The sequence below is a fragment of the Phocoena phocoena genome, chromosome 13, assembly GCF_963924675.1.
Source record: "Phocoena phocoena chromosome 13, mPhoPho1.1, whole genome shotgun sequence".
In the NCBI taxonomy this organism is placed as follows: domain Eukaryota; kingdom Metazoa; phylum Chordata; class Mammalia; order Artiodactyla; family Phocoenidae; genus Phocoena; species Phocoena phocoena.
In genome coordinates this window covers 10562148-10634236 of record NC_089231.1, presented here as the reverse complement: position 1 = coordinate 10634236, position 72089 = coordinate 10562148, and the positions used below count along the sequence as shown (strand labels likewise).

General features: G+C 33.7%; 1 protein-coding gene across 1 annotated transcript; it reads right to left on the bottom strand.

Annotated features, from left to right (window-relative positions):
• Positions 1-20300: 20300 nt before the first annotated feature.
• On the bottom strand, positions 20301-69829 carry CDH19 (cadherin 19). The gene is made up of 11 exons (XM_065889714.1): positions 69635-69829; positions 66106-66400; positions 59391-59510; positions 56218-56382; positions 54317-54498; positions 53320-53573; positions 48253-48374; positions 45373-45494; positions 26005-26119; positions 23714-23965; positions 20301-20791 (listed from the first exon to the last, which is right to left on the bottom strand). Exons 1-11 carry the CDS (start codon positions 69827-69829, stop codon positions 20301-20303), a joined length of 2313 nt encoding a protein of 770 aa, XP_065745786.1.
• Positions 69830-72089: the final 2260 nt, after the last annotated feature.

Sequence of the window (72089 nt, the reverse complement as noted above, 5' to 3'; positions counted from 1 at the left end):
GCAAACTTGAGTCCAAATCCCTTCTCTGGGTAACCTCAATCTTTGTCCTTAAGACCTTCAACTGATTGGATGAGTTTGACCCATGTCACTGAAGGTAATCTGCTTTACTCAGACTCTACTGATTTAAATGTTAATCACATCTGGAAAATATCTTCACAGCAACATCTTAGTCTAGTCTTTGACAAAACTATTGATCAACATAGCATAGTCAAGGTCATACACAAAATTAATCATCAGGGACAGCAAGGAAAAACAAAAGATATAAGATGTAATGTTGAATAAAAAATTGCACATCCATACTGTGCATATTTTAATGAGTATGTATTGACTGTGATGAATGTGTGTAGTGGAAAAAATAATGACAAGTTACTCAGTGGTACAGTGTCACACCACATAGGTAGAACGCAGAATATAGCAATGCATAAAATCTGGAAATAATCTCAACATATATCCTTCATATACGTTCATATCTTTTTATACTGTACATTTACCTCTTTCAGATAAAGCCCCAGAAATGTGCTTCTAGTGCGAATGGGTAAATACATTTTTATTTTTAAAATTTAGAAAAAAATATTTATCTAAAAATTACCAAGAAATAGAAAGCTAGTAGTTACAAAATCTGGTTTAAAAGAATAATAATAATTAAAATATATGTTCTGAGTGGAGAACATATATTTATATCCCTTATTGACATGGAATGAATATAATACACTTTGACATCAAGTTATTTTTGACCGTGAGACTTTAGTTGATTGGAGGTAGTTAACCTTTGATGTGAAAACATACCAACACACTCTCTAGAAAAATTAAATTAGATAAAAGAAAAGAAAAAGTAGTTTTTGAGTCCCTATACAGACTCTTTAGAATCACAGGTTAGACTGGGCTGTGGACCACTGGGGAAACCGCCTCCAGCAAATGTCTGAACTTAGGAGAATTGAATGCAAAGAAAGAACCTAACTGAACTAATGTTTCTGGGGACACGTTGGTCCAGCACTTGCCAATAGAAGTACATTGCAAGTAAGAAATGAAGGGTAAACATGCAAACTTAATTTTCTAGTAGCTACATTCTAAAAAGTAAAAATAAGGTTGTTATGTTGATTTTAATACCATATTTCACTTAAACCAACACATTCACTATAGTATTTCAACATGAAATCCATATATTATTAATGATATTATATATTCTTTGTTTTCACATTGTCTTTGAAAAGCTATGTGTATTTTACACTTATATGACATCTCAGTCCAAACTAGCCTCATTTCTCATGCTCAAAAATACATCTGGGGCTTCCCTGGTGGCGCAGTGGTTAAGAATCCACCTGCCAATTCAGGGGACACGGGTTCGAGCCCTGGTCCAGGAAGATCCCACACGCCGCGGAGCAACTAAGCCCGTGCACCACAACTACTGAGGCTGCGCTCTAGAGCCTGCGCACCACAACTACTGAGCCCACGCACCACAACTACAGAAGCCCGCGCGCCTAGAGCCCAGCTCCTCAGCAAGAGAAGCCACTGCAATGAGAAGCCCGTGCACCCCAATGAAGAATAACCCCTGCTCTCCCCAACTAGAGAAAGCCTGCGTGCAGCAAGGAAGACCTAATGCAGCCAGAAATAAAATAAATAAATTTATTTTTAAAAATTATTAAAAAAACCCAATACATCTGTCTTGTCACTATCACATAGCAAATATGGCACGTGGTAAATATATAATAAATGTTAGTTATTATTACTGGCACTATTTTAAGGAGTTTGATTTTATTTTACATGCAAAGTAAGACATGAACTAGTTTAAGTAGTGGTGTGACATAATGCAATAAACATTTTAGAACAATGACTCTGCCAGCTGAGCACATTTGAGGTAGATGAATTTGAGGTAGATGAGTTCTTGTTAGAACTCATTTGAATTAGAATTCTTATTAGAAGTATTTACAGACCAGTTAAGAACTGTTGCAATAGTCCAGGTGAGAAAGAATAATGGCATGTAACAGGAGGATAAGAATAAACATGGAGATAAGTGAATACATTTGAGATCTGTATAACAAGTATTCAATAGAATCAACAGAACGTGATGAGGGTTTGGATATGGGTGAGTAAGAAATGGGGAAATCAACATATTTCAACTAACAACCATCCCCATCATCTTCTGGTCCTTGCTGAATTATGGACAGGAAACATTGCGAGCAAATTTCTGGTTGAGGTTACCAATGAGAAACTTTGAAAAGAAAAAAATCAAAGCCAGTTTGGAAGGCAGAAAAGAAGCAGAAACCACTGTTTCTCCTGCAGTGGTTTCAGGCATAAGCCTGTGCTTTGGCAGACATGAACTTATGTGGCTCTGTGGGTGCTCGCCTGAAAATTTCCCTGTCTGCTGTTATAGGCAGTTCCTATTATTGTCTAAAGTTTCATTGTATTTCTGCAAAACTGGTTTTCTAAAATCTAAGACTGAAATTAAGAGTTAGTAATAACTCTCCAGGCCTTGACTTCTCCAGTATTCTAACAGAATTTTAAGGATATCATTTATTGTATTAAATACCTATCTGCGGGAAAGAGAGGTTTCTATTTTTCTGTCTGATTCTGGCCAAACTGTGCCTGATGTGAGAAATGGGCTGAACCTCCCTCCCAGTCTGCTTTATTTTGGTTTTAACTCTACTGATAAGATGTAGTTTGTGAGATCTGGAAAGTGAAAGAGAAAACTAAAGGCAATTATTCCAGTCGTGGTGGGCAGGACACATGGGCTTCTGAGGGAGTAATATATTGCAACTTCTCAGGCTTTAATATTTTTTTCCTGCAAATTTCCTGTCCTGTGCTATAGGCATCTGTGATCATTGGCATTTTCCTGCTAGTTTGATTACTCTTTGATTTCCTAAAACCTTTCCTAGGAAAGGTTCTCCTAGACTTTTGTGAATCAAATCTTCCAATAATTCTTATGCATTTAATCCCTTCAATTACTTTTTGACTTACCTAGAGTGATAATAATCAAGCTTCAATAGGTACATACTCAGTCCTATAAATTATGCTTTGCAATTACAAGATTAGGATATAGAGTCAGAAAATAATGCATCTGTATTTTAACAACAAACTTGAAAGTGTTTCTTATGATATTTTACTGATACCTCTGAATAATGCAAAATCTGTAACAGTGTTTTTAGAAGACACACACATGTTAATGAGAGTATCTCACCAGAATTGATACCTTAAGGTACAATACTAATAATCTTTTGTAGATCGACGCTGAAATTTAAGCTTTCAAAATGTTTGTCCAAGACTTCAATTAAAAAATAGAAGACATTTTATCATATTATCAGATTCAGTAAAGCCGAGAGATTAAAAGAATAAATTGTATACTGTTGGAAATTCTCCTTCCTTTGTGATTTTAGCCAGTCTACTACCTAAGTTTATTTTGACATTTATCAAATCCAAATATTTAACTTTTAAGAAGTCACAGGAGATCTTTCACCTGCTTGGTACTTTTTCCCATGTTTGACGTAAGAATATATAAAAATAAAGTTGGTGTAAATTCATGCAATATAGATGCACAGTAGCATGCAGGCTGCGGCATTTCATTTAATTCTTATTAACTTGAAATAGGAAGCACCTATGGCCCCAAAACAGCAATCATCTCTCCCAGCCCAGCTTTAACTATTTGCCTTTTTGGATAAGTCAATTTTGTAAGGAAGGATAATTTATACCTATCTTAAGAGCCTAATTTATTATTTCATTGATGACCTATTAAGCTGTCAGTTCTGTACTATGCCCTGTGATTATTAAAGAGATAACTTTTTGGCATGATAAATTAGGATCAATTCAGAAAGAAGTATCAGATAAGAATTTTTGAATCTAAGCTAACTAGAGATAAAAAGATAAGTGACCACTCCATCTTCCTATGTCCTGTAAAGTGTCACTCTGGGACTTTGCAAATAAAGTGACTTGCATTTAATTCCTTTTCTAAATGTACTTCTCTATGCATTTACAAGTTTCTCAAAAAGAGAATGTGGATGGAGAGAGTGCTTTAAAACTATTTCAGAATATGCTCCACTTATATTAATTTTGAAATCAAGAAGGCTGATCCACATTGGACTATATTTCAGAATAAAATGCCCATAAAGATACTGTAGTTCCATTCTGATACATTCATGTTTTAGAGGAGTTTCCATAATTCTTAAGTAAAACATTAAACCCACTTCTCTGTTAAATTATATAAGAAAAAAATAATCTACAGGCTTTTGCTTTAAAGAAATGATAGGGATGGCCACTACTTAAACAAGATCTGTATCTTATAAGAAGTACTGTATATGATAATCACCTTGGGAAAAGTGTCCATTCAAAGAAATGGCTGCACTGGGAGAAGTTATGGATGAATTGTAGAGTCATATGCTGAAAATCTAGGTTATTTCAAAGTCATACAATCTTCTTTGAACCACGCAGGTTAAAGCAGAGCCAAACAAAAAAACCTGTGCTACAGAAGCATATCCTTTAAGGGGTCAAAGAACCAGATAAAAAAGTAATTCCTGTTCAATTGGTTAATTGATTGGATAGTGTATCAATCACTGGAATATGTCCAATTAGAAGCTTAGATAATATTTACCTGGCTATAAAGAACAGAATATGTTTACTATGAGTAATTACAGTAACCTTTAAGTATCAAGTATCATATCATTTACTACATATTTTCAAATACATTTTCTGATTTGACCTTCAAAAACAGGCCAGGTAAATAAAGCAGGCGTGTTTAGTGAATTCCTACAAAGAACTGTAATAGGCATAGGGAAGTTATGACCATTTAATTTGTTTTCCTCAATTCTAGCCTCCTCTCTCATAGAGATATTACTATATTTGACTTTTCACATGAATAAACTGAAGTAGGAAATTTTAATTACTTGCTGATATCTGACAGAATCTACATAAAGCCTGTTCTTCATAATCCAGGCAAATTCCACACCAGGTTGTTTAACTCTTAGGACATTGAAAAAACAATCATCATTTAAAGCACTGAAGTACTAACATATAGCTGTAAGTGTATTGGATTTCCAAAGAATACCTTAAAACAAGGGTTAGAAAACTGTGGCCTGTGAGCCTGCTGCCTGATTTTACAAATAATGTTTTATTGGAACTTAGCCGTGCCATTAACTTATGTATCGTCTGTGGCTGCTTTATACTGTAAAGTCGAACACTGAAAAGTTGCAATAAAGACTATATGCAGGGCAAAGCTAAATTATTTACTACCTGAGCCTTTAAAGAAAGACTTGCTGACCACTGCCTGGGATTCACAAGGGCCACAAACAATTTCAAATTACAACAAAACAGTAGGAAGAGCGCAACCCACAACAAAGAGGAAATTCAAAACCGTAGCTTCTCCCAGAGAAGCGAATGGTTCTAACTCCACACTGAGCACCCGACCTGCTCATCCGGCTGGGCACCCACTGAGACACCTGAAAGATGAACCCCCAAAACGTCCAACTTTGAAAAGCAACATGGCTCGAGGCTCGCGACCACAATCCCCGGCAGCGAACTGAGAAACCGCTCCTAAAAGGCTTACCCCAGGGCCCAGCACAGAAGCAGCACTTTGAAAAGCACCAAAACTTTATATGAAAGAAGCCAGTTTGCTAACCTTAAGGCGTTGGTCTGAGGGTCAGCGGCTGCTGAGATGAACGCCAGGGACAGACTGGCGGGCGTAGTCTTTTTTTATGTTTGTTTGTTTGTTTTCCGGTACGCGGGCCTCTCACTGTTGTGGCCTCTCCCGTTGCGGAGCACAGGTTCCGGACACGCATGCTCAGCGGCCATGGCTCACGGGCCCAGCCGCTCCGCGGCATGTGGGATCCTTCCGGACCGAGGTACGACCCCGCGTCCCCTGCATCGGCAGGCGGACTGTCAACCAGGGAAGCCCGGGCGTAGTCTTTTTTTTTTTTTTTTCTTCTTTCCAGATAGTGCCACCTTTGTGCTCCCCTCTGCCTTACCCCAGCTGCTGGGCTCCATCTTCATGCTTTCCTTCTGCCTTGCTTAAATTTTGAGGAGAGATTTCTGGCACAAGCAACGGCAGATAAAGAGCTTGGAAGACGTCACCCCCATTCTTACAATAATAACAGCAAAAGCTGAACAAACTGAAATTCACTGACTTTTCTTAAACGCGTCAGATAACTGATATTGCAGGTTATTATTGGAAGGCAGACTGCCACGCTGAACTTTGGAAAGACAGGTGAATCCAGTCAGTCTCAGCTCCTGGACCCATTAACTGGTAGTTTGAACAAATTGCTGGGGACTGAGTGTGGTCCAGCGTGAGAGTGAGAAACTCCTAAAAGCTGCAGTCTTTGGTGGATTTCCCCTCTGGAATTCCAGAAGCTTTTATGAAAAAGAGCCCCCGGGTCCTCCAAAACAAACAGGAAAGAAAATGGAGAAGGGAGAAAGGAGGGAAGAAGAAAAGAAAGAAGGAAGGAAAGAGAAGGTAACAAAGAAAGGTTCCTTGTGTTTCTGGCAGTGGGGAAAGAAAAATAATCTTTGTGAAAATACGCCCCGAATATTCTTGGTAGACCTGTAGAACAGGATTATCGCCGTGGCCTACCCTCCAGGGAAACAGACCTTTCCAGAGACAAACCCACCTAGAGACAAGGGCATTTATCTAAGTCTAGCTCCCACTACCGTTCTGCCTCACGTAAGCGGTGGGGGGAAGAAAGAAATACTTGTGAAGGTCACAGCACTGGGACAGTGGGCCACTAAAGAGAGATTAATCATAAGCTGAGATTTAATCATAATGTTATAGAATGCTTCCCCTCCCCCCCCCACATTATTAACGCCTCATCAGAGCTCCAGTAAATAAGAATGGATTATAAATGAAATAACCGCAACCCAAGGACTCCATGTAAGGAGACAAACAGAAGGACACTAGGCGAATTTGAAGATATATACATGTAATCACTTTAAATATGAATGGTATAATCATTAAAAAAAGAGATTGTAAGAGTGGATATAAAAATAACCCACTATGAGCTGGGTATATGAAATGCACTTTAAATGTAAAAAGTCAAATAAGTTAAAGGGATGAGAAAAATGTACCATGTAAATATTAATTTTAAAAAAACCTCGAATCTGTATATAAATTTCAGAAAAAGTAGACTTCAGGACAGAGAAATGTATCAGGTATAAAGAGGGATATTATATAGATTATAGACATAGGAATAGATATAGTCAATTGTCCATGAAAATATAACAGATAACGGTCCTTAATGTGTATGCATCTAACAAAAGAGCACCAACATATGAGGCAAAAACTTAAAGAACTAAAGGATATATAAACAAATCCATTCTTAGTTTGACACTTCAACACCCTCTTTCAGTAACTGACAGTTCAAGCACGCAGAAAATCAGTAATAATATAATTATCTGACCAACATTGTCATTCAATCGAATTGACATTTATAGAATACTCCATCTAAACACAGCTGAATAGACACATACAACGTTTCATCCCAAAGGGGTACTTGTTAACAATTCTGATACTGCTATAGATGTATATTAGAATTGAATAATTAAGTAAATGGATGGCAGATATTAGCAACCACGTTTCTCACTGTTGGAGCATAGTCTAGAAAACAGCAAGTGTAGAAGGCGAGAATGACCCATTAGCTAATGGATTAGTGTTGGAAACATAAGTATAAGCTCAGATTTTGCTTAATACAGATGAAGATGGTTGCATATGGAAATATTTATGATATGATTAAGATATGTGTATCTACACGTGACAGTAAACACATGTATATTTCCCTGCTCTTACGGCTGAGAGCCTAAAAGGAGGAGAAATTAAAAAAAAGAAAAACCAATACCTAAGTGGCAATAAACACTCTTATTGCCCAAATCTTGGTTTCTAACATCATTCACCAGTAGAAGGTCCCAGAGCTCATTGGAGAAATGGCTGCTTCTGGGAGTGAAGCAGGAAATATACAAAATAAACCTAGAACATCTTATCGTGCCAGAAAGTAAGAAAGTGCTATGCACAGACACATACACATACACAGAGTCATGGGGGGGGGGGTGTCAAAATGACACAAAATCCAAATATAAGAACTCCTAATGGCCAAAGCTGGAACAATCTGAGCAACAAAATGAAGTAATATTGGATAATAACCCAAAATATAAAGTAAATATCCATGAGTATACACTGATATAAATAACTGAGTGAATACAGAATCAGGAGACCTGTCTCCCATGCATAAGAATCTCTAAAAGTATGCACTTACTTTGCCCTCAGTGAGGGGAAGCATAATTCCCCATGTCCTAGATGTGGGCTGTACGTAGGCACTTGCTTCCAAAAAATATAGTATGAAAAGGGAGAAAAAAAGAGTAACTTAACTGTGGAGAAAAGTGACAGACACTACCCCAACCAGGCAAAGCCAACAACAGCAACAACAAATCATATGGAAAGTATGTACCCTTGATTTGGTATGATTAAAATGGCACCTCAGTGATCTTCCCCCCAAAACACACAACCCCAGTCGAAACACTAGGAAGACATTAGTCAAATTAACTTGGACGTTCAACAAAATTCCTGACCAGAGATATTCAAAACAGTCAGGTTCATCAGAAACAGTGAAAGCCTGAGAAACTGTCACAGCCAAGAGGGGCCTAAGGAGCAGTGAAAACAAAATGTGTCGTATCCTGAATAGGACCCTGGAACAAAGGAGATATTAGTTAATATCTAAGGAAATTTTAATAACTTGTGGACTTTATTTAATAATAATACATCATTCTTGGTTCATTAATTGTAATAAGTGTACTATACTAATGTAGAATGTTGATACTGGGGAGACTGGGTATGTGGTATATGGGAAGTCTGTACTATCAACACAAATGTAAATCTAAAATGCAACATAACAAACATAAATCTAGAATTGTTTGAAAAATAAAGTATATTCACAATTTTCTTGGGAGAGAGACATTTGTGGCCAGGGTTGCCTCATGAGTCAAATCCTATTGCAACACTGATTGCAAATGAATGGCACCCCTAAGAGTTTGTTTATGCATGGTTATGCCCTCTACCTAGCTGTCTGCATTTGCACAAAAACTGGCATCCACTACTTGTATATTTGGGGCAAGCCTAGCTTTGAGGTGATTCTTATGTACCTGCAAGCTAAACGGTGTCACCAGAAGGTTCTGTCTAACATCTAAAGAAATTCCACTGTGTGGTAGGTAAATGTGTATGAGGTACAGTATTGTATCCACAAAAATCATGTGAACAACCATCTCCTTAGCAATATTCTGCAAACCCAGCTCAAATATCACCAGTTTATGGTGTGTTTTCTCACCACACCTCTCTGCCCTTTCCCCTACTGGGCACTGCTAGCTTTGGGATTATGAGAAATGTATCGTTGCACACCTGTCTCTCATTTAGAGTATATTTTGGGTATTAAGAGACCTTGTAGTATTCTCTTTGATTTTCTCAGCATCTACTAAAGTGCTTGCCATGTAATCGGTGCTCAATAAGTATTTATTGATTGGGGTTTTAAAGGGAAAATTGAATAAATAATAAATATGCTACATGTCCTTAGAAAGAACCAGGGATGAGAACATAGCAGAATAGATTCTCACTATCTTATGATGTGACTTCTGCCTCTTATGATATATGTTACTATGAGTTGTTATATATACATAATGGTAGTTTTCATTGCACAACTCTATAGGTACTTAGTAAACTAGAACCAAATCATCTTTAAAAATGCAAGAATATAGGATCACGTAGCTATCACATTTTAAAGATATTTAATAGTATTATTCAAATGGATCTTTTGAAGAAAATAATTGCTTAACTAACAAAATATCATCTAAAATTTGCATTTTCAACTTTTCTTGCTACTTTTAGTAGGTGAAGGACACTTTAAGGACATTGTGTCTTACAAGTAGTTTAACAGTGGTTTAACTGTATGAAATTTCACTTTTGAAAAGATTGACAATGTTTACTCACATTATATTTGCTCAAAGAATATCTACTAAATACTTGAGTATTCCAAACCAAATTGCTTGACTCTTTTATTACTAATGCGAAGCAGTATGGGTATGATATTTAAAAATTCATTGTTTTTCTGATCCTCTCTCATCGGGGGCAATGTGTTAAGTCAAAAGCTAATTGTAAAAGCCACATCTCAGATAATTTCTGCTTGAATAAAGGAACTGTCTGGAAGAAGAGAGGCATCTTGAATTGCTTTATAAAGGTGTGATGTTGTTGAGATTCCCAGTCTCTCAGTGGGAAAGTTGCCATGTTTAACATATTTAATACATTTAACTATCCTACCTTTCAGAAAAGCAATTAGAGGTCATAATGGAATACTCTGATTAACTTAATGTTATATACAGTATGAAAATCAATGGAAGTGATTAGGGAAGGGAAAATATGGGCTGAAACCTTCCTCAGAGATTAGCATACGTGCCACAAAAAAGTAGCATTTGGCTTTTGGAAGTGTAAGGCGTGTGGCAAAGCAAGAGTCAGCTTGGAAATGAATAGCTCTGCCCCCACAAGGCATTTGAGTTCAAATCCCAAGGTTCCATAAGCTTTGTGCAACCAATTTAATTAGAAAAAAGAATACATTATATATAATTTACAAGGGCAGAAACCCTTCTGCAATCTGGAATGTTAAATACAATACGATGACTCATTCCTAAAAGCTTCAGCTATGACTTTCAGTTGTAGTGATCTATACATTTTAATAAATCTAGTAGTTTTTATTAATGTTGCAAACCAAAATTTTTTTAAAGGCTGAAAACCATAAGAAATTCAGGATTTTAATGTAATATAAAATTCTGTGTGGGTTGGTGCTACTTCCTCATACATATTCAGTTATATTCTCTTACTCTGAGCTGATAATGGTAATGTTTGCTTTGACACAAAATACAGAAGGGCCCATAGTCTTCTAAGTAAAAATGGGTAGAATGCACCCCCTGCAGGGGCAGATTATATGGGTGTCTTGTCTACCTTGCCTTTCCCAGATCAGAGTCAAGCTTCATTTCGTCAATAGTAACAAGCAAGGCATTTTAATTACTTGGTTAGGAACACAGTAATGATTCAATGCTAATAACTGCCCACCATGTTTTAATATTCACTCTACAAATATTAAGAGGAAGGATTTTAGGTTACATTCTTTCCACATGGAGAGTAGAAAGAGAGCATGGAGAATAGTCACTTGAATACATTTCCTTTGCAAATGGCTCTAGGTATGTGGCTCCTGAGTTATTCTCTTGCTTGTTTTCATCCTTTCCAGGTTTATTATATTAAAGATTTGCATGGTGTTTGGCCTGAAAGTTTATCAGAAGACAATTTTAAACAAAGAATTTCAAGTTAAAAACTTGAAATTTTTAAAGTCAAATTAAATTGACTTGTATCATTCTATGTTGACCACCTTAAAAATTAAGACCAGAGGGCTTCCCTGGTGGCGCAGTGGTTAAGAATCCGCCTGCTAATGCAGGGGACACGGGTTTGAGCCCTGGTCTGGGAAGATCCCACATGCCGCGGAGCAACTAAACCCGCGAGCCACAACTATTGAGCCCACGTGCCACAATTACTGAGCCCACGTGCCACAACTACTGAAGCCCGCACACCTAGAGCCCGTGCTCCACAACAGAAGACACTGCAATGAGAAGCCCGTGCACCACAACGAAGAGTAGACCCCGCTCGCCACCACTAGAGAAAGCCCGCGCACAGCAACAAAGACTCAGTGCAGCCAAAAATAAATAGATAGATAGATAAATAGATAAATAAATAAAGACCATATTTGAGTATGTATGTAGAAAGATCAAAAATAAAAACAATTACAATTCAGATGTGCAAAAAATCAGTTGATGGATATGCTTCTCAGTGTGTTAATTTTATATGATGACCATATATCCCAATATACAATCACACATTGCTGTGGACGAAATAGAAACTTCTATTTTGCTTTCATCCTGAGTGAAGAGGATGTGTGCTGGTGAAACCAATAGATGACCTGGTGCTCAGTAGTGATGGTGGCTATTATCTTGGTATTTCGGGTGGTTTCTTGGTCAGTTGCTGTCTCCTTTATTCAAAGAGTGCTACAGTCTTTAATATGATTCAGACCATGAACTCTGATATCAGTAGAGGAAAGCTAAAGGAACATGTCAGGCTTATTATCATGCTTTTATTCCTAAGGCACAGATCATTGCTGAAAAATACATCAGGGAATCATGTGTGTTTATTTACGAAAGCTTACTTTGTGTTACCCAACCGCATCAGAATAATTCAACAATCCTGTGAGTCTTGGTGTTCAGTTCTCTGTTTCTATGAATCTCAAAAGTCATTGCTTAAAAATAGCTAATCCTTGTCTCTGATTGAGGATTAAATTATGAAAAATAAATCAAGCGCATTCTAAGATACAGAAAATGCTCAAATAGAAAAAAAAACAGCAAAGAAAGAAGCAGGGGGACGTGACAAAAGCAATGTAAATGAATGGTAGTTGCTCTGAATTCCCAATGTGAATTTAGTGGTTTTTTCATATTCTTGCCTAATCTTCTTTCTTTCTTTTGCTCATTATTTATTTGCTATTCATGACAACATATACACAAGTATTTATTTTATTCCCTTTATGGGGGGATTATTACTAAGGAGAGGGAAAAATATAAGTCACATTAAGTAAATTAATATACTGGATTTTTATGCCATTATCTAATATAACAATAATTTGAGTATCCTTAAATAATCAATCTTCTTTCTGTTCTCAAATATGTTTTGAGGGTGTCATTTCTATGGTTGATTAGTAGCAATAAGGAATGGTATGTAATAATAATGGGAAAAGTAAAATGTTCAACACTTCATTTTGATAGAAACAGTTTCAGTAATAATAATATAAAAATAGCTCAGTATGTTTTGCAAAAAGAATACTAATCAACTCTTTATCCTATCTATATGTATATATAATTTATATGCTACCATAACATCTAAAGTAACAAAAAAAATCACTGGTAACCAAATGAATAAAGCCCCTACATTAATAACATAAGGAGGTGATGCAAATTAGAAGCCGGTATGGTATGATGGGTGAAAGCCTGGAATCTAGAACTAACTTGCCTGGGTTTACATTATCACCACTTATTACATGTATGACTTCAGGCAAATTACTCAGTCTTTCTTTGTCCCAGTTTCCTTATTAGTATGCTAGGAGTAACATCAGTACTTTTCTCTTATAATAGAGATTTAAATAACACTTAAAACAACACTTAGAATAACACCTGGAAATGCAACTGCATTTAAAAAAAAAGAAAAAAAAGGTGAGATTTAAAGGAACAACTTTATTTTCTGTTTTCACATCTTTATTGGAGTATAATTGCTTTACAATGGTGTGTTAGTTTCTGCTTTATAACAAAGTGAATCAGCTATACATATACATATATCCCCATATCTCCTCCCTCTTGCATCTCCCTCCCTCCCACCCTCCCTATCCCACCCCTCTAGGTGGTCACAAAGCACCGAACTGATCTCCCTGTGCTATGAGGCTGCTTCCCACTAGCTATCTGTTTTACGTTTGGTAGTGTATATATGTCCATGCCACTCTCTCACTTCGTCCCAGCTTACCCTTCCCCTCCCCGTGTCCTCAAGTCCATTCTCTATGTCTGCGTAAAGGAACAGTTTTGTTTGACATATTCAGAAACATCTGAAAGAATACAAATCTCATCATTAATACTTTCCTGTTTGGGGACAGTAGCATAACTGAATGAAGAGCAGTAAGAGGCAGTGACTCCTTTGCAAAGCACAGAGGGGAGCTGAACTCAACACCAAATCTCACCTTAGCGCCAGCTGTCACCCTGGTCACAGTCCCTCACTCCACCTCCACTTGTTCCTCACCATAATTTTTCCAGCGAGGATGCAGATATAGCATTTGTTAGGATTCCAATCAGGGTTCATTATGCAGTACTCAACTTGGAGATGCTCAGTAGGTGATTCTAGTGGATAAAATCTTTGATGTTTGTTATTTACTTATGGTGGATAGGTGAACACAAGTGTGAGAAATACGTAGGATTTTCACAGTTCACACTTTTTGCTAGTATGTCCTTTGGTACAGATTTCATTTTCAAGCATTTATGTAAAAAAATAAAGTAACATGACTGTAGACTATTTTATAAAGTGGGAGAAATTTTTGCTCTTAAAAACTATGTTATTGGGACAAATTATTTTAACAATGTGTGATAATGGTAAGGTAGTATGAATAAATATACCATATGAATTATCAGCTTCTAATTTTATTTATATAATCACTAAAACTTAAAACATTTTCAATTGATCAGTTGAAATTCTATGTAAATTGAATTTGTCATGTGCAGGTATGTTTTAAGTTTTAAAGAGAGTTAAAATTAGTTAATTAGCTCCGCAGAGGAGTAATACGGAGGTCATCTGGGATAAGAAAGGAGTTTCTGAAAACTGAGGTGGCATTATGAGCTGGATAATTGCCTAGAAGTTGCCTGAGTCCTAAGATTGGATAGATGAAAAGGAGATGATAAAAATGTACTCATCAGAGAACATACGGCAACAGGTCCTTAATTTTTTGTTTTTAGAACGAGAAAGGACAGGGGAATGTAGATAGAAGCCAAAGTGCAGCTTTTCATTTTGTATCTTCAGAGCTGCTGAGAACAATCTGCTTTGTAATTTAATTTTAAATTCTTAACATAAAATTAGAACTGTGGGTATCAGACCTTAGATATTACAACTGGTATGAAAACTTTCTCTTGGAGCCATTAGCATGTGAACTTCACGTTTTCCATGTAGTTCTAATAAAGCATAGAAATAACTTCATTTCTCCATTAGTTACAAAAGTGAGCAAAACCAACCCTTTCTTTTTTGATAGTTTTTGTTTGTTTCTAAAATATTTATACCTAGAAAAAGTTGCCAGCAAATGTTGTTACTACTTAACTTAGCAGGTCTTTTTCCAAATAAATGTCACAGAGGAGCGACTTTCAATCAGAACATCTCATACATAATGTATAACTTGAGCAATTAATTTTTTCCTTTGGTAATAATGGCACATTACCCTGGAAGGGTGAAGGTGTGTAGGCAGGAAGTAACAGCAAGTTAATTATTGTCCTGAATTAATTCATTTTCTTCTCTCCTTCTTTTTTGTATTATTAACTACGGTCAGCACACTGTACATTACATCCCCAGGATTTATTTATTTTATAACTGGAAGTTTGTACCTTTTAGCCATCTTTGCCCATTTCCACTTCATTTTCTTTTTGGCCATAATATTTCAAGAGTAAGGAGATAAGTCTATGAGCATTCCTAAAGTTAAACTTAATATAATTATAATAATTATTATTTTAAGAATCACAACAGGTAAAAATGCCATGTTTGCTATACATTAAGCCCAGTTAATTATTTATATGTATTATTTCAGTTAATTCCTCCAATGATATGATGAGTTATATATCCTTAATATCCCTATTGTACAGATGAATCCCACATATAATCTCTATTCCCTTTCCTAGGACAAAATATTCTATAGATTTGTACCTCTATGTAATCATGAATATATGGTCATTTCCATGTCCAGCCTTATTTCTACCTGAGATAAACCACTTAGCACTGCAGAAGCCAAAAGAACATGTCACATTTTAACTATTAAAATGAATAAGCACAAAGAAATAGCATGAAATAAAGTTGTATAAACTATTGTAACAGGCTTTCAAATGTCCTAAGAACACTATAAATTATATTTACTTTTTTTGTATTTTGCTAATGTTTTCTACTAGTAAGGTGAAATTTAAATTATTCAAACTATATGAAATGCCAAATTTATTTGATATGTTAATGTATCCACTTTATCGATTAGTTTGTAACTTGAAAGAAACATCATGAAAATGTTTCATTTTATTCCGTTTTTAAGAAACACTTGCCTTGATCTTTCTTATGCCCACTTTGGCCAAGGTGGTTGTCTCTCTCCCTGTTCCACTTAATCTGCTGCATCTGGACCTCTGGTTTCTGGGTGGGGATGGAGAGATGAGAGATAAAGGGCATATAAACAAGGCTGGCTCTATCATAATTTCACAGCCAAAGTTCTGTGTGATGACAGGCATCCGACTGCTGGCACTCAATTCTGGAGCTCATGCATTGGGTATTTGGAGACATTTTAAGGACCAGAGGTCCCTGTTTTTCCTTAGCCTGTGTGACACAGTCTTTGGATGACTGATTTAAGCTCCCTTCCAGCTTCTACATTCTGTGCAAAATTTCTACACCTGGAACCACTTAACCTACGGGAAATTCATGCAGTTTTGCCTTGCCAAAGGCTAGGAACTGCATTTTTCCCAGTTTTAGCCCTCTCTGTTTCCCTGTCATTTTATATCAGGCAGCTTCCCATCCTTAGAGCTCTCTAGGAAAAAAAGACAGCAAGAAATACTAACGTGTCTCAAGGATCTAATCTGTGATTGAGATGCTAGTCTCTAATGTAATTGTGAAATTATAGTTTCCTGGAAGAGGGGATAGATAGTAGAAAGGAGATAGTTGATAGATGGATATGTGGATGGGAGGATGGTTGGAGGGGTACATAGATATATAAGACAGACGTAATTGGATATGTAAAAGCCACATAATCCTTTTCTACATTTATTTCCAGCTTTTAATGTACTTGATATCTAATGCCTATTTATATCATATAAAAGAACATGAAGCTACCTTGTAGGTTTTGTGTAGCCCTGTGAGCTTAACAATGCATTTGTTACCAAATTGTATTCTAAAACATGAAGCATAGAATTCTCATGCATCGCAAATGTTTTCCTATTCATCACACTTCATGGGAACTTATTCATATGAGAACTTCTACAGCAATCATCAAAGGATGTGTTTTGACTAAACAGTATAACATTATTACCTTTCCCCACAGCAGGAAATGATATCAATAAGTACAAACAAGTTAAAATACCAAATTCATATAATTTCTAGAAAGATTTTGAAAAATCTTATTGTAACCCAGAACTACCCAGTGCTAACCTGGTTAGAAAAATACATTAATTTCACATTAATATTCAACAATGTCAATATAGCCCTTCTATACAGGACCAAGTAAAATAGATTGGGATTCATTATTACATTCATTTAAGAAATATTAATTGGTCACATACCATGTGCTAGAAACAATTTTAGACAAGAACAAATGAAAAAGTCCGACAGAGTTTACATTCTAATAAAGGATAAAGGCAATAACAAGTAACATATATATAATGTACTTGCTACAAAGTAGCTGAGTGATTTGATGCAAAGAAAGGCAGAGCAAGGGACACAGTGGGAGAGAGTGGTCCGGTACGCCTTTCTGAGGAAGTTGCAATTGATCACGGACTTGAATGAAGTGAGGGAATGAAAAATAGAAATGTTTGGAGGAAGATTGCTTCAGGCCTAGAGCATGGCATTAGAAGAGGTCAGAGCACACAGAGATAAGTAGACACAGGATAATATGACCTTGTATGTCAGGTCAGAAAACTGATTTATATTTCAAATGTGCTGTGAAGCCCTTGGGATCACTCAGTGCTAGAAAAGAAAGGGATCTGTGCATTCCAGCAGAATAAGGTCAGCTGTTACGATGCTGGGCTGGTATTTATTGAACTCTTGCGTTTTGTCTGGTACTACATGTGCTTCCTGTTTTACTTATTCTTCACAACAATCGTGTGAAATACATACATTAGACCTCGTTTTACTGATCACAACCTCAGATACGGAAAGATTAGTTCGATAAAGTTCACACAATTATTTAAATAAAAGTGAACTAATTCAAACTCAGATCTGATAGGCTCAAGCTATGTGCTTAGTGAACAACTATTATTGCTAACATTTTCTGATCCCTATAAAGGATTTCAATATTTTCCTGTTTCAACCACTAGTAATTTAAGACTTACACATAAACCTGTAAGTTAATGAAGGGTGGCTGTTTAAGTAGTGCAGGTATTAATGCGAAGCTGTGCTATTTCATAAATATCCTCGCATTGATTTACCTTTATTAAAATTTACAAAAATGAGACCTTAATGTCATGTCTTTAGCTTAGGATACAGCTGTGTTCTTGCAACAGCTGTGTGACTAGATAAAAAGGTTAAAATAGTTATTGAAATATTACCAAGTATAACTTCCAGAAAATTGCAACTTCTCTACTAGAATCAGATAGTATTTTCTTGATATAGTTTAAAAGGACACTTTCTAGACTAGCAAATAGGTATCCAGACCTGAATCTCTTTTCCTATGTACCCTATGATTGAAAATCCTATCATTAACTAAACCAGAATTTATTTTAACACATCTTCTTAGTGCCACTGGACTCAAACACTAAACTTAGTGATGCAGATACCGCATTTTTATAAGGTGTTCATCCAAGTTGATAAGTTGTTTATAAGGCTTTCATTCATGACTGAACTAACTGCAAGCCTCAGAAGACCCTATTTCTTTTTTTCTAATCTATTTTCCATGGATTGTTTCATCTGCTGTTTATCATACATTCCAGTTCAACCAAGATTATATAGCACTATTTTCTAAATACAGGGTACAGCCATTCATGGAATAATTCATGAAAATTTCCCTAACTATACTCTTTCAATTTTTATGTCCATATGATAGGAATATGAATGTTCTCTCAACCCATACATTTTTTTTACCTGCAAGTTTTTACTTTATTTTTGAATTTTCTTTTGTTTACTGTTCTTACTTTTCCCTAAGTAAATAACGATATGAATATACCAGGAGTTACTACAGCTTATGTCCTCTCTACTACATTTAATATCTTCCTAAATTGTTGTATTTCAAGTCTGATTTTCTCAGGCTTTTGTAAAATGGTGATATCTGTGTTGCTGACATAATGGCACCTGATTGATACTGATGAAAAAATTCTCTTCTATTACATGGTATGGATGGTATTGTCTTAAAGTACAGAGAAAAAAATATCTTGTAGCTATTGAACTACTCCAACTTTATCTCAAAATTATTTGAAGTACTTGATTAGAACATATATGGTCAATTTGGTTCAGCTCAGTTTCACATGCTATTAATAAAAAATGAACACCTAAAGCTATTTTGAGGACACAGTATTCACTACTTTCTTTCTGTTCAACCTGTGAATTTTGAATTCCAGGTTGATTTGGATAGAATAATTGAGAATCATTCTTACAAGGTTGATTAAAGTGTTTTATTATCTTACTACCTAATGTTACCGTAAAGCTTTATATCCAGCAGCTTAGCATACTTCCTTCATAATGTTCTTCATAAAAGTAACTATTGTTCTTAATTTTATACTCCATAATAAAAAAAATGACACAGAAGAATCAGTTATAGTCTAATCTCTTAATAAAAAAGGAAATGCTGAGAATTTTATCATGTTTTATTTTGTGCATGGTAAGAGCAGGGCAGCTGATCGTAACATTTAGGATGAATAATAGCTCCAGTTTGAATCCAGTATTCCTTTCATTTATATTATTTTTAGTAGCAATAAAATTAGAAATCAAAAACTAAAATTAAAAAAATTTCACACTTTCTACCATTTTCTTAAAGTTCAAATTTAATGTTCAGTAAATGTTGATATGTGTTTTATCATAGTATTGTGACATGCTAAAGATGTATTTTGGATACATAAGAAAATAACATATGAAAATCTCCTAAACGAAGTCTATGTCCCTTTTTTTATATAAAGCTGTAATATCAAAGAGAATACAAATGTACACTATATCTTTGAGTAATTAACAGATACAAAGCATCTGTCTAAATTTGAAATCAGTTTTAAAATGTGGTCTTGATGACATTTTTAAAATATCAAACTAGAATGAATCATAGACTCTCAGTCAGAAGCTTGCTTATTCATAGAAAAGAAACAGTTTTTAAAAGATGTATATGACCACCGAGATTCTCCTAGGTGTTTATCTCTGTAGAGTATCGGGAGCTTAACACACATAAACTCTTCACTCTTACTTTGTAAGATTTTAAAAATGGATAAATGAAATAACATTAAGACAATCTAGATCAGGGCCCTTTTCACATTAAACTTTCAAAAATTTTGAGAATTTGTATTGGATGGTATTGGAAAAATGTCAGAGGAGTATTTCAGGGGCACACTAGAGCTGGCCTGCCTTGGCACCCGAGAGCTGACTGTTAGCTTCACTTCCCCATACATGCAGTCAGTGACAATGGATGGGTAGCTTGAAATAACCATGGGATACTTACCCCAAGAATATCAGAAAACATTACAAATTGGGTCTTTTCCTTTTTCCCAAGAACTGGAGTATACAACTCTTTACCGAGAGACTACCAGTTTGCGCAAATACACATTAGCATTTAAAAACATTTATTAATAAAAAAGCCCTAATTATTTGACTGCATAGCCGAACCAAACATGCATGCTAATCTTTTAAAGCGAGGTCCCAATTCATTAAGGTAATCATAGTTTTCATCCTGATCAAAGACTGCTGACCCTAAAGAGCTCAGGGATCCAGCTAAGGACCCTGTCCCCTCAAAAGCATAGGTCTGGAGGGAGTCAAAAGGAGGGGCACAGGGATCAGTGTTAGCCTCTTCGAGCTTTTCTAGAATGAATTTCCTGAATACGGCACTATCTGGGCCAACCTGCAAAGACTGCCTGTACAGGCTCCGAATTTCTACCCTGGTGGCTCTCCGAGTCTTGCGTTCCCGCATGACTGTGCCACCCTGCAGCTCCACTATGTCAAATGCCTCTGTATCCTCCTCTCCGCCACCTTCATCATCATATCTGAATATATTCTCTCTGAAATCTTCACCTTTCTCAGGAAATAGAGTCTGTTTCCTTCGTTGTTTCAGACCTAGGTTCAAAAAAATAAACCCTGTCAAAGAGAGCATACAAGAACATTAATTAACACAAATATAATACAATATTATATATTATAAATACATATGCTTCATATTACCCATAATATTACTATTATTTTATAAATATATAATATATAATAAATATCATATATTAGTATGTTATATATTTATACTAAACACATTATTAAATATTGTATGCTACAATATTCTATATTATACATAAATATATAATGTACTATTTAATAAATATTATGTCATAATATATTATATAAGATATTGTTAAATATTGTTATTTATAATAAACTATATAATTCTTGCTTCTGTTACAAGCTCAAGACATAAGCTTCGGTTTTCTGATTATAAGACAAAAAGATATATTTGCTATTGAAAATTTACTGAAGGGACTTGCAGAATGACAAGGAAGTATAACAATCTTTCTGGCTGATGGTTTAAAGTAGAAAAACATCATAAAAATATAGCGAATTGGGCTTCCCTGAGAGTCCGCCTGCTGATGCAGGGGACACAGGTTTGTGCCCCGGTACCGGAGGATCCCGCGTGCCGCAGAGCGGCTGGGCCCGTGAGCCGTGGCCGCTGGGCCTGCGAGTCCGGAGCCTGTGCTCTGCGACGGGAGAGGCCGCGGCAGTGAGAGGCCCGTGTACCGCAAAAAAAAAAAAAAAAAAAAAAAAAAAAAAAAATATATATATATATATATATATATAGTGAATTGTTTATGATGATCAATTTAAGATTAAAAATTTTATATTTTTCTTATATATTGAAAATGGAACAAAGCAGAATCTATATGCATCTGCCAATCTCGGTAACCAATGATCCATGTTAGTGGAAGTTAAGTACACAGAACTGATTTGTTTTTCGCCATTGAGACAAATTCTGTGGCATAATTATTTTCTAAGTTAATGTTTATTGACTACAAAGTATGTACCAGTCATTTTTCTGAAAGCTTTACATTTATTCATTGATTAGTTATGATACCCGTATTTTATTATAATTCTCTATTAAAGATAAGGAAACTGAAGTGCAGAGAGATTAAGTCACATACCCAGAGTCACACAGCTAGGAAACAAAAAGCTGGCATTCAAAACCAGAAAGTTGGTTCAGAATCCATGCTTTGTTATACTATATTAATTTCAGAAATTCCAAACCTATCAGGTTTCTGAAACATAACACTGGTATGTCCACATCGATCAATTATATAAGATAATTTTAGCATTGTGTAGAAATAGAACAATTTCAGAATGCTTTTTAAAATTTTTAAATTTTAAAGAAAAGTGCGTGTGTATATGTGTGTGTTTCTGTGTGTTTCATGGATAGCCAATCCTTACACAATCTTGGATCTTATGTAGCTGTACAGCATTTCATCTATAAGAATTGAAACAGGAAGTAATGTTATTAATATTATCACAAAGAGAAATACATTAGGCCATATTTTATATAAATTTTACATTTAAAGAAATTGAAATAGTGTTCTTGAAATAAGGCCATCATGTTTGAATCCCTGCACTGTACTTTAATACAGCAGAGGTATATGGTTGAAATAGAAAGGGATCTAATAAATACTTTTTCAATCTATGAAAATTGAAGAGCGTATTCTTGAAACTTTCACAGGAAACTGCTGACTACTGGTTTACCCTGATTTCCCACCTTCTCAGTATTACTCGTGCCCTTGACTGTGAGGCTGCCGTTGGTATTTACTTGCAGGGTTTCGGGACTAGGTTTAGTTCTGTACCAGTGAGTAACTTAGTACTTGCATCCTGCAAACATTATACTGTTTTTACTACTTCTTGCTTCTGATATCTAGCTATGTAGCTCTAAATTCAGTTTCATGATCAAAGATCATTAAAAATAATTTTGAAAAACTGAAGCTAGGTAGAAATGAAGGGTAACTTTGAATGGTAAAAGAGGAATGGTAAAAGAGGAAAGCTTTGAGACAGACGAGAAGAGTGAAGGCAAAGCAAATCCTGAAACATTTTGTATGTCCCTTTGAGCAGTGAGTTTGGGATTCCAGAACCCATGGCTGATACCATTGCTGTCAACACTCTGTAAAGTTGTGTTGGCTTTGATATGAAGTTATGAGGGAAAGCAAGAGAAGGGTTTAGATTATATATACTGGTATGTTAAAGAAAGGGAAAATGTTTTGCTAGATGCATGTAGTTTTGAAAGCCTGGCTAAAACATTTGGGGCCTCATTTGCCTCATCCGTAAAATGAGAATAACTTATCTCCTTGTGAAAACAACAGCAGCAACAAAAACAAACAAAAACAGGTGGAGCTATTTTACTATTTCTTTTGTGTTTAGCACTTTAAGTAAGACCCTCTCTTTTACATTTTTTCATCTTAACATTTACTTCCTCAATGCTCCTAGGCTTCAGTGAGCTCCAGTATCATGTTGGATAGAGGTGTGTTATGGAATATTAGCACTTCATTTACTAGCTGCATGACTCTTTGTAAACCATATAACTCTTGGAATTTCACTTTCTTCATCTATGCAATGAAGGTGATAATAGTCGCCACTTCTTAAGGTTATCTTGAGGATCAAACTGCATAATTTCTGTAAAGCACTTAGGACACTCTCCTGGAGTATAATAAGCACTCAATGGAATCTCATCATTATTATTACTAATTTTTATATTGCTACATATGTTGCAATGTGTGTGTCCAAAACACTCTTAAAAGGATGGGCACAGGTATACTCATATACTCATAGAATTCAAGGATCATCTATTTTCAACCTGAAGTGCATATTCACTCTATTTTTCATTCACTCCACTTGATTTTAGAATTGTAACACATTAAGAAGGGCAATTAAATGCAGACACACACACAAGACCACACATACCATTATAATGGAATTAACTCTTTTCTATATTTATCATGTTACTGTCAATAAATGAAGATATGCTCAGTTCACACAACTTACCACATATTATCATAATGCATATCAGAATAGCAATTATGACTTCTGTCCTGAATCCCATGGAAAGCATAAGATCTTTATTACTGCAGGTCTGTGTGCTACCAGTGTCATCACAGGCACAGACGTGTATGGTAAGGGTGTTTGTGCTTGTAAGTGATGGGATTCCATTGTCAGCAATTAGGATGGATATGTAGAAGACAGGCTCTTCTTGAAGGCTGAAACCAGTTCTATTAGTCAAAATTACAGCTGTGTTATCTAAAACAAAAATCCATGTGCATGATTTTTTCAATAATACAAAAGAAATTCATACCAGTTAAATGTACTAGAGGCAGCAGTGTAGAGATCAAATAAGTTCAAATAGGGAAGAGCAAATTTCTGATAAAAAAGACAAGAGATCAACTCAAAAAGTCATTATTGATTTTGACATTGCCTAGATCCCAATTTAAAAATTAGATAAAGTATATGAATCAGTTCCAAAATGTTTTTTGATAAATATATGAAATGTACATGTGGAACACAGAAAAGAAAACAGCATTTTAATTAGATATAATAGTAAATAGGGGGTATTAGCATTAACTTTATAATGACAGTATCAGTTTCATTCGGGTTAAATACTCACGACAGTGTTTTTTCTAGTAGAAACTCATTATTTTCACAAATACCATAAATACACAAGGTTTTCAAGTCATCTCCCTATCACAGCAAGTGATCTCAAATAATGTATTTACTAATAAGACAAAAGAATTCATTTTACTTGGTGTAAAAGATTCTATTAGAATGTTTCATTTCACTTTGACACTATTAACCCATTTTCTACTTAAATTTCAGAGAATCGTTAAACCTTGGTAGTACTGATTAATTCACCTAGACAGAACATTCAAAAAATTAACAAAAATAAACAATATATACTTCAACACATTTGAAATTGCTTCTCCCTCAATCCCAAAATATTCTAAATACTCTTTTCCAGTGCAGTTTATTGTGTCTCAGTACTAGTGTTTCCCCCCGACTTGACTTTGACTTTTGGTAGTGGCATTCCCTGAAATATTTTCTGGGGCAATCAAACAAATTTTAGAAGACACAAACAAATAAATGGAAACATATAAATGGAAGACTTTGAAATAGGCAAATGCAAATAAATGGAAGTCTTTTGAAATGTACGCCTACTTATGACTTTTCCCAAATCACCTTTTAAAAACTAATTCTCCATCATGCTCTTGAAGTCTATAAAACTCTTGTAATTTTATTCACTAGGCAGATTGAAGAGGTGAGAGAGTTTATATATTTTTGGTATGTATTTCATTAAATTCCTTGTAACTGCAAACATTAAACCAAATCAATTATTCTCTTTACGTTCAATATATTTATTTTGTCCCACTAACTTATTTTATATATACATAAACAAATCTAACCCACAGCTTATTTCTTATATTAATATTTGCATTTTTTTAAATCCTAAATCTATTTGAGTTTCCTTCACTGGGGAATTTGACAAAGGCAAAAGGAAAAGAACGTGTCTGCATTTATTCTCCCATAACAGATCTCCCCTTATATGGAGCTTAAACTCAGTTGTAAGGAAGGACAGCTGCAGGTGTTTGGTTATAGATGCTTGAGTAATGAATCCTACGGTGTTTCATATCTTTGAGATATGAAGCAAAATTAGAATAGAAATCCATGTAATGACAAAAAAATATTTTACTGAAGTGAAGGAAAAAAGAACAGAGTGGCTTTGTAAAAAGTTATTCCCCTTCTATATGGAAGGAAAAGGAATTCTGTCCCTCTGTACAAAATCCTTCAGAACATTTTGTTCTCAGGCTGATATAATCACTTCGTTTTGAAGGAAAAAGCATAGTCTTAAGCCAATTCCAAATACTTATAGCTCCTAATTAATGACTCCAAATATCTTTCAATCAATCAAGCTAACATGATTATATATCATTTTCTTCCCCAGACATGGGTTGAAGTTTGAGTTATGTGAAGACGTGAAAGGAACCATGGTGTCAGAACTGCAATTATATTTGCAAGGTCATTCAGACTTTACAGGGGCCTATAGCCAATGACGACTTGAAAAAGTGCTTCTAATTTAAAGAAATCCAGTGGGAAATGGGGAAATGATATTCCTAGGACACTACTTTGAGTTTTGTTTCCAATTTCCATTGCCACTCCTTGCTTTATTTCTCAACATTATCATATTTCAGGTATAGTATAAAAAGTAATGTTACAAATTTCCTTAAAATTAAACAAGATTCTCAAAGAAGAATGGATAGAAAGTTATTATGAGTGAATGGCATTACCTTGATTATCTATGATTGTAAAACTTGAGTTATTTTCTACCACAGATACATTAAAGTAAAAGTGGTGATCTTCTATGGATTCATCTCTATCCACTGCACTGATGGTCTGAATCACCTAGAAAAAAATAGGGGATACGTTTTTTATATTATTATTCAGAAAAATGATCATTATCATTATTATATTCTTATTATTATTAGCTTTTATTAAAATTGCTTTACCAAAATCTTTATGGATATTGCAGAGGATATCTCAAACTGGTGGAGAATATGAAAATATTTTTTCAGGTTAAAAATATGTTTACTTGGGGCTTCCCTGGTGGCGCAGTGATTGAGAGTCCGCCTGCCGATGCAGGGGACATGGGTTCGTGCCCCAGTCCGGGAAGACCCCACATTCCGCAGAGCGGCTAGGCCCGTGAGCCATGGCCGCTGAGCCTGTGCGTCAACGTGAGAGGCCACAGCAGTGAGAGGCCCGCGTACAGAAAAAAAAAAAAAATATATATATATATATATATATATATATGTTTACTTGCTCCTTTCAAAAGAACATTTTAATATTACATAATAAATAAACTCTTGTTAACAGAGGAGAAGATTTCCATAAGCTAAGTTCGTTAGAAAACATCCTCCTATCCTTCCTGCCCGGATTTCTCCCCTCCTTCCTTTTTTCCTTCTCCCTTTCTTATCTGAATACCAACCATTATGATTTGCTGAAGTTATATATTTCCTGCTTATATTGACAGCATAGCTGTGGTAAGCTTATTGTCTTACTAGAGTATTTGCTAAAGTAATGAGCTTTTAAATTGATTGGAGGAAGTAATGCATTTAAAGCTTAGGGGCAATGTACATGATTTCCTTGACCCACAAAGATTATAGGAAAAGTGTTCCACATCAAATAAATCCCTCTCTCTATCTCAGATCATAAAAAAGTGAAATAATGCAACTATGAACAAACGACAATTAGTTCTTTGCTTTCAAGACATGAAAGTGTCAGTCAAGTAGTTAATTATTGTCAAAAAAGGGATGTGCTGTCAAGATCAAATAATGAGATTGTGATTAATTCTGGAAATTAAAGTAAATTGACTATAGAAGTTATTGTTTTGAATTTTCTAGAATGAAAGTGCTTTTAACAACGTGTCAAACAAAAATATCCTTAGTTACAAGATGACAGACCCATAATTTATAATGTTACACTTCAAAGGGTATCTCCCCACATGCATAAAGAACCTTGTGAAACTAATGCAATTTGTACATTATTTCTCTACATTGATTTATCTTTTCCCTCATAACACATTCTTAATTAAATCATAATCATGTAGTGTTAATTAAATAATCTAATAAAAGAAAACATTTTTATTCAATTCATGCCTACAATAATAAATGTTCATCGTATGAGGATAATTATTTTATTCTGGGTTATTATAAGATTTTGTATAGCCAGGGCAAAGGGCAAGGACTTGGAAGTCTGATACTCTGAATTCTGCCTTTACCACTTAATTCTCTAAGCCTAAAAACTGGAGATACTTTTTTTTTTTTTAACTTTTTAATTTTTTTGCCCGCATCGCACGTCTTGCTTGTGGGATCTTAGATCCCTAACTAGGGATCAAGCCTGTGTCCCCTCCACTGGAAGCACGAATTCTTAACCACTGGACCGCCAGACGATTCACTTTGTTGTACACCTGAAACTAACACAACATTGTAAATCAACTATGCTCCAATAACATTTTTTTTTAAATGGAGATACTAATACTTAACTTTTAGGATTCATTTTTAGGATTCAATGTCTTAGCTTGTCAAAGTGCTTGTCATATAAGCAGTACACATTTTTACGTGTTTTCTTCGGGAAAACATTGTCTTGTTGGGATTTGCATAGGATGGTGTCCTGAATACTGTGAGTAATCCTGTTATATATATATTTGCTCAATTAAGATGGATAGCAAATTGTAAAAAAAAATCACGTTAATCTTGTTGGCATATGCAGCCTTGATGTTTAGACAAGGACTGTTTTAGACACATGCCTCTGATTAAATGTTGAAAATGTTTTCCCTTCCTGTATGAAGGCTCAAGAACACTAGAGAGATTTTGACTTTGTATATATTTTTAAATACTTTAAAAACCAAACTACCAGGGTGAGCTGTGACAAAGCGAGAGAGAGGCATGGACATATATACACTACCAAACGTAAGGTAGATAGCTAGTGGGAAGCAGCCGCATAGCACAGGGAGATCAGCTAGGTGCTTTGTGACCGCCTGGAGGGGTGGGATAGGGAGGGTGGGAGGGAGGGAGACGCAAGAGGGAAGAGATATGGGAACATATGTATATGTATAACTGATTCACTTTCTTATAAAGCAGAAACTAACACACCATTGTAAAGCAATTATATCCCAATAAAGATGTTAAAAACCAAACTACCCTATACATATGTATAGGTAAATGGAATATGTACAGGTTTCTCCTGCCTTTTTCAGTGAACATACCTCCACTTATACATCGCTTTGTAAACTGGGTTTCCATATGTTTTATTGGGTTCCACCACTTTACAAAAATAGGAACCCACTGATATAATAGAATCAGTCACATAGTGGGTATCATTAATTCTATTGAACCAACCTCGAACATATATTTTTCTTGAAAACGCAAATCTCTAAAAAGGGGTCAACATTAATATACCTTCAAGTCTTTTTTTTTTTTTTTTTTTTTTTTTTTTGCGGTACACGAGCCTCTCACTGCTGTGGCCTCTCCTCCCGTTGTGGAGCACAGGCTCCGGAAGCACAGACTTAGCAGCCATGGCTCACGGGCCTAGCCACTCCGTGGCATGTGGGATCTTCCCGGACCGGGGCATGAACCCATGTCCCCTGCATCGGCAGGCGGACTCTCAACCACTGCGCCATCAGGGAAGCCTTACCTTCAAGTCTTGAGTGAGGATATTGATTTTTTATTTTAATATAACAATGGAAAGTTTTTCATTTTAATTTTCAAATAAAATTCTAAGGAAAATCCCTATTTGTTGCATTGGTTAGATTTCTAAACTATATACTTATATCTACTTACCTGGAGCCTATCTCTGGCCTTATACATTTATGAGAGAAGCAAAGAAATCAAAATGCAAAGCTCATACAAAGAACAGCTGTGTTTGACAAATTCTGAAACTGTAGCCTTTTCATTTCTTTTTGCTCTCTGGGCAGAATTTTGTCCAATTTCCCTCTGACACAGTACATGTGATTTCCTGTCTATACTACTTTGAAGTCTACAATGGAAATATACTTTGTAAGCATAGAGAACCTAACAATAACCACCTTTCACTGAGAACTTACCTATTGGCTGGGGTTTGTTCTATATATTACCATAGCTGATCTTTGCAACAATCTTGTGGGATAAAACTTATCATTGTCCCAACTTCATATTTTCTTATATTAAGCTTCAAGTCAGTTATATATCTTAGGTAGGTAAAATTGCAGGGTCAGAATTTGAATGTAAGCTGATGCAACAGCTGGTGTGAAATATGAGTAGTATATGTGCCCCCCAGAGCCTTTTTTCAACTTTATTTAGATATAATTGACAAATAAAATTGTAAGATAAAGATAATCAAGGAAGACATATAATCATTTTCCTTCTATTAATTACCTTTCATTATGGCTTTTTTTTTTTAAGAGGCACCCATGGACCAGCTTACTAAAATGTCATTCCCAGATTAAATAGCCTGATTTTAAATCAGTCCAATACTCATTTCTCCACAAACTATAGGTATGGCCTTTGTTAGACATGCAATTTTTTGAAAGCTAGTCAATAAGCAAGTGTTATATACTGTGATTTGGAGCAAACAACTCAATTGAGTCTGTTTCCTTACCTCTAATGGCAGATATCAGTGAAACCTACTTCCAAGGTTAGTTGAGGAACACATTTTTGAATTATTATGAACTATAAATTGAATTAAAAACTATAAATCAATACACAGCTACTGAGTATCAATTGATGTAAATTATTAATTCCTTGAAATGTGCTTAATAAATAATTTCTCTCAATGCAAGCTATATTAATTAACCAAAAAGTGGGAGTTGCAGTAAATGAATATGTGGAAGGATTTTTAAAATCTTATCAAAATTGCTTATCTAGTTAAGACCGTCACTTCTTATAGTACTTCCAAATCAGATTCCAAATCAGATCTGTTTGACAAAATAAATCTATAGAATTCAAAAAGGTTGTTGAACACCTGTTCAAAAGGTCAAAGTGCTAATTAATAACATAATAGAGCGACAAGATAATTGAGTCTGTAGTCTGTTTTCTTTCTTTGTTTAGAATGTTTTTAGGGGAAAAATGTTGAGATGCTCATGATATTCTAATATTTTGGTCCTAGACAGGGGCAGAGCTACTCTGTTTTAAAAAAATAAGTTTTCACAAAATTTTACTAGATGTATATAAAAGCCGTAGACATTGCAATGTTTTGCCATTAACTTGTAGAAATCTACCCATATTCTGTTACAAATTATACGTTATTAGATTTTTATCTCAACATATTTATTTTTTTTTCCTTTGACAAATTAAATTTTAATCAGTCTTTATAAGTACACATAACATCATCATATATAAATTTAAAATTAAATTATGAAAATATCTAATTAATATCCCAAATGTATCCATTTAACAAATATTTCATTGACACTTGGAACATGCCACGTCATCTCAGGTCTGGGTGTCCCATGGTGGCTGGGGTCAAGAGTGTCTCTCTCACCACTGTTTACATTCTAGTGGAATAGAGGTAGAAGCAGGACTGCAAACTTAGAGTGTTGAGTAAGGACCTAATACCTAAAGTACAGAATAAAAGCGTATAATAAAACACCTAAAGTACATAATACTTAAACTTTTGGGGTCAGAGGACCTGGCATCTAAACTGAAATTAGATTTTACTTCAGAGTTGACTGGTGGCCACACAAACATTTATTTAAGGAGGGCATTTTCCAGAGTTTGGACTTCACACAAATGGCCACTCACAAGTTTTAAACTGGGAAAGACAAAAGTATTTTTATTTAGAATCCCAAATTATTGGGGGAAGTTTTGCATTTTAAAAGGCTCATTCTATGGGCATCCTTAGTGTGGGTATGAAGATAGAAGACCTAGTTAGCAAGCTTGGGAGCAACCGGTTGGTAAACAAAACTCCTGGATGTGCTATACAAAAAGACAGCAACAATCAGTGACAGGATGTGTTATTTTAAATGAGAAAGTACATATAAATTACTGAAGTGTTTGCATAAACTGAAGATGGTACAACATGCTTCCAGATGGAGATACAGTTTCCCAGGTCCCCAATTTTCTCTAAGGGTAGGTCGATGTCACCAAAGTAAGGTCTTTTTATCATTTCTAAGAAGGTACACAATATATTCTTCTGACCATTGCCGCAAAACTTAAAACTGACTGTCATAGAAGCGGTTTACGTGCCTACAGGCTTACCTAACGATAACTAATGAACAACCGTAGTATATCTCTGCATGTCGGCTGTGAGATCGGGTAATTCAACATTTGATTTTACAGGAACGTCCCTCAGCAGAACTAAGGTTCACTGCGCAAGTGTTGCTGGCCCTTGAGAGCTTAGTAAGAGTGGGGATAGGGTACGATGACAGATTACAGAAAAATTTAGGAGATGGAATCAACTGAACTTAATGATTGATTGGATATAAAGAATAAAAGCCTAGAAGGAATTAACGATAATATCCATTTGTCTTTCTTGCACGACTTGGTGAACTGTAGTCATTTTGCTGGGGACACTGTAAAAAAAAGGCGGGCTTGGGAACAAATCTGGTGTGACCATAGGACACCCGAGTAAGTATTTTATCTAATTAGTTGGACCTATAGCTTAAAATACAAGAGAAAGAACTGGCATAAAGATCTAGAAGTCACTTGAATACGAACTGTATTTAAGACATATTTGTGGAGGATAGCAGGAAGAGTGAGTCTGAAAAAAATGAAAAGTATAGGACACAAGAGAGAAAGGAAAATGAAGAGAAACCAGGGATCACACTGTGGGATCACAGAAATTTAGTCAAAAGAATACTTTTACATGGAGACAATGTCGATGTCTTTATATTAGACAGTGTATTGGTATGAAAGAATCTAAAAATCACTGCTATTACACTTTACTTCTGGAAAAGAGATTTGGTATAAGTCAAGATAATGGGAATCATTAATTTGAAAAATAACTATTTACACCAAACAGAAAAGACAAATTGCCCTAATGTCAGCTCATTTATTATACTCACATTTTGCAAACCAATGAAAAATTTTCTCCTTCCTCTCCTCCCCATTCTGGCCATTTACACACTAAGAAGAGAAATAAAACTTCTGTTTACCCACATAGGCCATTAAGGAAATGTCTGATTTCCTCCAGAATACACTGCAGCTATTCTGCTATTTTGATTTTCTATAATGAATGTTATTATCTACCCAAAGCAGATAGATATAGGAGACCTTTTAACTTGTCATCTTGTCCAGCTGTTTGAGCCTGTGGGAAGTGGTATGGGAGTGATTTTCATAGTATGAGAAAACATATAAAATATATCCCTTTTGATTTTTAATTCATTACATGTGAAAATCACAATATTCTGTATATATTGTGTCAAATAAACATTAAAATTAATTTCATCAGTTTCTCTTTGACATGCTAAAAACTTTGTGATAAGAACACTTGACATGAGATCGACCCTCTTAACACATTTTTAAGTATCGTTAACTATAGAGACAATGTCGCATGCAGATTTCTAGAGCTTATTCACCCAGCTTAATGGAAACCTTATGCCTGTTGGATAGCAACCTCTCCTCTTTTAAAAATATTTTTAAATGTGCCTTTAAGAAAATTTAAAATTCTGTCATATTTATTTGTCAGTATTTTACTAGATAATCTTATCTTCTCAAATAAATTTTCTTCTTTCCAGTAACTCTGTTTTGTACGTATTTTATATATTATTGTGTGGACCTAAGCTTCAGAACACTATGCATTGATAGTGTGGAAAGCAGGAATTCCATTACTGTTTTAAATTATACTACCATGTGTGTTTCAGTATCAAGTGAGATTTTGACTGTTGATTTGAGTACATTATTTCATTCTTACTATTTATATTATGTGTGCATTTTGACTCATTTTATTTGTAATCCAAAATTTAAGTTTTGTCAAAGGACTTCTTAGCATCAAATGAAAAGTTTACACATATTTTTACATTATGTGTATATTATATCACTATAGCTAAGGAAAATATTAATAGGTTTTAAAATATTGTTTTGTTATTCTCCTAAAAATACTGAATATGTTTTCTCTTATGGATTGGGTTTTTGGTGACATACTTAAGAACTCTTTGCCTAGCCATAGAAGAGAATTTCTTCTCCTCTGCTTCTAAAAGTTTTGTTGCTTTAGGTTGACATTTAAATATATGATACATTTTGAAATAATCTTTGTATAAGGTGTGAGGTTAAGGTAGAGTTTTCCATTTCCTCCCTGTGAATACCCATTTGCAACAGCAAAATTTGTTGAAAAGACTTGAGAATTTAAATGTATTTGTGTATCTTCTCCCCAATACTGCTCATATCATCCAGATTTTCAAATTATTAGAACACACAAATATCATATTATAAAACAGGGATTTAATTTTTACTCCTGTTTATCTAATTATTCTTTCTTTTTCTTGATTTGCATTCTCAAAGGTATCATTTCATTGTCTTTCAAACAATAGTTTTGAAATAAAATAATTTGGTAAACAAATATTAAAGGAGAAAAATGATAAATGCAATTTATTGAATTATTGCTCCAGAGATTTAAAAAAAGCTTAATGTTTCAAACCAATCAAAATAAATCAAGAATCTGACCAAAAAAACTCCAATAAAAAAAAAAAAACCCAACATCAATAATACGTTTATATTGGTTTTTGTAACTTTCAATTTTTATTTTATAAGTAATGGTTTCCTTTAAGCATTGAATGAGAGACATTAACCTGCTTCCACCCTCATCTGCATACACAGTGACAGTGTTGTTTCTATGCACTATCCAGCGTACACAGACGACTCATAGCTCATCAGAATCTCTTTAGAAGGGTATGGGCCCCATGTTAAGAACTTGTAATGTATGACACTACTCTTAAATGTTTGCTGCTGTTAGTATTTACAAAATTACTTTGAATAAATTTCAAATTTACCAATTTTCTCATTTAATAGTATTTTTAAAGTATTTTATCTTTACTAACCCTTTTGTAGAGCAAAAGTTGTATCATTCTTTTTCTTATGAGGAGAATGGTATTCAGCATGGTTAGATTATCACTGAATTCAGTTAGTGTGGATGAGTTTAGTCAAGTTCTCTTGCTATTACGCCAGGCAATCTTTCTATTATTGCTGCTTAACTGTCGTTATTGATGTTTCATTCCCACAGGAGGGGAAACATATTTGAATTACATAACTGATTTTTAGACAATAAAAAATACCAATCAGTCCATACCATGCCCCAAATTAACACTAGAAAACAAACGTTCATTGCAATCCTCTCTAAAGGACCACTCTGTCTCTCAAAAACATGAAACAAAAGAAGACACAACAAATAAAAAACAAAGGACAACAGGTAGAGAATAAAGGGAAGAAAAATTATTTTGCTATCCTTTTCATTTTTTCTCAAATGCTAAGAGAAGCAAATCCATCAAACTTACACAAATACACACAGTTATCATTGGAAAGCTGTGTACATGTATTGCTTAAGACTAAATTAAAAGTGTAGTAGAGGGCTTCCCTGGTGGCGCAGTGGTTGGGAGTCCGCCGGCCGGTGCGGGCAATGTGGGTTCGTGCCCCGGTCCGGGAGGATCTCACATGCCGCGGAGCGGCTGGGCCCGTGGGCCTCTGGGCCTGCGCGTCCGGAGCCCGGAGAGGCCGCAGCGGTGAGAGGCCCGCGTACCGAAAAAAAAAAAAAAAGTGTAGTAGACAATGCCACTCAAAAAAAAGAAAAAAAAACTAGAGAAGCCTGAGTTAATAAATACTTTTTTTTTTTGACTCTGTGGTCACTTTGATGCCAAGAATGATAATTAGCTAGAAAGAAAATGGCTTGTTGTTTAGTTTTCTGACGTTCTAGCACAGTTAAGCAATCTTCAGTATCTCATAATAAATTCATCATTAACAAATTACCAATGTTTGTAAAACAATCAAATTCTGATTTGAAATAATCAAGAAAATATTGTATACATAATAGAACATAGTTTTAAGATATAGATATATTTGCTTAGAAAATTTTTAATAATTTTAAAATGCGAGACTTTTGCCCTTCCTACTTATTCATAGATCTGCACTATAAAAAGCGAACCAGCAAAGCTCATGGAAAATCTCATGAATTCTTATACACATAGTCACATTATAAGCTTTAGAAAACAAGTTTCACAATTCAAAGCATTTTTCCCTAATTGTTTTTGAACCCAAGTTTTAAAAATTTGATAATCTTGATGTCAAAATAAAGGTAAGGGAAAATGTTGCTTTTATAGGATGACATTGATTGTTCTGGAATCTAATTGTTTCAAATTGTGCTACTTCAAGACTCATTAGTCTGGTTGTTCTAATAATCTAGGAGCTAATTAGAAAGACTGCTTTTCTTTTATTGGTTTTAAGGTGATTTATTAGGTAATTGGTATTCCAAAACATCTTTTATTTTGTTTGTTTTTCCTAAATTAAGTAAAATTATCTATATGCTTAAATTATATTTTATACTCATTTTTATATACTCACTTGGTATTTCTATAGTCATAAGTAATTTACAAACATGTTTTCTATAAATCAATTCATTAAAAATGTTTACTTCCTATGAATATTAGCAGTAGATTCTATTATAAAAGACTATACAATAAAATGTGGTTTTGATAAAAATGAAAAATAGATTAATTTATAGTAATACGTACTATAGAAAATGATTTGGATAAACTTCAATAGGACCACTATATTCTAGGGAAAACATTCACATTGACAAATCATCTACATGTCATCTATAATGGATACAAAGTACCTGTATATTTATTTATTGACAAATTTATTCATAGTATTTCCAAAAGACAGTTATTACATCAGTATCAAGGAACCAGCTTTTAATAAGATGATTTCTTATCAATCAGCATGCCCTCTTATATGTTAATAACAGAAGCACTTTTTTTTTCAGTTTTTGCAAATAATTATTTTCCCTCTATCTTTTGCCTTTATTTTTAATTAAAATTTATTGATATACCAAAAATGTATAGGATTTGTGAATATATTTACTTATAATGGAAAACATTTACTAAATTTGACACTGTTTTCAATCATTTTATTTTTTAAATAGAATTTGCTTCTTCATCCTTTGTCTTTTAAGTTTCTAAGAGTGTGTGATATGTAAAATTGATTTTTTATCTTTTGGGTATCATCACCTTATAATATTTTTCATATTAATTCTATTACATTTAAGAATAGAGAGTCTTGTACTAGTCCTAGGATTCAAGTCTCTATTAGACATTTAGATGAAGTATTTTGGTCAAAAAGCCCATGTTATTTGCCATAGCTGTGTACGTATATATTGTACACACATTTATGGCAGAACTATCCTAACTAGTGTTGAAATATAAGTGGGATTATCTTTTGCAATTTGAGAAAAAATTATTTACCTCTAAATATTTATAAATGTTCTAATTAAAGAGGACCTCTGAAAATTATCATACCTTTCTCTAAAATATTTTAATTGTACATAACTGAAGAAAATAAAGAAACTTGCAGAGAAATAACAAAATGAGATGGAGTTTTCCTTACAGTGGTCTTCAATATTATTAAAAATATGAGAGAGAGAAGAAGAGAGCTAAGATAGTAGGGTAAGAGAAAGAGAGAGCAGGGTTTTCCTTGGTTTACATGGACAGAGATCCCAATTTTATTTACTGATATTGCATCTACATTTTCTATAATTCTCCACTAAAAATATCACAGAATCTTGGAAAAATAACTGATTTGAGATCTTGAACAGTAAATATAAAATGATCCTATGTATCAGTCTGGTTCCAATTGAGAGAGACAGTAATTAAAATGAAGGAAGTTTAATATAAAGAATTATTAAGCTATAATAGGGGAGTAACTATAAAGATGTAATGAGAACTCCAAAGGGCACTCTGGGGTTCAGTGAAATCATCTAAGGACAGACAAATGTGGAAGGGAGACAAACTTCAGATGTCCTTGGAGGAGGTGTGGTTGCGGCATCTTGCACGCAGGGCAAAGGAATTTACTGGGCTAGAACCAGTCCACATTCTCCAGGCAAACACGGATAGTCCTCCAGGGTACAAGTGGGCTGGTGGCTGGAAATGCAGAGGGAATTGGGAGACCACTGCAGGTGCAAGGCCTGGAGCACCACAATGACGACACTGGCAGGGCTGTAAGACCTCCCCTGGCCTGGGCTAGAGTCCTACGGTCGCCAAGCGAATGTACATTTGGGACTTTGGGAACTGTGCTTGTGGTTAGGCAAAGCAATACATATATTTCCACACAACCAGCTAGCTGGTCAACCGTTCAGCATGAGAAAGGGAAAAGCAAAAATGCTACACACATAGAACCAGGAAGAGGAGCCCTTTTCCTCCTGCAACGTGCATTCAGTGCCTTTTATTGACAAGACTCAACCTTGCACTCACAATAAAAGATGCTCTAATGGGCCAATCCATTATCATAGTTTCACAGTGCCAGTTCTTTTTAAGCAGGTAGTGATGGATGAATGTGCAGCTAGGAAGCAATAAATTGGCAGGTGGCAGAGCCTAGAACATATTGCTGTACCAAAAACGATGAGAGCAATCAAAGACTAATAGGTCGTGTCTAAAGTACACAGAAACGGATACAAATTCTGAAGACATATTTTCCTTAACATTGCCCATTTATAAATCTGTGATGTAGATTGCTTACATTCTTTTCTTTTGTTTTTACTTGAGTGTATGTATGTGTACCCATGCAAACGCACATGTATTTATTATTATTATTATTATTTATTTATTTTTTTTCGGTACGCGGGCCTCTCACTGCTGTGGCCTCTCCCGTTGCGGAGCACAGGCTCCGTACGCGCAGGCTCAGCGGCCATGGCTCACGGGCCCAGCCGCTCCGCGGCATGTGGGATCTTCCGGGACCGGGGCACGAACCCGTGTCCCCTGCATCGGCAGGCAGACTCTCAACCACTGCGCCACCAGGGAAGCCCACAGGTATTTATTTTTTAAACTAGCATGGCTCTGGGTTTTTTGAACATCAAAGAGGACTTCTCTTTGTGTGTGTGGTGTGGGGAAGGAGAGTGTGTGGGAGAAAAAAGAGTGAACTTCACTTTGGGATTCTTAGTATAAACAAATTCACACCAAGTCTATTGTCCTTGGCACAAAGTCTCCCCTCAGATTTTACTATTAAGAAGTTTTATGTTTCTTACTCCAATATTTTCTAAATTACATATTCTCTATATTTTATTCTTAGCAATTAACTTTGGGGAACCTCAGGCTGAGAGGTGTATTGCAAAAGGTTCCTCTTTCTCATTATATTCCCTTTCTCATCTGCAATCAAAAGGTGAGATTCTTTCCTCTCTGCTTTCACCACCCAAATTTCCTGTTGGCCATCTGGGGAAGTATATGCTGTTTTTCATCTTCTCTTGGCTTAAGCCAGAATTTACACTATGTGACATGTATAGTTCTCATTTTATGTTTTGATGGTGTAGCCACTTCCTTATTTTATTGATTATTTATTCTTTATTTTTAATAAAAAAAATTCCCTCTGAAAAATTTTAAACAGAATGCTCTTAACAATATTTCACTTATCAGCACCATTTGGTTTCGTTGTCAAGATTATGATAAACAAGTAACTTTTACTACCCTTTGTAATATTTTTATGAAACTTATTTATATAGATATAAAACTTAAAATAATTATGGTTTCTACATAAAAACCATTCAGTTACACAAGATATGCTTTATTATCTTTTAAAGCAAATATTTTCTGAGAGCTTAATCCATTAAGTTTTAACATTCACACATTACTATCAAACTTTTAGGAATGAGTAAGAAATTAACAGCACTTTTGAAAGTTTGTATTGGCACCCTGGGAGGTATGTATTAATATTTGGTGCTTTGTTTTAGTTGTACTTGAAGGAAGCTTACCCAGTAAATTTCAGACCAGAAATATGAGTGTAAGTTAGTCTGATTCCACATGTAACATCTAAGAAAACATGGGGGAAACCGTGACAATCCAGGAGCCATGATAGCCCTAACGCCCATATTATTTTTTCTTTTTCCATGTTATTAAAATAAGGTCATTGCCATGTGCTAGGAAGAAAGTATGTATGGTAACGTTGCACATATTGGCAGAACTCAAATCGTCCGTCCATTGAATTGATTTCAATTCATAAATCATAGTGTATGTAGCAGTGCCAGTGGGAATTTTGAATTCACATTGAATTTGAATTTGAATTTGAGTGGAAAACCATTACAGGTAGCCATGCTATGTACCATTCTTTCAGGTACATATAGACCTGGGAAAAACTCCTTGGTTTGATAGTGACATCTATGAGCCCTCTAAGAACTATTTGATGATTTCTGGCCTTCCTCCTTAAAGGAAACTGATTGTAATATAGGGCTGATCAATGTGACTTATTCTGAATTTGAGCAGTACACATTCCGGGAAGGAGGTGAGGATCAGCTGTACTGACCTTATTTTAATTTTTGCCCTTAAAATTGTAAATGTAATTACTTATGAGTACAGAAAGAGAAAAACCTTTTTCCTATTTCTCTTTGGATTGAGCAAGTAATCTAAGGATAGCTAGTCTTTATGATTAGAAGGGCATAGATAAAATGAGCATCATTCTTGGAGACAGATATAAATGATAATTCCTGCTTAACCACTTATAATCTATATGATGCTGAAAAAGTTACCTAAATTTTTGAAGCATAATATACACATCTGTAAAACTATAGAATTTCATAGATTTTCAATGTTGGTTTACATTTAAACTCTTAGCAAGTCACAAGAGAATTCTATGCCACTGCATCCAATGGACGTTTTTCTTCCACAGCAGAGTTTAACTCTCAGTATAGTTTTAGAGTTCATTGCACCAAAAATTAGTATTTGTGTTACTTTTTGAGCAGTTATACTTATTTCTAAACATTGGTATTTCATTGTTTTTACTTCTTAGAAGTGTCCAAATAATAAAGAAATATCAATTTATCTTTAAATAAATAAATTAACCCTATCTTCAATTACTGAATGGTCACACTGGATACTTTTATAGATCTAGGATACATTATAAGAACTTTGTGATATGATTCTTTTTATGCCTATTTCATCATCCTACAAATTTCATCATCCTACAAATTTCATCATTACTTATAAAGTTTTCCCAATGTGCTTTTTAAAACTTATATAAAACTTGTATGATGAATGGTCTAGAAGGTTGATGCAACAATAAAATAAATTTTCCCATTGCATCATTCTCTTCTTGGTAAATGTATTGCTCAAAGTATTGCATCATCTTTCAAAAAAGATATAAAAGCAATGATACACTAACTTTTTAGTCTGATATTGTTCTTCATTAAAAACAGTAGAAAATTCAAATTTAAAATTTTACATCCATAATGACAAAGAAACTAAAATTGCCAGAGGAAGATATTTCACAGTTCTTAGGTGAATTAGAAGATGAACACCAAAAGCAGAAGCCAGCACTACAGACTCAAGAAGGTGGTGAAACTGATCATGTAAGCAAAGCTTTAGACTGTGAGTCCTCAGATGAAGATAGAATACATGAATATTTTCAAAATCAAGAATCAATGAGTGAACGATATGATTCTAAGGATAAAGAGAAAATATAGTAATCATCCTTTTAGTCACTCAATAGGAAGGACTTCCTTACAGAATATTTTTAAATGAGAATCTGGGCTGTTCTGTTTTGCTAGAATTAAATGTGACAGTGTTTTTTCATCTATTATAAAATTTTTGCAGCAAAATCTATTTGATTTATCCTGAAAATTGGTGAAGACAGAATGTATCCAAATATAACTGGAAGGAAAAGGATGCAATAGAATATTTCTTTTTAAGTAGATTGATTATGCTATTTGCTTTTTATAAATCTAAAGATTAAATGCTCTGCAATCATGGAACAAAGAAGATAGCCATTCTCCAGCAAAAATATGAGCTGTAAAAGATTTTTTAAAACTTCTCAAAGTATTATATATTGACAAATATGTATTTGCCATGTTTGCATTTTATTAACATTTGATCAAGAGGGCCATAACATTCCCCTCAGCTTGACTCAGTTTCAGACAAATTTCTTCCTGACTAGAGACTCCTGATGTACATTTTCTTAGAACAATTACACTAGAAAACTTCTAATCACAAAATCTTTCTCTGCCCCTTTGGAATAGAGATAAATCTTCTCCCAGCCTTTTCCCATTTTATAATGCCGGATGATCTTTCTCAAGGACCTGGAAACCATTCCTCTGAAATGTAATCATCAAGAAAGACAGGGCTCCTATCTCCCAGTCTCTATGGGAGATTGGGAGCCTAACTTCTGCTAGAGTCAATCAGCAAACGTAGATGGTCTAATCACATTGACCAACCTCTCCGCTGATGTGCCCTCCAGGACGTTTTCACTAGCTCACACCAGTGTTTAAAAACTCTCCTGCTTTTGGTTTCAATAGATTTAAGTTCTCTCTCCCCTATTGCAATAGTCTCGACCTTTTGTAATAATCTTGGATAACATCTTCCTTGGCATCCTTAACAAGCGTCCGGTGCAATTTTGGTTTGCCACATTTTAATAAAGTTGTTTGGCACTGTCTCTTTATATAGCTGTGAATTGTTTATAAAATATATTTTTTTAAGTAAATGACCGAATGGTGAACTGTGAGAGCTGTTTTCTCCCCTGAAATAGTGGGAATGGAGGCTATTGATACTTCTTCCTTCAAAAACTATCACCTCTATGCATGTCCACATCAAAAATCTTTTTGTTCCCTTTTTACCTCACTGGTCACACCTACTTTGTATCTTTTGCAGGCTTCTCTTCCTTTAGCAAATCCTTAAATATTGCTGTTCCCAAAGGCTCTGCCCTATGTTCTTTCATATTCTCACTTTATATTTTCTTCCTGGGTGACATCATATACTTTCTTACCTACAAATATTCTAGTAAGTCCCAAATTGTTGAATTCGAATGGACCTCTTCTTTTCTGCTTTTACCTGACCTGTAAGCAGTAAATAAAAAAGGTAATAACTCCCTCCCCCTTGGAACACTTTCTTTATTTGGTTTCTAGGCTCCCACACTCTCCTGGTTTGCTCCTTACAACTCCCAGTACTTACTACCGAGTATCTGGGTCTCAGTCTTTAGACTTAGTCTTTTCTCTGTCGACTCTCTCTCCTTAAGGGGTCTTATCACACTAAAGGTTTTAAATATCACATATAGGCTAATAAATTCAAATGTATATCTACAGAGAATTGTAGAGAAAAATACCCTATCATTGTTTCGAGAAACATAGTCTTCATGCTCTGTTCATTTATTCAGCTAATTATTATTATCAAGAATATCAAAATAAACTCGTTCATTTATCACAGATATCTTATAATCTAGAAAACATGCAAAACTAGAGACAACTCGTTTGACAAATGTATAAGATCTATTCAAACTAGGTATAGATAGGGAGCAAAAACATGACAATGAAATGCATGGATTCTGATGCCAGCACTTGGGATAAAATATGTCTCTGTTTTTTCTTAGGAAGTAACTTCTCTGGGCCTCAGTTTCTTCACCTGGAAAATGAGGCATGTAATATATTTTCCTCACATATTTCTAGAGAATTAAATGGGTTAATGCTATAGTGTTTGCTAGAATCATGTGTGGGACATTGTCAACATTATTTGTTTAAAATTGGTTAGATTACTTATGGTAAATTTGAGTTCAGTTTGCAATATAGCTAAAATTTAAACAGAATTAGATAAAGACATTTCAGAAAGGAAAGTTGATATGAACAAAACTACAAATTTGAAAGTGTTATCTATGTTTTAAAAAACAAGCAGTTCAGAGTACGAACAAGATTTTTTTTTTTAAATCAAGGTAGATAAAATTGTGACCAAATCAAAGACAGTGATAAATATGAGGCCAGGGAGTTTTGCACTTTTATGTCCTAGTTTTGGAAAAACCACAGAATTTTTTTTAACACTGAAGTCAGAAAACTGTGCTGTAGGAAATTTCATCTGCTCTGCCTTCTGCTATTATTTCCTCTGTACCTAATGTCCAAAAACTCTTATGATCATGCTTTCACTGTCAGTGAGCAGTGAGTAGAAAAAACAAACACTCATTTCTCAAAAAAGGTGATTATTCTGCTATATTATAAATGTACTGACTTCTGAGTTCTTGCCTAAGAGTCAGGGTCTGTGAAAAGAATGAAAGGTCCACTGAGTCAGTAAAGATATGAATGGATTCTAACGCAATTGTGAAGGGAGCTAGCTCCTACTAGGAATGTATATCTCCATCTTGCCACATGATGCAAAAGTTGCAAAAGGTTATTATAAACATTTTAAATTATGGTTGTTATTATAAATGACAATTGAGGAGTTAGGATAAAAGGTCCAGTGTAGTCATTGGACATAGGTAGCATTATTCTAGAAGCATTTATCACCATGAGCTAGAGCTCTGGTCTAAGTCTTTTACTGTGTAAATCATGTTGCATTCCCAAATCTTCTGCCCAACTCAGCCTGGTCAAGACCACTGAACATGCAATTTTGTTGGGTAAGTGGACTTACCACCAAGGACATTTACAGAAAGAAATGTATAGCGTATGAAGTAAATTAAGCCTATTTTTTTTTAAGTTTGAGTCTACATTGTCCCATCAATGGGGTACTCTGAATACATTCATATGTACGTAAAGTATGTAAAACAACAAACCACACTAGTTTTATACTTTAAATTTGACATATATAACTATAAAATATAGTACTACTTATAATAATTGTAAAAATATAATTTACCTGACATATGTAAATATGTATAGGTTAGAAAATTGTAAGATAAATTGATTATTCCCCAAATTATGTGACTTTTAAGGAAACTGACTTACTACATTTAAAGTATCATTTATTAGATTTACGTGAATTATTTACGTGATTTTTTAAAACGTTGCCTATTTGTTGATGTGTCCAGGTAACCAGGTATGTTTGAAATGCTTGAGAAACTTAGATATATCAAATTTTTAAGCATAGATCTATTTGTAACACCAAGTTTAAAGAGATGTCTAAGCCCAGTGTCTATAGAAGCCATGGGTCCCAGTTCACTTGCATTCTGTTTTTGAATCTTTCTATCCTATGTTGTATGTCCACAGGTTTCTAAATCAGTTTGCTTTTGGATCTAGAGGACAGTGTGCTGCATTGTGGAGAGTCTCTGAAAGTTTTATGTTAACCTTTCACTTTATCTAAAACCCTGGGTACAAATCCATTTAAAATAGATATTTTAAGTTTAAATTCATTTGTATATTTATAATCATTTTTTATTATTTTTAAAAATATTTAGGAAATACTTATAGGCAAGATTTGAAAATTCTTTCCAGAATAAAATGTATTCTAGCATAAACTTAGCTGAATAAATTTCACAAGACATTTTAAGACTCATGTAAAATCCAAATTGTCTCTGGCTAGCTTTATTGATAAATTCAAGCCTACTTAGAATAATTGATTTTTATAGTATATATACTTATTTGGTATTTTGAAAACTAGTTTATAAGTTTTTTAAATGTTTTATGACATTTAATAGGATACCTAAAAAAATGTAAAGTTATTGTGTACTGGAACTGAGACACTCAAAGAAGAATCTAATTTAAACTCTACATTTTACAAATGAAAAAGGTAAGCTTCACATGAGAAAATGTGTGGAAAAAAATTGTGAAGTAATGATAATTTATTTCAAAATGAGTATGCTTTCATAAGTCTTTACATACTTAGTAATTCATTTGAAATTGAGTTTCACTTGTGTTGATGTCTGATATATTTTATATATCATTTTATCTTTATCTTCATGATGAATGGAAAAATAAAAGTTAATTAAAATTATTTATTCTATGGAATCACAAAAAATAATTTTTCTTTATTGAACTGACAAAGTACAAAGGATTTACTCTTGAATCCTGACTGTTAGCAGATTTTTCAAACATTTGAGGAATTTGGAAGTAGAAAAGGTGACGTTTATATATTTTTTTAAAAGAAAGAAATTTAAATTATACAGAATTTACAGCATTAAAGCATGAAATTAATATAGCTAAATAACGCTTATTTTTATCATTTCAAAGTGGGAGGAATACATAGCAAAAGTTATTCTATATAATACAAGGCAATGTTTCGACGTCGGCAATTTATTATGGATTCTTACCTGGCCAGAGACTGTATTTTCACAAACGTAAGTCTCATAGTATTCGGGAAACTCAGGAGCATGATCATTGATATCGAGAACTTGCACATACACAGGGACTGCAGAACTCTGTTCTATACTGTCTGCAAATTGAATAAACAGAATGAAAATAAAGAATGCTAATGCTGTCTTTAGGGGGAAAATGGTCATGAAAACTGCATTAGAGGCTATGTGGTACATTTTTACTTTACTTGAAAAAAAGCTGAGGACAGGATAGGTGTATAATTCATCTATTTATCAACAATACAGCTTAGAAAAAATGTTCTCAACACATTCAGCTCAACCAGTGTTAATCCAGTGCCTTGTATCTGCCATGGACTGTAGGAGCTGTCGAGGAAAAGTAGTAAAAGTAAAGGAGATAGTCAGGTTCATGAGCACCCTCCACTCTAGTTGTGATGATCTAAATTGTCTTCAGACATGGTCAAATGTACTAGGAGGCAAAAATGCCTGCAGTTGAGATGTGTTGCTCTATCATAACTTTCACAAAGGCGCTTGCTCACCAGAAATGAGGAGAATGATGATTTAGTCCTTGTGTTAAATATGAAACACAGAGCCAGTGATGGTGGAAAGATGAAAAATAGTGGGATGTTAGCCCCTTCTAGAACCTAATCTGGCAATGGATAGTAAAAGTTAAACTACACATATCTTTGACCCAGTCATTAGTTTGGGAAACATATGCTACAGTCCAAGGCACCAATATATAAGAGTATGTAATCCAATTTATTTTTTCCAGAATTGTTTGCATCCCAACCAAACAACTGGAAGTAACCCAAAAGGGATTGGGGAAATAAATTGCCACCAAATTATGAAATTGTGTATGCTTATTAAAAATGAATGCATCAATGTAACACATGTAGTAATATCATGAACTTTAAAAATGTATTTTAATCTTGGTTCTCAATTTGAGAAAAATGCTTACCACTCTTTGTCTCAGTTGGTTTTCTGTAAAATGGAAATGATACAAGTAACAAGCTTATAGAGCTCTTATAAAGATTAAATGAATTAATACATATGAAACATTTAGAAGATCACTTATATAAATAAGCAATAAACACTAAATACTATTATTTTATTTATCTACTAACCAGAAGTGATATACATGATGTTTTGTGAAGTGCTAAAAAACAATTTGAAGCATAAGTTATTGTATATTTGTATATCATTATTTTAAATCTTTCTTTTTTATTTTAAAAAGCCATGGGAAGGTACATACATTGAAGAGTGGGGAGAGGGAGTTTCTTTTGTTTGTCTCAGTGCTTTTATTTATAATCTTACATGCTCTTTCTTTTATAATCACAAAGCATTATATTTGCAATTGTAATTCATAAGGGCAAATACAAATTTAAAAAAAAAAAGAGGCTTAACTCTACCTGTTGAAAATTAGGGAAAAGTCTTTCCTTCCTTCCTCTTCTTAGAGAAGAGGACACAATATTTGTGTCTAACAATACAAATAACACATTTTAAAGACTCTGCTTTTTAATAACTTAAATTGTAGTACTTCTAATTTAACAGAAGTTAATGATATAGTCTTACAAAAAATTCCCCTTATATATAAAATAAGATTACAGTGGCTAATTATTTACATAAATTCATTAAAACATGCTCTTTCAATAGTTGAAGGCTACTTTACATAGAAACACCTTTTTCAAAGATGTCCAGTCCTCCTTTGAACTGATTTGAATTCTTTTCTCAGCAGTCTTGTAAGTAATGATATAAATAATTTGTTCTCAGAAATATGCAATGAATAAAATTTTCGTGCTTTTAGACAAACATCTTTGTGTTTTCTGACACCAAAAGCCTTGGCGTTTCTTCCGTGCAGCAGGCATTTACTCCACTGCAACATTTGCTCCCCATCATTTATCGTTTAGTTAAACAGAAAATTCAAAACCCAGACCCAGTCCTTCTGCAGTTTCCAAAGAGCTATTCAATGTATGACAAAAAGTATGCAAGAGATGCTTTGTACTCCACCATCTCATCAGCCTACTGCTCAATAAGGTGAGTAGTAAGATATATGTTCAAAGACTTTCAAACAACAAGCCAAGAAAGTAAACATGATTAATAAAATTCTATGCAAAATCAGTTTTGAAAGGATGCAATCTAAAACATTGAAAACTCACAAATTGAATCCTTTACTGTACTATATTAAAACCATTGACTAAGTAATAGGGAAGATTTTGATAATCCTTTCCATTGTGTTCTATCCATTCTTTTGAGCCTGAATGAATATGGTTGATCTAATTCTGATTGAGAATTCTGAAGACACAATCTAAGTGGTAAACTGGGATGATTTTATCTATGTTTTGCAACCTGAAAATGGAATCATCTGCTTCTCTGATTATTAAAGATGTGACTATCAGCACTGCTGACACAATGAGTTCAATTTGAACACATTTTACTGGGCAATATTTTATATGCCCAGTTTGAAAAAACTTACAAAATTTATATTCAATTTAAAAAAATTGATTTAAAAATGCATTCATGAAAAATATGGTAAGAACATATAATTATATAATTAAAAGTTCTTAGAATTTCAAGGGATTTTTTGTTTATTTCTTGTGTTTTTCTGAATTTTCCATGATTTATTTCTTGCATTAAACATTATTTATTGCCATAATAAAAATGAAGATATTTAGTGGTAAGTATATAAATAAGCTGTAGTAAGACTGTGCAGACATTTTGAATTTAAAATAATAAATTAAATGAACATGTATGAATTGACATATAAAATACCATTTAATTCTAATTTCAGCAACACTTTAGCTTTTGTCTCTATGTTTAGAGATTACTGAATGGTTTAAAAAATATGGGGAACCAATATATGGTTCCCAAATGAGTACTTACATTTTTCTGTGGCTGTAACACTTAGGTTATACCAAGCACTAATCTCTCGATCAAGAAAGTTAGTTGTGAAGACTGTACCATTGTCATCAATACTGAACACTTTGCTTCTGGTAATAGAATACCTGCACACACACAAATAATTCCTTAATTTTATTATTTTCTCCATATAATACTCTTTAAAGAGTGTATAATACTCTTTTTAAGCAATAAAATATTATCAGGTCCACACTCTACACAGCTAATGCAATGCTGAACAATTTTCAGAAAGGTAAATTCTACATTTAAGATTCAACTCAATGGAGACAGGAAAAAAAAAACAAAACACCAAAAACCTAAAACAGTTCTAGATTTCAATTGACACGTGTGAAATCTAGACACATGTCACTCATTCTTATTCCCAGAAGAGAATTTTCATAAGTGAATGACTTGGTTAAAATGAAATGGCAAATGTCTTTTGCAAAATGAAGAGAAGTACAAATAAACAGGGGTAAAAATTAAAGCTTGTGAACCTTTGTTTTCCTTTGAAGCAATGTAAAACAAATTGTCAGTTTAGGCTGCTGAGTCTCCTTGTTACGCCACATAGTTACTTTCTAAATCTGTGCATCATATTACAGTTACTTGATTGCTGACATATGAGAAATGTTTGTCTTTATTTAAGGAAATAATTAGATAATATCTAATAAAAATAAAGTATGTATTTATTACATGTATTTATATACATATATATGTGTGTGTATAAACATATAAACATATCTCTATATATACATATCTCCTAAAAGTGAGGAAGTAAGGATAGTAGGTGTAATGTGCTATTATTAGATCATGCATGGAAAGAAGCCAGATAATAAAATTCTCTCATGCAAAAGCCCGGAAAATAATCTCAAATTCCACAATGAAAGAAGACTTTGAAGTACTCAGCATGTCTTATCTTCTTGCAAATGATCAATAATTAAAGTTAAAGAAGAGTAATAACTAGGGTTCAGTGATGCGTTCTCATTGCATATATATCCCTAAAGATATTGATAAGACATCAATGAGATTTACCATAATTATGTGGCAAAAGATGAGAATATTTTAATCTTTAATCTTTAATATTTTAATCTAAAAATATCACACTAATTTGTAGGTTGGTGTTGAGGGGAAAATTAAAACAGAAACTACAAAGAATTAAGCTTTAAAAGAATTCAGTTTTAGCTCTACTCATTTTTAAACCTTTATAAGCAATTTGCTTACATATCCACAAGTGGTCACATTTCGTACTTAGATTTGTTGACAAAACGAAACAGTAGTTTAATATTTTGTAGTAAGGGTACAGAATATCCTGTTTCTATAATACACCATTCCAGATAAAACCAACCAAAAGTTTGAGATTATTTCCTTATAAAAGTTTTTAAAAATTATGACCCTGAGTCATCAGTAACATTTTAAATAAAGGTGAATACACACAATTTAAGAAAGGAAAGAAGTGTTTAACACATATTAGAAAGAGCTTGAACTAAAAAGCTTAATATATAAAGTTTTAATCTTTGGTTTGCTTCACAGTTCCTTTTTTAAAGACTCTTCATTCCTCTAAAAATGCTGAGCGAATAGAATGTGGCTATGTAATGTTTTCTCACTGCTAAGAGCTCTTGACAGAATGATAGAAACAAATGATTCTTGCATACATATAAGGATGTCTTTATAGTGGGTTCTTAATCTTTGTACGTCTCTACTATTCCCACTTCCCAGAAGAAAAATTGAGGCACATAATAGCCAGGCCCATATACAAAGCCTACAGATTCCCAAGTAGGTGCAACTCCACCAGGTCTTTCAAGAATTTTAAAGTAATTTTTTAATGCACAGGTGAAAGATGTTTAAAGACAGCCTCTTCCACTGGTGAAAGACACCATGATACTATACATAGAGAATCCTAAAGATGCCACCAGAAAACTACTAGAGCTAATCAATGAATTTGGTAAAGTTGCAGGATACAAAATTAATGCACAGAAATCTCTTGCATTCCTACACACTAATGATGAAAAATCTGAAAGAGAAATTAAGGAAACACTCTCATTTACCATTGCAACAAAAAGAATCAAATACCTAGGAATAAACCTACCTAGGGAGACAAAAGACCTGTATGCAGAAAACTATAAGACACTGATGAAAGAAATTAAAGATGATACCAACAGATGGAGAGATATATCATGTTCCTGGATTGGAAGAATCAATATTGTGAAAATGACTATACTACCCAAAGCAATCTACAGATTCAATGTTATCCCTATCAAATTACCAATGGCATATTCTACAGAACTAGAACAAAAAATCTTAAAATCTGTATGTAGACACAAAAGACCCTGAAAAGCAAAAGCTGTATTGAGGGAAGAAAACGGAGCTGGAGGAATCAGACTCCTTGACTTCAGACTATACTACAAATCTACATTAATCAAGACAATATGGTACTGGCACAAAAACAGAAACATAGATCAATAGAACACGATAGAAAGCCAAGAGGTAAACCCATGTACCTATGGTCAACTAATCTATGATAAAGGAGGCAAGGATATACAGTGGAGAAAAGACAGTCTGTTCAGTAAGTGGTGCTGGGAAAACTGGACAGCTACATGTAAAAGAATGAAATTAGAACACTCCCTAACACCATACACAAAAATAAACTCAAAATGGATTAGAGACATAAATGTGAGATCAGACACTATAAAACTCTTAGAGGAAAACATAGGAAGAACACTCTTTGACATAAATCACAGCAAGATCTTTTTTGATCCACCTCCTAGAGTAATGGAAATAAAAACAAAAATAAACAAATGGGACCTAAAGAAACTTCAAAGCTTTTGCACAGCAAAGGAAACCGTAAATAAGACAAAAAGACAACCCTCAGAATTGGAGAAAATATTTGCAAATGAATCAACAGACAAAGGATTAATCTCCCAAATATATAAACAGCTCATGCAGCTCAATATTAAAAAAACAAACAACCCATTCCATAAATGGGCAGAAGACCTAAATAGAAATTTCTCCAAAGAAGACATACAGATGGCCAAGGAGCACATGAAAAGCTCCTCAACATCACTAATTATTAGAGAAATGCAAATCAAAACTCCAATGAGGTATCACCTCACACCAGTCAGAATGGGCATCATCAGAAAATCTACAAACAACAAATGCTGGAGAGGGTGTGGAGAAAAGGGAACCCTCTTGCACTGTTGGTTGGAATGTAAATTGATACAGCCAGTATGGAGAACAGTAAGGAGGTTCCTTAAAAAACTGAAAATAGAATTACCGTATGACCCAGCAATACCACTACTGGGCATATACCCAGAGAAAACCATAATTCAATAAGACACATGCACCCCAATGTTCATTGCAGCACTATTTACAATAGCCAGGTCATGGAAGCAACCTAAATGTCCATTGACAGACGAATGGATAAAGGAGTTGTGGTACATATATACAATGGAATATTATTCAGCCATAAAAAGGAACGAAACTGGGTCATTTGTAGAGACACGGATGGACCTAGAGACTGTCATACAGAGTAAAGTAAGTCAGAAAGAGAAAAACAAATATCGTATATTAACGCATGTATGTGGAACCTAGAAAAATGGTACAGATGAACCAGTTTGCAGGGCAGAAATAGAGACACAGATGTAGACAACAAACATATGGACACCAAGGAGGGAAAGCCATGGGCAGGTGGGTGTGGTGGTGTGATGAATTGGGAGATTGGGATTGACATGCATACACTGATGTGTATAAAATTGATGATTAATAAGAATCTGCTGTATAAAAAATAAATTAAATTAAATTAAAAAAAAACAAAAAAACACAACCTCTGTTAATATTTGGGTGTGCTCACTTATTTTTCTCATTTATTTTACATAATATTTTACTTGTAGTAAACATACGACTCTAATGATTTTGTATTATTATTATTTTTTTTGATTTTGTATTATTTTTAAAGAATCATGCCATGTCTTTATGTTCATAAGCATCATTAGAAAGCATTCATCATTCATTGCCTTATTTACACCACTGAGATTAGATATTTAAATTGTTTCTACAATTTTATTATTATAAGGAATAATATAATGAAAGCTTTAATCATGAAAGCATTTTTTAAAATTATGTATTCTTTAGTATTGTCAGAAAAACAAATAGGTTAATATACTCTTTAAAATCTAAACAATTAATTTACTGACTTGTATATACACACACATATATACTTATATTCATTATTAAAGTTCCTGCTAATAAATAGGAACTGTATCTACATATTAGAAGGCAGCATTTTATGATTAGGAATTACAGTGGAAAAGTGGGAGCATCATCTCTCTCAGAAATTTAAAGAAGCTCTTCTTTGTGTCAGTAGCCCTTCCAAAAAGCAAAGCAGTACCCAGCACCTTAATAAATATATGGAAGTTTGTGTAAGTCCCTGGACTGTAAAGTATGGAAAATGGATGAGCAAGGGAAGGTGGTGGAAGGAAACATGTAAAAGGTTTTGCTTTTATTTTTAACCAGAACTATGATGCAAATACAAAAAAAAAAAACAGAAAGAAAATATACTACCTGAATATAACAGACTAATTTAATAGATGGTAAATATTGTTTGATTGCAACACAGAAATTTATTTCTAATTGATTGGACTTACTTCATTTTTACTCCTTTAGCAGTACCCTATAAAAGCTTAGTTTATTTTTGAATATCATTTTAATTAAACAGTGTCTAGATGAACTACATTGTGATCAGCTTTGTTTCTGCTCTGATTTGGCATAATCAAGGGTTTCTTTTCCCTCACCTTCTTACCCCAATTAATAGAGAGTTGACTGCATCTAATTTTAGTTGGTGATTGCCTCTTTCTTGCATGTTTTCAAGTTCTTATTTCACTGCATCTTAACCAATAGTGAGGCTTCCTGTTTCAACTTGTTTAAACTTGCAAATTTTATAAGTACCTTAGAGAGAAATACAGATCTAGATATATCCTTGTTACATTAATATAAAATTTTATTATCAAGCTAATCTGTGTTCCCTCATTTACTAATGCAAAGCTGGCCTTCCAGACATACCTGATAGGAGATTTCCTCTGATCTGGATCTGTGGCAGAGACGGTGCCTACAAATGATCCATACGGGCTTCCTTCAAAGATTTCAAATATGTAATACGGGAGGAGGAAAACAGGAGGTTCCTCAACATCTTCCACCTGGATCTTGATGACAGTGGTGGAAGCTTCAGTATGGTATTTCCTGAGCTGCTCATCAACTCGGCGGTTTTTAACTTTTGCTCTAATACGATAGTGGTTCTGGTGTTCAAAGTCTACTTTCTGCAAAGAAATGCAGTGTACACAGAAAACTGGTATCAGTGATTTGAGGAATTACTTAAGAAAAAAAAGGTTTTGTTGTTAAATTAAGTCTCAGTTGCTTTCCAGTTAGGTTTTACTATTTATGTTCTTGGATCCCTCTGATATTTTCATTAAGTAGTTGTGTAGCAAATCCCTATGTGTATTTTGTTATTTATGTCTATTATAAAATGTTTTGGGTTAATAATTATATTTTTTATCTAGGATTAAAAGTATACTTTTCTGAGTATAAATATGGAGTTGAGAATTAATTTCCTGTTATTTAAGATAATTTCAAAAAGTTTCTCCTGTGTATTAAAATCTTTTAAAAAAACTACAATATAATTCAAAAGATCTCGGTAACAATTAACTCTCTCATCAATTATATTTGAAATATATAGATATAAAATATAAATGAGCTTTTTTCTTTATTTTTTCAGAAGTATCTTGCATAAAACTGATAATTAGCTATTTGTATATTATTATTTGTAATTAATACTAAAATGTAGGTAATAATCAGATCTGTTAATATTCTAAAAAATGAAATATCTTAGAATTTTTTATAAAAGCACATATAATATATCTTTTCTTTTGCTCCCTAAACTAAATCACAGGGTCTTATTTTAATTAAGTAACAAAGCAAAAACTAACTGGTTACACAAAATATATATGTATTTCTGATTTGATTTTGCATTATTATGCAAAACAAATAATTTTAATGCATCTACCTTTTTTAATATAATTATTCCTTCTTGGGTCTCGTTATTAGTAATGACATCGAACGTTTTTGAATCATCTTCTATGCTGTAATCCATTTCTGCATTCTCTCCTATGTCATTATCATATGCCATGATTTTTCCAATCGACATCCCAACAGATGCAGATTCAGAGACAGTCAAGCGATATAAACCTTTAAAAACAAAATTCAGGATATTCTGCACAGATAATTAACGTAAAAAACTCCTAAATATAGCACCCTCCCTTTATTATGGGCTGTCGGAAAAACCATACCCACCCTTTTCACCAATTACTTGTTCTAAATACCTCTCTCTGTTGCTCTCTCTCTCCCTTTATTTTTTTGCAATCTGAACATTTCCCTCATATCTTTTTGAGTATCTATTATTTTCTCTTAAATACATCTTAGGAAGTCCTTTCACCAGTACATATAATTTCCAAATTTCTATTCATATGTATACCTTCTCAATATTCTTTGGTTTATTTTTATTGTATCCTTCCACCATGCCAAATTAAATTTAATAAAAATAGTTTTTCAATTTCACTCAAGAATTCTCTGATACCTAAAATAACCAATAAATATTGAGTTGGCCAAAAGGTTCATTTGGGTTTTTCCATAAGATGTTACAAAAAAGCCTGAACGAACTTTTTGGCCAACCCAATATAAGTTTGAATTAAAGACGGTAGAGTCCAAAAACAAATAGTTGAGTTCTAAGGGTAACAGTTTGACTTTGAGAATCTGAGCCTGGATTGCATTAATTCCATTTCATTAGTGGAAGTGGAAAAGAAAGATATGGAATATTATGCAACCATAAAAAGAATGAAATAATGCCATTTGCAGCAACATGGATGAACCTAGAGATTATCATACTAACTGAAGTAACTCAGAAAGAGAAAGACAAATACCATAAGATATCACTTACATGTGGAATTTAAAATGTGACACAAATGAACTTACCTATGAAACAGAAACAGACTCAGAGACATAGAGAACAGACTTGTGGTTGTCAGGAGGATGGGGGTAGGGGAGGGATGGATTGGGAGTTTGAGGCTAGCTGATGCAAACTATTGTATATAGAATGGATAAACAACAATGTCCTACTGAATAGTACAGGGAACTATATTCAATATCCTCTGATAAACCATAAAGGAAAAGAATATCAAAAAGAATTATATATATGTATAACTCAATCACTTTTCTGTACAGTAGAAATTAACACAACATTGTAAATCGACTGTATCTCAATAAAATAAATTTTAAAAAGAAGAAAAAGAGAGAGAAAGATGAAGTCAGATGACCCCACTGTTTTGGTCACAAGAAAATAATGGCAGTTATATTTGAAATACATAGATATAAATATAAATAAGGTTTTTTCTCTTTACTTTTCAGAAGTAACTTGCATAAAACTTACCAAGAACTAGTCATTCATATATCATTTGTAATTTATGCTAAAATGTACAAAATAATCACAGGTGTTAATATCCTAAAGAATAAATCTTTTTAGAATTAAAAAAAGGAGCATGTTCAGTATAATTTTTCTTTAAAGGGATTCTTGACTTCCTTAGTAGCATATAGCAAGTCATTCCACAGACTGCTTTGTGAGATTTTCCTTTTTTAAGTGGAAGAAATGTTACTTTAAAGTTCGTAATATTTTGCTGTTTTCAGGTAGTAACAGTTTAACTGTGCTACCATGTCTCTTTCATTGTGGGAAAATTAAAAGAACCGTTTATTTGATTGTACAAATTAAAAATTGCCAACAAGTTAATCTGGAGGAAATAGTGACACTACCCTAAATCTGAAAGCAGATGCTTTAAGCACTTTGCTAAATCAAGCCTTAGTTTGTGCTATTTCCCATACTTTCAAAAATTATTTATTAGAATCCTTTTTACTTACTGTCTTTAAATATAGGCTTATTGTCATTAACATCAGAAAGTTTGATTAATACACTTGTCGTTCCAGACAGTGCTCCAGGCAGACCAATCATGTCTTTGGCTTGAATAATCACCCAATACTCATCTTGCAGTTCTCTATCCATTTTAGAAGATATTCTTATGACTCCTTTAAAGACATAATAAACTATAATTATTATTTCATTATTAACCATGGCATCTTCCTAGTTAATTTCTTAAGAATTCAAGCATAAAATCATTCTTTTGACACATTTTGAACCACTACAATGTGTTAGATGCTGCCCTGGAGAAAAAAATACAACAATAATAAGTCAATCACCACCTCTGCCTAAAGTTTAGAGTGGCCATCACAATACTAATAGTAGTGGAATCTTAATAAAATACTATGTTAAGATAAACCACAGGGAGAGAAGAAGAATGTCTTATTTTTAACTCAACTTATTTTCTGCTTTCTTCTCTAACATAATATTAGGGCTCTACAATTAACTTTTCCCCTAAACTTAGAAGAAGTTAGTTTATTATGGATACATGTAAAACTATAATACCAAACTTATGCAAAAATATTGTGCACCTGTGATGTTCAATTTATTTTGAGTCATAATATATGAAGAAGAGCTGATTTTTGAATCAGTTATTCATAATCCACCAACAGAGATATTCATATCCATATTGAACCATGGAAATGTTGTAATAAGTGTCCACTTTCTATAAAATTATTTAGTAAAAAGTTAATCATCACTGAAAACATTCTAGGAAAAATTTAAGGTGGTGAATAGAAGGGTTGTAATCCTAAAGATTTGGGGAACACATAATACAAATATAAGAAAGAGAATGGCTAATCTTTAAATATGTCTGGGGAAAAAGTGTTAATTAAAAAATTGTGATACCTGTAAAAAAAATAAAAGGACAAATTGGACCACATTATGATGAGATTTTAATTGTGGACTGAAGTGTTTCACAACTATACTCTATTATATGAATCAGTATGGAAACCATGGAATATATGAAACAGATGCTCCTAATATCTCCCTGTGTGTGACTCAACAGAGAATTGTGTTTCCTATTAGCAAAGGAGAATAGTATTAGAGTATTAGGTGTAGAGATTAGTCAGCGAGTGAGACGAACACAGAGGCCTTCACTTCCCATGTATGGAGGCTTCAATCAACTTTGCTGACTTTATTTTCAACCTGTCTTCTTACCTTCAGAATGGATAAAGGACATATATTCCTAGATCCTCTTACACACTCGAAAACTTACCACTTCTGTGCTTTGGCTTCCAATTGTCTTGCTGTCGGCTCTACTGCTCCTCCATTAATACAATTAATTGCTTTAGCTAATTTTCTCAATATGTTTAAGAAGTCAGTGAGGGCTGGAGGAACAGACAGTGCTCAAAATGGTTGTGAAGATCCAGTGTCACCCAGCACACATCTACTACACAATAGCCCATTTTCTATTCTCCTCCTCGGTGCTTTTTCACATTGGTGTCTAGTTAGTCTAAGAGCTTAAACACTCTCCTTTCTCAGGAATTTCCTACACATTCTTCCCATAACCTAGAATGCCTTCCATGCTCTCCTCACCTTGGTCACGTCTCAGCTCAGCATTCTGGTTTCAGTGTATTCTGCCTTGGCCACATAATATGAAGGAGTTCTTACTTTCTTCTATTGAACCTTGTTTATTTCACTTCATAATATTCACAAACGTACTGCATGTATTTATTAATACACAAATGTTTAATATTTATTTGTAAGTTCCAAGAGAAAAGAGTCCTTGTTGCTTTCCTTTTATTATTATTTGTTTTTGTTTTTTGCGGTACGCGGGCCTCTCACTGTTGTGGCCTCTCCCATTGAGGAGCACAGACTCCGGACGCGCAGGCTCAGCGGCCATGGCCCACGGGCCCAGCCGCTCCGCGGCATGTGGGATCTTCTCGGACCAGGGCACGAACCCGTGTCCCCTGCATCGGCAGGCGGACTCTTAACCACTGCGCCACCAGGGAAGCCCTATTATTATTTTTTAATGTTGCAATGGTGTCCTGCTGTAAACCTAGTATACTGTACAATGCCTGTTGCATATTCAATCCTTCTCGACCAAAATTGTGTAAGGGAATGTCTTAAGGTATCTATTGCATGTATTAAAATAACTTTAACCTGTACTTTCAGAATAATAGAAACTAGGTATTATCCTGGGGAGAATTAAGAATATAGTCACTCAAATCATATTTTTCAGATTCTGATTCTCAAAAGAAACTTGATTGATAAAGGCTGACCTATTTAATACTTGCTAAATGAATGAATCAATAACAAATGCTTAAAGTCCCAACACATGCTTTAATTTTTTAAAGCTTTTCATGTCATCAAGATGGAAATAATATTTGTCTCATTAACAATCACAGAATTTTATTGCTTTTGGAACTTGCCACATTCTTGGTTGGTTAGTCAGGTTGTTTTTTTTTTTCTCATCTTTAGATACTATAAGCTCATTTATATGGGTTTAATCTTTGTAGTGACCAAAGCAATCAATATTTGTTCAATCAATGTCACATAATTCTTAACTGTTTAATAGATGTAAATAACTAAGAGCAATTTTTAAATTTATTTTATAAAGTATTCAATTGATTAACAGAAATTGGAGAAGGACAGAAAAAGCAAATGTTGTATTCATGTGAATCAAAAAGACATAAAATACAGAACTATTTTTTTTTAAGTTCCTACACCCAGCCATAAACTCAGCTTAATCTCATTCTGGCTGGGTGTACAGGTGGAACTCTGTGATTTTAATTTGCATTTCCATGATGAGTAATGAGGTTGAGCAATTTTAATATGCTTGCAGGCTTTTTGTTTGTCGATTTTTTGTCAATTGCTTGTAAATGTCTTTTCCCCATATATTTAAATTGGGTTGTCTGTAATTAATTTGTAATAATCCTTAAGTATGTTTTATATCCCATACACAAATCATTTGTGGTATGGGGGTGAAAAATCCAATCTCCCAACCTTAGAAAAACCAGCTAAAAGATTAAAAATAATTAAATGCTTAACATTACAACCCATTTATCTATTGAAACATCAGGTCTACTTTACAACATGTTTGTAGGCAGAGAACTTCTGCTCTGACTTTGCCTTAGAATCATGTTGAATTGCACTTTGTTTCTTCCAGGAATACCTGTTGTTGGTTCAATGGAGAAATATGGTTGGCCTTGTCGTAAGCTGTACAGGAGACGAGCATTATTGCCACTTGAAGGGTCATCAGCATCACTTGCTGTCACCTGGATGACAAATGTTCCTGAAGAGAAAATACATAGTTACAAGAAATTAAGCCTATGGTCTTCTTGAAAAACGGATTCCAGTTCTGTAAGGTATTCTTTCTTTAGCAAGGAGGATGATGATATGCAATTAAAGACTAGTCCTCCCTGTTCTGAATTATAAAACAAGCATCTTTCTGTGTAGACAAGAAAATATAACCTTATACAAAATAACCCTAATTTCCATACACCATATAGAGTTTTAAATATGTGAATCCATGATCTAATGAAATATAACTATTAAACAACCCGTTACAATACGTAATTAAGGATCATTTAAAGATGTGTTATTAGCAGAGGAATCAAAGGGAAATTAGAAACAGTTTTCTTCAAAAAACTATGTTGTGACCTCTACCTCAAAAAATTACAGAATATTAGTAAAATATTAATAAAGATTATTGAAATGATCTCGACATAGTGTGAAGATGAGCATAATTATTTGGCTTGCTTCATCCCCTTCTGTAAAATGCCTACTTTCTTTAAAGATTTTTTTTAAAGTGCAAAACAAAATCTACCAGATTGATAAGGTAAGTATTCTCATTAAAATTCAGTAACAATCAATAAAACTCATGGGAAATAAGTCTTTGTATGTTTAAAATTAATGGTCAAATTAAAAATATTTCTTTAATGAGCTTTTAAATTATTTTTATGTAAACATGGAATCTAGCATTATGGGTCTTGTTGGAAATCCACATCTTTTGAAACACTATGTTCTATGTCAATAAGAATGGCAACACAAATGGCACTAAATCAAATAGGCTTGTGATTTTATATGAAATTAGCATTATGAAGTTTTTCATTACAATCTAATTTTATAAACTGACACATTCTAACATGAAGCCATTCTATGCTTCAGTAATAAAAATGTTGAAACTTTTATTGTGGTCCTCAATTGCATGTATTGATAGTATTTGCTATTTTGTTTTAGAGTTGTTATGTTAGTTATTTAATGCTTGTTTTATACTGTCCTCCACTCAACATGTAGACACTCATTAGTTTCAGGTGTTTTAAATACATTCCTGCCATTTGAGAAAACATGGTTGGACCTTGAGGGCATTATGCTAAGTCAAAGGCAGAGTATGCAATGAATTATATGAGGGATCTTAAAAAAAAAAAAAAAAAAAAGCAGAACTTACAGAGACAGTGGATTACTGGTTACCAGGGTCTTGGTTGTAGGGGAATTGGGATGTTTGTCAAAGGGTACAAACTTACAGTTAGAATATGAATAAGCTCTGGGGAGATTATGTACCTTATAGTGATTATAGTCAGCAATACTGTATTATATACTTCAAAGTTGCTAAGAGACTAGATCTGAAATGTTTTCACCATGGAAATGATAATCATGTGACATGATGGAAATGATAGCTAAGGCTATAGTGGTAACCACACTGCAATATATAAATGTATGAAATCAGCACATTGTATGACTTAAACTTACACAATATTATCAATTATATCACAATAATACAAATACTAAATAAATCAATAGATAGATATATCCCTGTAGGAATCGTAAAGAATTATTCCAACAAAAGGCTTCTTAGAGACCATTTCTATCAGTTTGTAATAGGTAAGTCTTGTTCTTTTAACTATGCTTCTATGCACTCATCCATTTCCTTCCCTTACATTTCCTCATGATGTCTCCATTTCATTTATTTCTATCAGGGTTTCCTGTCTCTAGTTTGCAGAACTAGACCACCTGTATTTGGCCTCAGGAACAATAGTCAAAATCATTGTACTGTTAGTTGTTGACCAAGAGAAATTTTTAATTAAGACTTTAGATTTCTTAGTACCATACAAATGAGAATCAGGAAGACCAAGAAAATGCACTGACTCATAGACCACCCATACTTCATTTCTAGAGACAAGAGCTATGGAGTTAGGTTGTTTTTCCCAGTTCAGTTTATTTTAAAGCCCATTTTAATCGACGCTTCATTTACTTCTAACCAAAACATACCTCTTCAATGTCCTAATATGTCATGACCTTTTTCTCTACTAAATGGAAAACTTAATGTAATATATTAATGTCACAAAAAATAATTTCTTTGCGTGTGTGGGGTAAATCCAGAAAAGTCAAACTCAGAAAATTTAGTGGATAAAAATATGACATTATAAATATTCAGAATAACTCTCTCATGCGAATTTGTTAGGGAGTTCAATTTCTAGGAAAATAATTATTGTTCTCCCTTGTAAGACCCACTGCACTTTTAAATTAAAAGTAGCAATCCTACAGAACTGGCATAATTCTACAGTGTTTCAATGTTTCAAACAGTGCTTGATAATGAACCATTGATGACTAACCAGTGATTCATTTTTTATGTTTGTGAGTGAGTGTGTGTGTGTGCATGTGCGTGTGTGTGTGTGTGTGTGTGTGTGTGAAATCTTGTGTCTGTGAATCTTACTATAAACTTACCACGGAAAAAAGAAATGTAAAATAAATTAAGATGATACAAATATGCAGCAGAATTTCCAAAAGTTCATTGCGTAAAGTTTGCTTTATTCTTACTCATAATTTGTAAATGTCGTCTATTAAATTCAGAAGGACTTTAGCAATGTTCAATTCTTACATCACTCTGATGATCTCATTTTATTTTCTTCAGTTGTTTCAGTCTTTCCTTTTTTCCTGTTTCAGTTTTATTGACATTACAATTCATTAAATACAGATTAAGCAACTTTAAACCCTCTAAATATTTTCTAAATGTTTTTTCTAAAAAAGTCAATAGAGAGAAGTTATCCTGTATAATTTCCTAATCAGTAATTTAAATACTGTAGAAATCTTCAAAAAACAGTCAAACATAAATAAATAGTAATAATAAATAAACATCAAAGCAATTAAGGAATACAAAAATATTTGATAATATTTTGTATATTTATGTTTTCCATGAGGACTTGTCATGTGTAAGAGGAATTGTGCATTCACTCGCAGTTAGGTATGCTCTACTATAGTGCATACAAAGTTGAAAAAATCACTATGAGGCCAATAATGTGGCTTTCATGGAAATAATCAATAATTGTTTCACAGTTCCCCCTTCCTTGTGTCACCAGTTAAATATAGGCAACAGACACTTAGTTGTTGAGTATCATCTTTAATGTGCATTACTGACTCGATCAATGTATGAAGCATGGTACATGTCACATATGTAATCTAACCTGTTTAGTCTCTCTTTATTCATTTTACTGTGCTCTCACTAAAAGTGACAACGTTGGGTTTATTACATTAATGGATCAAAAATTAAATTCTCTCTAAATTATATTAGAAATAAATGTATTTCTAAAGGATAAATGGTCTATATGTACATTAATGAAAGATATCTTATGCAGACTATTTTAACCTGAAATATATTACCAGAAGGATATTCTTCATACATATTTACATTATTTAATAGGTTTCTTAGCTTAACTGTGTTTTATCATATAGTGTACTGGGTTATAACTAGCCCTCTTTCAGATTTAACCATGTCTTAAAACAACTTTATTCACTGCCCACATGTCTCACACACTTTTCCTCACACACCATGAAAGAAGCTGCAAGTAAAAAAAGTAGATGTCTACCAAATTAACTCTGGCTTGTTGTAATGAAGGTACTAATAAAATTTTTTAAAAATTAAAAATCAGGGACAAATGCTTCTAGGACAAGATGCCAGAAAAGAAAAAATAGGGTTTAGTAGGGCTGTCATAGGTAGAACTGGAAATCTGATCGCCCTACTTTAGAACACCGGTGACAATGCAAAATGATCACAATGATTATGTGTAAAGGGAAGGGCCAATAACCCAGAACGAATATGTGTATACTGAATCCTCTCACCCTTAACTCTTATTATTCCACCTTAAGACACCATCCTGTAATTAGAATTGAATAACTGATGGCAACTCTTAAAAATTTAAATTGACTAGATTCATGAAATTGAATTAGCAAGGAATGTAGACCAGAGAGTGGGAAAAGCCTTCTCTTGGTGACTGAAGGATCCAAAGGTCATTGTGAGCCTCTGAGTTGAGTCAGCATAGCTTGATCACAGATGGCCAAACTATTTGGAAATGCAAAGAGCCAATGATGGACTCTTGCAGCCTGAAGATCTCTTAAATCAGTTGGTATCTACCCTGTTAAGTGAACAAAAGTTTAATTCTAAAAAATTATTGTCTCAGAATCAGATTTTAATAAAAGTAGTTTCTCAGTTTACTTGTTCCTATAATAAACTTCAACATAGTATGTTGTAATATATCAATTCTGCATTCTATCCATTACATTGATAGTTGATATTGTTTGCCTATATTACCCTTGAGAGATTTTCTTCAAACATGCAAAATTTAAATCAGTTGTGTCTTTCTAGATAGCTTTCTAGAATCTTAAATCTAGTTTTTGCAAAGGACTTTATAAAAATAAATTTAAGACGATATTTGACTATGCCCACTTTATCAGACATATCATATTGCAAAAACTTATTTTACACAGGTGATGCAGCATGTAAACTTGTACCAAATGCTTGAGAAATAATAACGTTGATTTTATTCAACCTCAAAGCAGCTTCCACAGAGTTGGAGGATCTCTTCTTGTGCAACGTCTCTCCTCGTGTCTTTCTTTCTTACATGACTGATCAATCTCATTGATTCTAATTCAGCAGTCAACTAAGTTCTAACAGTTTGGTCACCCTGTATGTTTGCCTTTTCTCTACCTAAATTCTCTACTAAGGGGATCTCATCCTTTGTCATGCCCTCCATGCCAGCAATATGCCAATAACTCCAATACTGATATATGCAATTCTCCTCACCCTGCAATGGAATTTTTTTTTTCCCAGAACATGGCATGGCTGGCCCCTTTGTATCATTTCCTTCAAATGTCACCTCCTAAATGTCCCCGTTTCCTCCAGTCAATTAATCATCATCATACTTTACCCATACTTAACACTTTAATAACATACAATGTCAAATATTACCTGACTTATTTAAAAGAGTTATTTACTGTTCGTGTGCTATAACTAAAATATAAGTTCCATACTAGCCGTTACTTCATATATTTCCTTTACAACTGAATCCCCAGTCTTACAAAAAGTTCCTAGAACATGTGAGGTCCATAACATATGCTAGTTGAAGAAGAAGGAGGAAGAGGAGGAGAGAAAGGAGGAGGAGGAGAAGAATGGAAAGAGGAAAAAGAAATATCACTGCCGGACTTCCCTGTGGCTCAGTGGTTAAGAACCTGCCTGCCAATGCAGGGGACACGGGTTCAAGCCCTGGTCCGGGAAGATCCCACATGCCGCAGAGCAACTAAGCACGTGTGCCACAACTACTGAGCCTGTGCTCTAGAACCCGCGAGCCACAACTACTGAGGCTGCGTGCCACAACTACTGAAGCCCACGCACCTAGAGCCTGTGCTCCACAACAAGAAAAGCCACCACAATGAGAAACCTGCACACCCCAATGAAGAACGGTCCCCGCTTGCCACAGCTAGAGAAAGCCTGCGCACAGCAAAGAAGACCCAGTGCAGCCAAAAATAAATAAATAAACAAACAAATAAATAAATTTATTTTAAAAAAGAAATATATCACTGCCTAGCTATCAAACAGGACAATATTAATGTGCCAATTATATCTAAGGACAGTTGGTCTTGATACATGCTACACAGCTAAATTTGTTTAGGCTGTTGTTAAAAACCTATGTTCTGAATACATGTAGAAATAGGTCGTTAAATCGTCACCTGGAATGTTAAAAAAAATGAAGAATCAGGAAAATATATAATGGAATATACATTTTTAGACTTCCTGGCTAATGAATCAAATGTTTAAGTAAGGCAGTTTTAAAGCACATTAGCATAATTTTAAAATGACAATTATTAAATCACATTGAAGTTTATCATACTTAAGTAAATTTTGTGAATTAAATTTTACTATCTGTTGTATTATTAAACTCTTCTGACAAAGAATGAGTGGACAAATTTTGTATAACCATACCATGATTTTCCCCCTATTGGAAAGACATGTCTGATTTCCAAGGCAGTCAATTATTACATCTCATGGAAAGCATTCTCTTCTACAAGTATTATATTTAAAATATTTATTAAAGTGACATTGGGTTTGAAAAAGAACTTAAAAATGGATATGGCTAAACAGAGGTCTTCAACCATTTTGTTTTGTTTTTAATTTTCATGTTCCGTTGTTTGGATGCATGTAGGATTCTAGTCTTATAAATTGGTTTCTCCTGTTTTTATGTGTGACTCTTTCAGGATGATCTTATGTATTTTTTGAGATACAAAAGAATAGTTTGTTTTGGAAAGTAAATTCTTTTATTGAAGAAACCAATAAGTGAACAAGCTAAAGAATTTTATGTATACTCAAATAAACACTTCTTTCTATTGAAGACTGAAATTATATTTTAACAAGACAAATTATTTATTAATATATAGTATAATTATTTACAAGATTTTAATCATTTGTCTAATTTTTCAAATATTTTACTTAACACATTTGCAGAAGGAAGTACCTGTGTAGAATGGTAAATAATTCACTTCCAAAACATATGCTCAAAATTTTAAATCTGCTTTCATTGTTAATAGGTACATCTTTGATGTAAATTAATATGCAATACCTTCTGGAGACATCTCTGGTACAATGGCCTCATAAGGTTCATCTAGGAATTTTGGTTCATTGTCATTGATATCCGACACTCTGATGACAAACTCAGACTCAGGTTCCATAGCCCTTCCAGTAGTGGTGTCTATTACCTGGGCTCTTAGAGTGTAGAGGGACCGTTCCTCTCTATCAAGCTTCTGTACAGCATATATGTCACCTGTTCTTTCATCAATGACAAAAATACTTCCAGCTCCAGCTCCCAAAAGCTTGTACTGGAAAGAGTTGTTTCCATTGTCTAAATCAGATCTTAGCTGCAAGTGCAAAGAGAGATAATTTACTTTCCAAACATGTTAAGACAAATTTTAATCATTGCATCTTCATGTCTGTTAATTATTCCCCAAGTTAAAAATTCCATATAATTCCCATAGTATATTAAGTGAGGTAAAATGTTAAGTTTAAGATTAAAATCTATCACCAGGCAGAGAAGTCTTTGAATTTTCAACGTAAAGTGCTATACAAAGTTCATTACTCTAAACAGATGATTCTAATTAGAAACTATAATGATTGGAAAACAAAGCCCCTTTTATACATTATGCACAAAAAAGTTGGTTCGTGTTTACTCTATATGATTACATTTTTAGTCACTAAAACCATACTCTCAAATATTTATATTAGATGGGGGCCTAGAGACAGAGAGATAATGATCTAAAATAAATTTAAACAGTGATGTTCTATCTCTAGGCTAAAAACACATAGAAAACATGGAAATATTAGTAAGAAAATTAGGGAGCATGTTGAGAAGATGATAATAATCTCAATCATCCATAAAATCTACAAATTGCTTTATATTAGTTTTCTCAATTAATCCTCATGCATTCATTGTAAAATACACATAATTGATATAATAAATTCTTTCAATAGAGAAAGAAAATGATAGTGAAAATTTTAAAAACTTTCACAGCGTCACATGGTTTTGGGGTAGAATTATGATTTACACCAAAAGGCCAATTTGATCTCAGATCCTCCCCTGCAAACCAGTACCTAACATGGTCTTTTAGTCCTTGAGTTTTAGCCAAATTAACTCTAACTCTTCCTTTCCAACATAGGTCACTCAGTTCTCAAATGTACTTCTTTTGTCCTCACTATTTTATTTATTTAAGAGCAAAGTAACTTTGTTCATTATTCATAGTGTGAATGGAATTTTGAATTTTATATATAAAAAAGATGTTATGATATAGGTAACATTGTATGATTTTTCATATCCAACTTATTTTTACATAAAGAAAGGAAGCATTAGAGAATAATCTCTTAATTATTGTGAACCCATGGTTTCCTTGATTCACCATTCTGCAAAGTAAGAGCTTCTCTGAAAATTTACAAAGTTAGCCAAAAAATACAACCTTAATTTCATAATTTTTCTGATAGCTTGAAGTACAATATATTATTCTGGACTAATTAATAATTTTTTCTATGTGATTGTGGAGAATATCTAAAGATATCTAAAACAACTAATTTTAATAATGTGTTGAACATCACTGCTCTACAATGAAAGAACCAAATTGGAGATAATAAAAAGATAATAAAAAAGAGTTACAGCTTTTAAAATTTGAAAGTCCTTCATTACTCATAAAAGTGAAATCCCCATGCCCCAGTGATAAGAAATTGTGGAAAACAAATGTACTCTCCAATAAGTATACCAAATGAAAGCAATGCATATCCCCTGGTTTCCAAATATTATTTCAATGTAGTTTGAAAATTTGAATGTTAGAATGAAGACAAGTCAAATTCAGTCATGAATAAATGTATTTCAAGTATATTCGTGTTAATTTTCATAGATCAGTGAGCTTGATCTTTTTAAGGACCCATATTTAATTTTTTAAAAAATTGAACATCTTCCTCTTGTTGTCACTAAATGCATAAGTTAAACACATTTCAATTTTGTGGATTCTAGTGTTATAAAATTTTCTGTATTTCCATTCAAAAATATTTTTTCAATTACATAGTTACTATCAATTTGGCAAATCAATATGACTAAATTTTTACCTAATTGTGCTTTCCAAATTTAATCTCTTTTAACAAACAGATCAAAAAGAAAGTTATTTTGGACACATCAACTACATTTTATTTTTACCAGCTCTGTTATTATAAGCATGTACGTATTCATTATTACTCTATTTTAAACCAGTTACCTGCATGTGGTTTAAGTTTAATGAGGCTGTTTAGAGGAAAAGATATCTGTTAGAATACTTTCATAAATATTTTTACAGAATGAAAAAGAAGCAAAATAAACCACTATATGAAAGGAGGAAATGGGAGATATGTGTAGGGAGCAGAAAAACAAAACCCAGAAAATGTGAGTTATTCAGTGACTAGTCCCTGTTCTGACTGCATTGATGCACTTCCCTGTAGAACCACTAACATTCGCCTGCCAATAGTAGCATGTCTCCTTATTCAGTGGTGGGAGAGCCTATGGGGGTCTGTGGAGTCCACTGTAAATATGGCTAGAGACTCAGGTAACTAGCAGACACTTAACAACAGACCTCACACTGTTCTGCCTGTGCTTTACCTGGAGTTATCTTAGAAAATAAAAAGGGATGAGAAGTATTACTTATAGCAGACAGGCACACGCGCGTGTGGGTGCATACGCGCACGCGCGCGCGCACACACACACACACACACACGATTGAAATCTGTTTGCCTAAAACCTTAATCTAGGCCTTTGGACGAATGTACTCATATATTTGGCTGATGGGACAGATGAATCCATATGGAATCCAGACAACACACTAACACTGCAGCTCTCCTAAAAGGGCTAGAAAAAGAGAGTTAATAAATTTTGAGTGTTTCACACTTTGGGCCCAATTAAATTTTAGTGTCAGTTAATTAGTGGTTAAACTTATTTCAGTACATTCATCCAGAGAAAGAGCCTTACAGAGAAGGACATGATATTATAACTACCTCTGTTTGAAGAAAATCAAATAATAGTAAAACCCAAAAACATAAATAGGAAATGTTTTTTCTCATGTAGGAAATTTTCTTAAAATGTATTCTTATAAGAAAATGAAATAATTATTTGTTTTACTTCAACTTCACTAATCAAATGAAGTGTGTAGGCTCTTGAAGCTACATAACTGTGAAAGGACTTGGTATTAATCTGCTTCATTAAAAATTAATGAGGGGTAAATCAACACCTACTTAGCATAATGGAAAATCAGGCTAAATACCGTTGGTAAACATTACTGTTCTCTGTGTGGTGGCTTTGATCCATTACCAAAAATAACACCGTCACATTTCCAGATGTTGATAAATGCTGCAACTTTGTATGAGGTTAAAGTGAAATTTAAAAACCAGAGCTTTCCTTCTTCTTCAAGTTTTTGCGACTATTTTAGGTGCTTGCAAATATAACAATCAATTATGCTGGTGTTTGAAGCTTTCTAATGTTTCCACTAAGAAAAACGGAGAATTCATCAAATACCGAAGCCTCCTCCACTCTTTCGATCAGATTTACAAGGTTATTTCCTGTAGCACTTTCAGAAAATCAGTACCTGGCCAATGTGATGTCTAGTCTTATTCATTTCTTCTGGTACAAAAAACTGGTTCCACATCCAGCCCCGCCTCACTCTCAAATGAGATCCCGCTGGGTGCTTAACTTCCTCTGTTTTAGAGTTTTCTGTTGCTATAAGGCAAGGCAATAGGAGAGGAATTCCCAACATATAAGGCAGCAATAAGCAGCAATTCATTCTGATCTTGATTCCAACTGGTATTCTTCAGAGAAACAGTATGTTGCAAACAAAAATCTTATGTTCCCTTGTAATATTTTTAACTCTTAGGTATCTTTCATATTCCTAGAGAACAAAAAACAAAACAAAATTCTCGACATTTAAAAAATAACATTTTCTCGCATAATTGTTAAAGACATGATACAACTTTTGCATTTGTAAAAGTGGAACAGAAATACACACTCATCTTCCAGTTAAGCTACTTAATTATGTTTTGTAACTCAGCAATAATTTGAATGGTACAATTACAGATTTCTGCTCAGTCATTGTAGTCATAAATTTGCCTGAAGGTTGAAAAGTTGCTCTAGCAATCTCCTTGATTGATAACTGACACTGAGATATTTTTGAAAATTTAACCTGCTTACTTCTTCCTTTCTATCTCAGTAAAATTCAAACTATCCAATTAAATCAACCATCAAGCCAGGGAAAAATGTGACATTTTTCCTCTTTTTCAATAGATACGCTTTGTCATCCAGTTTCCCATGTTATGGTATTTTACATAGCTAATTAAATAGACAAAATGGCAATTCAACTTAAAATCTGGGGGATTTAAACATTTACACCGATTTATACTGATGTTATAAAACATCATGTGAATAGAAATCCTGTTAAGATATTTTTATATTGCAAAAGATATGAAAGAAATGTTTTTCATCTTAACAAAGAAATAAAGCCATTTTAAAAAAAATAAATGAAAAATTACAGTGCTTGGGTAAAATGGCTGAATGTTTATAATATGTAAAATGGAGATGAAAGGTATCTTTTAGTATGTAAATATTAAGACAAAAAACTCAAGCTACTGACTTTTCCATTTAAAATTTTCCATTTACCTGATACTGATCATACCAGCTCTCCATGATATGATTGGTAATTCTCACCCTTATATGAAACTGAATAACTTTGCAATTTCCACATCTATATAGAGCCTCCGTATAACCAAATTGGATTTGTTTGTTTGGGATTAATGAAGAAAAATAATTTTGTCCAATCTACAATGCCATAATCAGCAGAAAAGTCATAGAATCTCTTTCTGCTAGGAGTTTTTCATATGACCTTGTTTTGAATTTTCTCCACATATTTTTGATTGTCCCTGACAGGTTTTTTAGGTCTTTGGCTCGTTAGGAAGAGTTGTTAAAAACACCTAATTAAGAAAGAACACATTGTCATAAACGGGGATCCTGTGGTCCCACTGTAATTCTTTCAAGCAGATGTATTCTTTGTTATAGTTTACTTAATGAAAGTCATGAAGAAATTCAGCTGAGGTGAAAATTAAAGATGAATTTCACCCTATGTTAAATATTTGAAATTCTTACGTCTGTTGCTTAGAAATAGCTAAAATATATATTTTGATAGCTAGTGAATAATGAAGACATTTGGAACAAGTATAGTTTTCTTTATGAGAAGAAATTTTGTATAAATTTGTAAAACTATCACTAACAGTGATATGAATTATGCTTAAAATGTTGGGTAAATAACATCTATGTTAACTTTATATTATGGTATCTTCATACATCTAAACAGAGTATAATGAACACCTATATACCATTACTTAGGTTCAAAATTATCAAAACACGGTCAGTCTTGTTTAATCTATATACATATCCACTTCCTGATATTAAAACGAATTTTAAATGTCGTTATCAATTTAACCATTCATTACGCACACACACACACACACACACAAACACACTTGGGCACAAATGCTATATGACCTTTTTAAAGATCAAAATTGAATACTAAAAATTAAGAGTAAGTCTTCAATATAATTAAATATCCAACCAATACTCAAATTAAAATTCTTTAAACATCTTTGAGTCAGGATTCAGCTATGTCCACACAATGCAGTTTGTTGAGACATTTGTTAAGTCTCAGTTAATCCACAAGATTCATGACTCTAAATTTAATTTTTCTTTCCATTTATGTCTTGAACAAACAAGGTCATTGATCCTATAGAGTTTCCCACATTATGGATTTTTCTGACTGCATGCCCATAGTGTGTTTTAATATAGTTCTTTATTCCCTTTAAATTAGTAGAGTCTTGATTAGATGCAATTTTAAATATTTGTCAACAATTCTCATAGCTGATGCTGTATCTTTCATATTCCATGATATCTGGAGGCACAAAATACTTAGTTTTGTCACATTTTGTTTCCTGTCCTGAAGTTGTTGGTCTTGTTCCTAAGATTCATTAGGAATTCATTCATTCATCACTGTCATTTGA

What these genes read in the sequence shown, in the direction of transcription:
- CDH19 (XM_065889714.1), bottom strand. Translation starts at nt 69,829, where the DNA reads ATGAATTGCTGCTTATTGCTGCCTTATATGTTGGGAATTCCTCTCCTA. An exon ending in TGTTACAGCCACAGAAAAAT is followed by an intron (nt 45,495 to 48,252) that starts GTAAGTACTCAT and finishes TTCAATTTGCAG; the next exon opens with ACAGTATAGAACAGAGTTCT. An exon ending in ATGCATTATGATAATATGTG is followed by an intron (nt 20,792 to 23,713) that starts GTAAGTTGTGTG and finishes TCTCTTTGACAG; the next exon opens with GGTTTATTTTTTTGAACCTA.